This window comes from Scatophagus argus, chromosome 12 (assembly GCF_020382885.2).
Source record: "Scatophagus argus isolate fScaArg1 chromosome 12, fScaArg1.pri, whole genome shotgun sequence".
In the NCBI taxonomy this organism is placed as follows: domain Eukaryota; kingdom Metazoa; phylum Chordata; class Actinopteri; family Scatophagidae; genus Scatophagus; species Scatophagus argus.
Genome location: NC_058504.1, coordinates 21,846,024 through 21,918,112, shown reverse-complemented (window position 1 = coordinate 21,918,112; position 72,089 = coordinate 21,846,024). Strand labels below are relative to the sequence as shown.

Below are 72,089 nucleotides of genomic sequence, written 5' to 3'. Positions count from 1 at the left end.
GTTTTATTAAATCCACTGATTATTTTATCACAGTAAGCCTTTTGTTTTAGGCAGCACTTCCTTCTAGAAAATAAAAGTGGCTTTGTTGTTTTGTCAGAGGAAGAAACCCATAAAGCAAGCTGTTTTGAAATCCTTACTGCTCATGACATAAAACCACAGTAGTGTTTCTTGTTTTATCACTTAGTGTTGACTACAACTATACTGCAATCTGTTTCAGAGGTGGCTCCATACTTGACCTCTTGGGAGGTTAACAGATATGGAAACGCGTTGTGTCTCCTCACAGATCAAATCTGATCCACTGCAGTCAAAACAAGCACACAACACGGCCAAAATCCAAGGCTGAACGAGGAAGAGAAGAGATGTTAATCATCACAACAGAGTACAATTCCTCCACGTATTCTCAACATGTCATGTCACTGATTTCACTTGGAGCATAAAAAGATGGCGCTGGACGAATGGTTGCAAGCTGCAGCAGCTCCTGTTATCGCTTGTTTTTAAGGAGAAGAAGTTGGGAAAGCAACTGCAGGAGGTGTGTCTGCATGTCTATGTAGTGTGTGACCCAAAGGATCAGAGGAGACTGACTGGCCACCACTCAGTGTGTCATGGACAGCGATGTAGACCTCATAATCAGAGCTAAACAGTCAAAAAAAACAAATATTACTGATATATTTTTCATTTCTTTCAAGACGGGGACTTGCGTGAAGCTTTGACAGTGACTCAAGGGATGTTTATTTTTACACCGCCTGGGTACTGACATTTGGATAGATGATGTCTCCACTTCCACCCACTGTACAAAAGTGCAGCCAAAATATCCCAGATTTGAGCGCTGCCATCTTGCAGTGGCAACATCATTTGGAGAGTCAGAGTCTGTGATTGGGTGGTGGAGCCGTGGGGTCGAGTTCCCACCCGTACGCCCGCCTGACCCAGTCAGGAGCAGCACTCAGCTGTCAATGATGACATTTCACCCCCTTTATATAGCATCAAATAACTAATTAAGGCCAAACTAGTCAGAAATATGATCATTGGAACATATATCAGCATGATAAGAACTGCCTAAAATGACAGAAGCCATCTCTAAGAAAAAAATATTCAGTGTTTACTTTGAGTTTTTAGTTTTGTCAAAGTCCTATATGCCAACATGGAGGGGAAGGACTGTACTGCAGACAGCCACCAGGGGCCATCCAGATGTTTTGGCTTCACTTTTAGGGAGCTTTCATGTCATCATGTAAAGTAAATAATGGCTACCTTTATTGTAGCTGAGGAGCTTTCTCCTTTGTGTGTCCTAGGTGTGTTGTTTACCTCAGTAAACACCACTGTTTGTACTGTAGTTTCACTTCAGTTCATAGCAATTCTGAATTATTTCTGCATAACCAAGAGAAAAAGAACAAAGCATTTCATCCTTCACCATCAGTTTAGTAAGAGAAGCAATTACAGATGGATGTCAGAGGTTTGTTTTAAAGAGATATTGCTGAGCTCCACTGCAGATCCGGTTTCATTTCGACACAGATTTTCCACCAGAGCTGTAGTTAGTATAAAGACAGAGCTTTGTTCACTCCACTGTGTGGGAGTCCAGTTCCACCACATGTGCTCATATTTCACTTAAAGCTGCAAAAAATTATTCCAACGTGGTAAATCTTGCTGCTCACTGAGTACTTATACATGAAGCTGATTTTGGTGTACAAATCAGTTACTTGTTGATTCCCACAGCCAGGGTTTAGAGTAAAAATAAAAGCGTATGTGTTACATTTCCTCATTTTATTTACTTATTTTATCCATCCACTCTGCTTTAGCGGTTCAAACAGAGTTTCATATATTCCCCATGGACATTCAAGGTCTGAGGAGGCCTCAAAAATAGAAACAGCACAGCCTGAAATTATAGTATCTAAGGCACTGAAAAATGGATCACAGAGATGGGTGAGACCAATTGCAATCTGCATAAATAAACATGAAAGAGTAATGACTCACACAGACCACACTCATTTGCCTACTAAGGTTTAGTGTTGAAGTAACTGAATTTCACTGTGCAACAACCAACCTTCGGCAGAAATGGACTGATAATGCTGACAGATTTAGCTCAGATGTCAGCAGCTCCAGAGGTGGAACAGTGGGGAACAGCAGTCTGCTGTCAATCAGCCTGACATGGTCAAACTTTACTCACATATAAATCCATAGAACAAGACTCCTGAGGGCAGTTTTACCTCTGCTGTTACCCAAATGTTCAGTTTTCACATCAAAATATCAGAGTTGGGGAAAAAAAACCCTCAAATATCACAAAGCTCATAGCTACACATGGCTGGTGTGGAAAACCTGTCATTTCATACAATGTGACAAAGACTAACTAATAATTTTCCACATACACCTCGACATTGTAGTGCTTTTCCTAGTGTAACTTTGTTCCCTGTTTACACCTGGCATTAACATCCTCCATTAACATCCTGTGTAATCTGATCACAAGTGGACGGTTCTAACTACACTGAAGGACCACCTGCTGAGATATTTACTCATTCACACACTGGGAAATAAATAAAACTTACAAAGCTTTACTTAAGCTTCAAAGCTAACAGGGCCGCTAGCTGCACTGCTACCTGAGCTAACCAGCAAATGGCAGCTAAAGTTAGCGGTTACTTTAGCAACATGTAAAGCTTAGCTAAGTAGCACAGCAAGTTCAGGAAGGGCAGTCTGAGGACATCAATGGGAAAACCAGAAAATATTTTCTCCTTAATGATCCATGTCATGAAGTTGTGTTTTTGTACAGTAATCAGGAGGCCCAGGAAGCAGAAAAAAACTCTACTCTGGTGTTGTCTGTTGTTGTTTTTTCCAACCTGATTGTTGTCTCAGTTACGGACTGAGAAACTCAACAACTTCAGTTTAAAAACAACAACAAATTTGGTCTTTGTAAACTGAGATTATCCATGTGTTTGGTATTTGCAGCAGGGAAGTGAGATCTGATTGTAAGCCATCAGTCGAGATGCAAGACACATTCTGTAAACTGACATACTTCTGTCCACATGTGATCTGATCACCCAAGAGGTGTGTTAATGCCAGATGTAGGCAGGACCTCAGCATGTCGGGCTGTTACCTGCCACCTCACCTCCAGAGAGGCCGAAACACAAAGGCTGAAAACAGTGGGATAGGTTCCATTACTGCACACCACACCCACCTATAATATATGATAATGTATTCGTTGTGAGCTCATCCTGCGTCCAGGTGCGGCATATATCACCTGGACATGCATTGGTCTTTACTAAATAATTAATTCATTAACAAATAGTAAATAAAAGGTGTTTGTTTGTGTGTGTATGTGTGTGGTTGGTGATGGTGGTGGTGGGGGCAGTGAACGAGGAAGCAGCTGCTGGTGTGCCATATCAGCCCGATCTGAACCAGTTAACCCCAATCTGCAGCCCAGTCTCTTTCCAACGGAGGCTGTCAGCTGGCAGAAACCGGCCTGTTCTCAGCACCTCCTCCTGCCCTTGCTGAAGTTTGCTGAAAAAGCCTCACGTCTCCACACAGCCAACTTTTCAGGATTTAAGAAAAACAGAATCTTCTAGAATCAATGAATATGTAGTTTTATCAACATACAAGAGGTGATCAAATGGGTTGATAGACTGACAGATCAAGGGCCAGATATTTTCTGATTATTAAACTCTCTGAGGACCTTATACTGTCTCAGTGTCAGTTACAGAATAAACATGCACATCAGTGACAGATGACCAACATTAGCAGCACCAAGCATCTTAGTGATGTGTTAGGTCCACTGTGAGCCTCCAGAATGGCCTCAGTGATTCATGGCATAGATTCTCCAAGTCTCTGGAACTGTCAGAGACTTCTGAAGCAAAAGGTTTGCACATCAAGAACCCTAACTCTAACCCCTAACCCTATTTACATGAAATTCAACGGAAGGAGAGTTTTTGCTTTCTTTGTTTATTTGTAGAACTGCAACAGCTATTCATACACCCAGTTGGTGAAAAAACAGCAGTCTAATACAACAGTCCTGCAGTATGTCTTCTCTTTGTCAAGGTTGTAATGTTCCATTTTTGTTGAAATCTTTTCACAGACGTGTTGATTCAACTTTAAGGTTATTTATATTCATAATACAGAAAAATGTTGCTTTTATTTAGTCTACAGTCACTGACATCAGTGGTAACATCTGTCAGTGGTATGAACTGCAGGATTTATCACGACACTGCATTGGAAAGTAACTTGTAGCTTGCTACACAAGCTACAGTGTTACACAGTGATTAGATATACAGTCAGTTAAAGACATATAGTATGTATGCATATAAATAAATGATTGCCTAAATTAAGTCATTTGATTACATGATATCTTACTGCACAGATATGAACTGCTATCAGTCTGTGAGTGTCTGTGAAAACATCCATTAACAAACCATTGATTACACTTGCAGCTTGTTCCGTAAAAATGTTTTTCTTGTATATTTGTGTAACTTCAGTCTTGGAAATTTTTATAGTGCAGAAGGTTTAAGAGTCCTTTTAGTGGACGCGACTTTTCAAAACCCAGTGGTTAATCTGTGCAGACCTAAACATGATGTTTTTCTTGTAGAACGGTTCACTTTTTCATAATGTTTACAATAAATATTGACAGTTTAGGTCATACTGCACAATGAAAAAAATGAATGAAAAAATTTCAAGGCATTTTTTTAAGTTTGGAAGGACAACCAGCAGACAGTTATTTATTTTCTTCTTCACTTCTTTCACATATTCACACCACTACACACACACATACACAAACCACAAAACAGACTGTGTCAGTCCACGGTAGATAAAATCACTGTTTTTGTCATCGTGCAGAAACGACTCGCCAGCCAGAAGATGCAGCGACGACTTGTTCCGCTGCAGCCAGAAAGTACATTCCAAGATAAATCTGCTGTTCGTGGAGGGACTTGCTGTGAATCTGCTGTACAGTCCTGGCATGGAAAGTACACACACCAAGACGTATCATTCCACATTTTTCAGCGACAGAATCAAAAACATTACTTCTGGCCTGTACGTGTGCGTGTGTGTTCCAAACATCCTTTTGAAAAATGTGTCTCTTCCTGTTGCCCTAATTATGTCAAATGGCCTTAAAAAGTGAAGGCATAGGACACACATATTGCAGCTTTTCTAAGTCCAGACTGTAGAAAGTTTGTCAGAAAACAATCTATGATCCACATTGCATTGCAGGATGTAGGCTGAGTTGCAGTCTCACTTACAGTACGTCCAGGAATGTGCAGTTAAAAAATAAGTAATTCAGATATAAACCTGGCCGGGAAACAACTGAATATGAAATTTTTGCTCCGATCTAGCTCTGTAGCATAATAAAACATCTGTTTTCTCCATCAAAAATTAAGGTCTGTGCTTTTCACAACAAAACTATGAGAAAACCTTTGTGGTCTGCTGCTTTGCAGAGAACAGCAGCTGTCGTCAGCTTGGCTTCACAGCAGTTATAGAGGACTGAAACGACATCACCAAGTCAAACGTCAAAGTCATAACATCAAAATATCCACAGAAACTGCTCCCGAAGCATGATTCAGTCTCTAGCCATTGATCTGCATGCTAAGAAGGAGCGAGCGGAAAACATTTAGAGCCACCTCTCAAGTCTCCAGAAGGTGAGGATTTGATGCTCAGAAGTTGTTCAAAGGATTTCAGAAGTGTCTTCCCGAACAGCCTAAAGTGACCTTCCGGGTTTGTCTGAGTTTCACTAACACTTACTTACTGTGATGTGAATATAAATGTAAAAAGGATCATGTGGGAGGTCTATTTAACAAAGCTGTCGTTATTCTGTAGTGAAATGGCACACCTGTGATTCCCAACGTTTGTGGTCAGTGTTCCCTTAAAATAAAGCCACTGTAAGTCCAGTTGTGTCCCCTTGTCAGATTGGATTAATCAGTCGATCACAAGCCAACTGTTGCTCCTCAGATTGTTTTGTTTAGGTTTATGAGGCAAAATATTCCAATATTATTTTATTTTGTTTATGGCAAACACATTTTAGAAAACGTAGGCCAGCTTAGTCATGTATGGGGAAATTACTAAAAATTCAACATATTTTGATTTTCTCTCCTTTCCTTCCTTGCGATGATGTGTCTGCTCAGCAGGCCTGAGTGAATGACAAGGTCTCCACTCCCACACTTGTTTGCTTGTTGAGATGTTTTGGCAGATATTGTAAAGATATCTTTTCCTTTATCTGGTCTCACAAAGTGACTCACAGCCCTCTTGGTTGTGGGAGCTGGAGGAGGTTTGATGGGAGGCGAGAGAGTGGGAGCAGGACAGGATTATCCCAGTGTGCCGTGTAAGGCACGAGTGAAAACCTAATTACTTGTGTCTGTGGGAGATGGACACGTTTGGTTCGTCAGCAGAGAGCAGCTGAAGAGTCAAAGGGCTTCGACGGCGCTCTGCGGCACGGCTGCAAGGCATTGTGGGAAAGCTGCACCTGTCAAAGGACCATGGACAGCTTGTCCTGCTCTTGTTATACAACCATGCGTGGTCCCTCCCATTAGCAGGCCAATGACACAGTTGACTTGCTGCCTGCAGGAGGGAAAGAGACTCTTTACCAGCCACGATGCTCCTGTCTGGGGCGTTAAAGCTGTCACTGTGACCTGGTTTATGCTTCTAGCTAGAAGCTGATTTATTTCTATCATCATTTGTTTTTTATTGTCTATCTGTCTGTTTGTATTAATCTTTTGGGAGCTGGAATAATTCAACACAGGATACTCAGGCCAGCATTCACTGGAATAACGTTTTTGTTAGACCTGTCTTCTGTGTCCCTGCAGCTACTTTGACAGGACTTTTCTATAAACTTTGCTTTGTCAGGTGCCTGGTCAAATAAATTATTGGGAAACATCCATTTGGTCTCTTGCCTGCTTCTCTCCCTGCTCATGGGAGCACTGGTCATATGCATTGTGTAAAGAAGTTGCCCACACAACCATGCAAATAAAGCACATATTAGTTTTGGACAGTTTGTTCAGTTTGATGTTAGGACTTAAAAAGATTCCACAGAGTGGAGATGTTATCTGGAAATTCACTGCTCTCCGCACGTTTCCACTCGGGCAGCTGGGTTGGGACATGACCCGATTGTGCAGAGAGCAGCAGGGGACTGTTATTAGACAAAGAAAGCTGATTTGAGAGAAGCTTCCCTACTCCGTGTGTCACCTACTGCTCTGTTTGTTGTGACAGCAGAGCTTCATTGTGTGCGTGTGCATGGTGTGTGTGTGTGTGTGTATGCAGCATGTGTTCACGTAGGTGGAGGTGACTGCTAAAAAAGTTTTTATATATTTATTTTTTCTTTTTGTTCCACCTAAAAAGCCTCCTACTCATCAGCAGACTACAACATTTCTCAGGATTTCATATCCGTCAATCACACTGTCCTCCCACCAAAATGCTTCACATTCTCAGATCAGCTTCCTTCCTTCAAGCAGTGGAGGACAGACTGATTAATGGCAGCAAACAGACCAGCACACACAGACGGCCATGTGAAATAGTGTCCTTTGTATGTTTCCAGCGAAGAAGAAATGACAAATCTGCGGTGCGAATTGTTCTGTGTTTTTTATTTCACACATGAAATCTATTGCTTTTTGAAATAATTCTATTTTACACAATGTATGTAGTTAAGCTTACCCAAAGAATGAAAATTCATCAGTCATCAGTTTGGATCTTCACAGAAAAACAGCGTTGCTGCGCTGAAGCAGATGAGGCCTTGTTTTGAAAGGTTAAAACAAAAGCAAAACAAACATACAAAAAACTAAAAAATAAACAAATCTAAATGGCTCTATACAGCTCATCCAGCATAATCTGAATCTCCTGAGGTCTTCAGACTCTTTAAATTACGTCAACAATGTTAAATTAACATAACTGAATTTTACTTTTTGGGTGAACTGTTCCTTTAAATTCCAGCATATGATAAATTAACATTTACTTCTAGCTATGAAAATATTGTAATAACTCACTTTAACACTGCATTAACTTTAACCCCCTTCAGCAAATTCCATGACATGCAACAATAAATCAAAGGCAAACAACGGCAGCCTTGGAGTTAAGTTCAAATCATGCTTCAATGTCCGCTTTTTCCTTTTCCTTTAGTGCGACAAAAGTTTCGTCTCCTCATATTTTCTCCTCATTCATGACTGCTCTAAAGGTGAAGACACCTAGCATGTACGAGACAAATAAAAAAATGGGACTCAATTATTGAAATAATAATAATAAAAAAAAAACACCATAGCATTAAGTGTTGAGGTGAAGAAAACAGTAGCTGCTAAGACTTTCAGAAGGCACTTTTGAAAGGTGTCACACTCTTTAGTTGACACACTAAAGTTTCTCTGCGTCGGTGGCTGGAGTGACTTTGTTCAGCTGTATTTTTTTTTGCCAAAGCAATACGAGGTGATATCCCCGCACAGCTCGGACAGTATCTTGTCATCTCTACATTCTGAATCATTCCCTTAGCTGCTTTTTGGTTAACAGCTTGGAAAACGACAGATTGCGGCCACTCATCACTCATACTGTAACGCTGACTGTCTTTTGCCTCTGAGCTGCAGTCAGACAATAGACTCCTTATGAGTCGTCACGAATGCTTCACATGCCGCTGGGACTTGGTGGAGAGCTGACAAAAATGAATTTGCCAGCAAATACTGAATAGTGACCTGAATATTCATACAAAACATGTTTTGTATGACTTGTGATGGAGGTCCCCTGCAGTCAAATGACCTCTCAGTCCGTTCTCATGTGACAAAGTGTTCTCATGTGATGCTTAAGAGTGATAAACATGAACTTATGTTGCTCAGGTCTCCTCCAAAATAATGTTTGACCTGTTTTTTTGTTCTCATTTCTGTCATAAATGCGTAAAATATTTGTCCCTTGTCTAAAGTCTGGGAGTGTTTTAGTGCTTTCCTTGGCTTTTTCTTTTCAATGTATCTTCATATATGCACAATATACGTAGACCTATCAGTTCATCTGTCAGGAAGATCCACCGGTAATCACAATCCAATACTGAACAGTAAAACTACCACTACTATTACTCATGCCATTCTGCTAAATGAGTACTTCTACTTTTTATACTTTACGTACATTTTGTAACTAATACTTTTGTGCTTTTACTTATGTAAAATTTTTGATGCAGAACATTTACTTGTGACTGAATATTTTTACACTGTGGTATTACTACTTTTACTTAAGTAAATGATCTGAGTACTACTCCTGCTCATTAGCAGGTTTAATTTGTGTGATGACATTGTTACTCACAGTAAATATGTAAATATGCAAAAAATCGAAGAACTGAAATCTAAGAACAGGCCATACATCTTAGTTTGTCTTCCTGCACACACACTCACATTCAACACATTCAGCGACTAGAACCAGACATTCATTAACCATATCTGAAATCCCTGTTTTCTAACCGTTTTCCAAACTTTTCTTTCACAGCAGATTCAAATGAGTTTTGAGTCTTAAAAGTGTGTTTTAATAGATTTAAGAAGTAAAGAGAGAGAAATGGAAGGGGATGAGAAAATTGCAAAACTTTTTTTTTCAGCAAGGACCAGCAGCTGGAAGTAGTGAGCTTGACGAGTTATTTTGTGTACAGCATTTATTATCTGTGCTCAAGTTAATAGCAGGGAAGGGCTTCGGTATGTTAATTTAAAGGGCTTACTATGCATCTATATTTTTGGAGTGACGCATACTGTCTAGCTGAAGATCTCTGCTGCCAGGCTGCTGGAAAAGGCAATTAGCTCTCAATCTTCTTGTCATAATGATGCCTTACAGTTCACTGTTGTTAGTCCTTAATATCATGATGCCTCATTCCCTGAGGTTTATACCTTAAGTGATATTAAAACAAGTAATTTAGCTGTCACACCGCATCAAAAGCCACAGTGTCTCTGCTCCACAACATATCAGGCTAATTAAATGAAATGAATAAATGACACTCATTATGGAAGGATGAATTAAAGTAGTTTGTTAGCCGAAGAAGATGAAAAACATTCGAGTATTAAAAAATGGCTGCCAGTATTGTTTGTTTAAATACTCAGGATTAAGGATTACACTCTGCAGTTTTCTTGTAAACAAACAGGTTCAGAAGAAGATAGATATATTGATAGATACTTTATTCATTCCCAAGGGAAATTCACAAAACAAACAAAACAAACCCCCTGACCCTCCAGTATACACTTCACACTGCAAGGTGAGGATTTAAACTACTGGAGGTCAGTCAAGCTCAGCTGCTGAAAAGCTGCGCTTTAAGACCTAACAATCATACTGAACATTTCCTAAAATATCTGTCTTATGTTGTTTTAAGACCCTGCATTATTTCTCAGTTAACAGTGTACTCCTTCTGCCCTTTTATCTGCACTTTGCTACCTCTTACACAACATTATCTGTATTAATATACAGTACGTGCACTGCGAGAAGACCTAAAACAGCTTCATTAACCAGGACATCAGAAAATATCACATGCAGGACTAAATCACATATTTCCAGATGGTTCCTGGGTAAGAATATACTAAAAACTAGGAACTAAAGTAAACTTATGAGCAAAATTAAAACAATTGGCTAAATTAGTTGCAGAAATGGGTTTTGTGTTACCTCACACTTGTGAATGCACTGTTAAGTAAATAGAACAACCAAAATGTGGTACAGCCCACCAAAGAGTTGCTCCCCAGCACCCCTAGTGGTAAAAAAAAAACCCACGGTGTACCTTTAATTCACATTATTTGCTTAACTGTGCCTTGAAAATAATGCAAATTAAAGTTTATAAACTTAAAAAATGAAAAACCTTTGGGGGCCATGAGTTCATTGAACTAAAGGGTTTTCATGCGCATATGCAACCTGTTAAGTTTGTGCCAGTAGTACCAAATTCTGGCCTTGTAATATATAATTTAGTCTACCGTCAGGCAGATGTCAAAGGGACAATAAGAAACCTGTAGTTCCTTGGAAATTACACCAATTTTTGCCCAGCTACTTTGAAGATAATTAGTCCTTTGTCTTGCTGAACTCACAATGAAAAACATCCGTCACATGAATCCTTAGCTCACTTGGCATTTCTTCAGCACTTGCACTGCTCAACATTCACACAAACGTGGCCATCTGGGCACTCTGTGAGCTCTCTTCAAATCAGCTCGAGGGAAGCTTTTCTCTGCTCTAACAAGAAGCAGCTTTTCACAATTTAACGAGAAACAATCTTTATATAAGAAGTGTCTCATTGCCACTGTGTATCCACAGCCCAGCATGCTAGTGTTGGCTGGTGCTGTTGTCCAACAGAAAATAAACCAGCGACAGAGGCTCTCTGTATCTCTGAATACCACATTGTTATTTCAGACTGTATACAAAGGAAATTCATTGTACCAGACATGGAAGGGTAAAATGTAAATAGCTATAAGAATGCCCCACATTCAACATGATCTTTCAGAATATACTGTACTTCAGACAATAACCTACACATGTATGCAATGCCAGCATATCAGTTTATCTCAGAGACTCTTCTTTCTGTTTTTGCTTCAGAACAGCAGTATTGCATCAAACTACATACTGAAAGGCTGCACGCAGAGAGACATACAGAGAGAACTCAAAGTATATACAGAGTCAGGAAAATCAGAAATCAGGAATAAAATAAACATGCATAAATATTTCAATACCAAAATTCTCATCTGTTGTTAAAACATTGTACAACACTGCACAGTGTTATCGTAATTTGATCAAACTTCGAAAAAGGTATATGTATAAAAGTACTTATACAAATAATTCTGTTACTGCTCTGTACAGCTACTATCATTATTACTATAACTAATATTGCTATCATAATCACTACAGTACCTTCTGTATACTTCATTGTCATTATCATTATCCACAGTTCCAATATTTCTGTATTATTACTGCTGCTATGCATCTCTGCTTGTGTTCTCCTTCTCTCATGCCCCACCCCCCTCTACCTCTCTCTCCTTGTCTCTCTCTCTCTCTCTCTCTCTCTCTCTCTCTCTCTCTCTCTCTCTCTCTCTCTCTCTCTCCCTCTCTCTCTCTCTCTCCTGCTCTCTCTCTCTCTCTCTCTCTCTCTCTCTCCCTCTCTCTCAACCCAACTGGTCAAGGCAGATGGCCGCCCATCTTGAGCCGGGGTCTGCTCCGAGGTTTCTGCCTTCTAAAAGGCAATTTTTCCTCGGCACTGTCACCAAGTGCTTGCTCAAGGGGGAATGTTGGGCTCTCTGTATTACAATTTAATTAAAGAGTTTGGTCTGACCTGCTCTAATTGGAAAGTGTCATGAGATAACTTTTGTTGTGACTTGGCGCTATATAAATAAACTGAATTGAATTGAATTATATATAATAATTTGTATACATTTTGTTTCCAATATTTTAATACTTTACTAAAATTTTGAATGCTTGGACTTGTAATCAAATATTTTAATAATGTGGTATTGTTACTTTTACTTTAGTAAATGACTTCTTCTACTGCTGGTTATTAGTTACAATTTGAGAAGACTTTGTTCAGATCACTTTTTTAGAAAGTGGTACCAAAATGTCAAATGTGAATGTGAGCAGTTATGTTTCTTGTCCACTTTGGAGCTTTGGAGACAAACTGCAGCTGGACATACAAACAGAGCAATAGACGACACTTTGGGCCTCTTTGTAGCAGTGAACACACCCACTGTTTTCTTTTCTTAACTGAAGCTAAACCTGCATTTACAGAAACTTTTTGGAGTGGTATTACGGTGAAAATAAAAACATTTTGAATAAAAACTTTAAAAGCTCGGTGCAGGTGGCTGTGGGTCTGTGTTATATCAAAATGTCATCTTTTGTGTGTATTCTGCATTTTCCCCATTCGTTATTTCTGCCAGCACAGAAGCAACAATAGAGCACGACAGGCTACATCCTTGAAAGAAAAAAAAAAGAAGACAATTTTCCCAAAAGTCACCAGCAATGTCAATTCACACATGCTTTTGAAAATGTGCCTCTTTGTGAGACCTGCTTAGGGATAACAGTGTGATGGCACCAAAGACCCTTAATAGCACAGGAGGGAAAAAGTTAATGTCAGTATACCCTGAATGGATCACATTCCTACAAAACACACAATTTCCAGCACCTGGTACGGCGTAGAGCCCACTTTAGGCAATAATTGCATATTGGTTGTGGAGGGGAAGGAAGTGGCATTCTGTGAATCGCCACCTTTAAAGAGGTTGACAGAGCAATCTTCTCTGAAATGCACTGGAGGAGCACTGAAGCACGCTTAGAGGGAGAGAGGGGAGGAGGAACTCAGAGAGATGGAAGGAAGAGAGGAGAGCAGCTTGTGAATGTTGCAGATCATTTGAATATTTGTCAAGGCATTAAGTCCCTGTTGTCTTGCTGTTGTGTTTCCAGGTTACATTTTGTGAAGTGGTTCCTAATGCTTTATTATTGCTTAAACAGAGGAACCATGCTGCATGCTGGATTTCCAGGAATTAAATCAGTTTCGTGGATTAATCTTGGGATTTAAAGCTACACTGAGCAAGATTTTCTGTAAAAATACGCCAATTTAAATGACCACATGGGGCTGCAGCAGAGAAAATTCCCAATAAACTGAAGATGATGGAGTTAAAAAAACACAACAAAACAAAACACACACTCACATATTCTGGTGCCTATGGCCGGGTACTAAGAGAAAGAAATGAAAGGAATATAATATTAACTGTGCTCCACAGCTTTTTAACAATACAGAAATTACAGGATACAGTCAGTAATGTGCAGGGACATTCAGCAGGAGAAAGCCAAAAGTCACAATAAGGGGGGGGCTGCAGGAGAGTTAAATGGGGGATGTGGAGACATGAGGCACAATGCTGCTTAAGGTCAGTCTGAGCCAAAAATCAAACTTCAAGTTAAATCTTAACACTCAGAAACACAAGATGATATCACTCGGTGCAGCTCTCACTTGCACTGAGTGGGGGGGATTTTTAACTGTAAAATCATTTCTGATTGATTTTCATTTCACTTCTTACAGACTCTCAAAGATGTGGTTGGGGTTTTAATTTAAAGACTTTAAGGCTAATAAAGCAGATTTCGATTTCCACACACTGAGACGATGGTTTTCACTGTCCCTGACTGTCACAGAACCAAAACAAGCTTCTTCTATAAAGAGCTCCTTGTTTAATCCAACTTTTCTCACTGCAAAAACTCTTTATGATGCATTTTATGGTTTCAGTACACTTTACCTGGCATTTACGAAGAATTTTACTGCATATGACTTCAACTGCTCCTCTTAAAACCTTCTGCAAGCTGGGTCCTCCTACAGTGCTTTGGTCTTTAAGTCACCAAATGAGTCCGAGTGGAAGAGAGAGAAGAAAAGTTAAGTACCTCTGCTAAGAGTGTGGTGAACTCTGAACTTTTTTGCCAGTGCACACTTGAGTGAGTGTGTGTGGGTGACTGTGTGTGACAGCAAAGGGTTAACCAAAGAATGCATGATGTCTGCTGGTGCCTCGGATAATTGAGCCATTTGTTGCAAGGTCACTGCAGATCAACCCCCTCTGAAACCTTGTGTAATCAACAACGTTGACCAGGAAGCACCAGGCAGGCTTTTATAACATCAGTAAATGAAGGAAACTGACTTGTTTTGGTGATTTCTCCATATTTACCCTTGATCTATTTTGGTAGGAAAACAGCTATTGGCTACTACTGCATACCAGTAGTTGGTGAACATATTGGAGAATTTAGCAGTTGATGAACCAAATATTTACCTAAGGGGCTGATAGAGACCAAAAACAGAACTAATAGACAGTGAAACTGGACTTAGATTCACCAATGTCAATGTTGTGTTCTGTTTCTGCTGCTTTCAAGGAGGCAGAAAAAGAAAAAAAAATCAGCTATTGCAGGATTTTGTTTGTTTGCTTGCTTTTAAATCTGTATTTGGCTTTAATTGAGTTTGGAGTTTTTAACTTCTGTTCATTTCAGAAGAAATTTCTGTCACTTTCTTACTCTATAATATTGGTGCATCTGCTTTGCAAGGAAGACATCTGAGACCAAATGACTTGACTATGATTTGTTGCAGTGGAGAATGTCTGATATTAATGATCAAATAATCACATATGACACTAACGGCATGATATCTCGTGATATTCCAGGACTGGATCAGTCACCTTTTCAAAAGAAGGAGGTACATAAACAGGAAAGTTTAGTAAATCCTCGCTCTAATTGACTTTATTGCCCCTGCAAACACAAGCTGCAGCTGAGCATGAGTGTCCTTTAAACAACCAGTATCATGGTCATAAAATCACCCTGATACGCTCTTCTGTACACACTGGGAGAAATGTTAAGTAGAGGCAGACAAATGTTAGCAACGGATGACAAAAAAACACTTTCTTTTGTTTAATTTTATAAAATCACACTTATTGAAGAATTCTTTCCAGCAAGAGTCATCAGCAGGCAGTTTGATATCACAGCACACAGGCTTTCATAACAATTCTGTCTCATACAGACTGCTGTCTGTCTGCAGTTACACTTAAACCAACCAGTCCTGGGATACTGACTCTCGTTATTGTGATGGAAAACAAAACAAGGGAATTTAATAAGGCATGCCGCTGCAATTTACTGTTCATTTGATTTTTATTGACTGACTTTTTATTTTTGTTGCCTCGCAGCAGGTAGTCCAAAACTGGATTTGACATTGGAAGGTTTTGCATTTTATGACTGACAAAACTTCGGTAATTACACGTAAACAAAATGCTATTGTGAATTATTTTTTGGCCACTTGAGGGCAACATAAACTAATATAATGTACATTGTCCAAAAAGTTTATAAGTGCCAGACAGATGACTATTTATATTCATTCAGCTGATACATCAGAATGTCTTTGGACCAAAATTTAATATTGACTCTCCTTTCGGCTCAGTTTTTGGTCTCCACCACCTCCTGAGAAAAGTCTCATTTTTAGCTGCAAGTGTTGTGTTTAGCTGTTAATCGGTACCTTAGTCTGTTTGAAGCTCGGTGCTGTACAGCTCATGTGCCGTGGTTGATGTTGAAAACTATATGTTTTGAGAGAGGAGGGCAATTGGTTGTTCTTTGTGGAGTTGGAAGTTTCTCATTGTGTCCTGTCCTCTAAACACACGGCATAGTTTTGCTGGGAATGAGGGAGAGGAGAGCAAAAGACAAGTTGCTAGTGTGTAGGTGAAACTTTCAGAAACAAAGAAGCATGATGTGTGTGCTTAAAGCCGATGCTCTATCTGTGCAGCGTCGTTGCCCTGTGCTTGTTTTCCTTTAACTGAGCGCTCAGTGGGTCAAACCTCTGAGCTCTAAGTTAAAAGCATTTGGAATAAAGACACTGAAAGCTTGGGGATTCGGGAAAAGAGGAGAACAGGAATAAAGAATGATGCCTGTAACTTTGTTTGTAGTGGTTATGTAAGAGAAACACAACAGGATGATATTTTTAAACTCTCCTGTGCAGAGGTAGAGGAACAAACATCATCTCCTTCAGCATATTTATCATTAATAAGTGTAGGAACTGCTTTACAGTGTTCACCAGTGTATTTCTGGAGGTGACATGTTGCTGTAAGATGTCTTTTATGAGTTGTTTTAGAGTTAATTATTCAGAGAGGTTATGAATTTACAATGAATTTGTGCTGAATTTGAATCTGTGATCGTACCATTAGCTCACAGGATCTGAAGTGCTGGACGTATGCGCTGTATGAAGAGTAGGCTGCTCGTTCAGCTCATTCATTCTTATATTCACTGATTAATTGATTAATCAGTTCAGTCATCAATTGTGTTGGTTTGTTTTCAACTGACTGACACTACAGTCCCAAGAGCCATGCTGTGCAGTCATAAAAATAAGAAGAGGGGAGGAAACAGGTCCTTGTTCTGTTGCTGTAATAAACAGTTCCATCTTAACTGTAGCAAATAAAAGTCTGTTTTATTCTTTAACGTCCAATTAGACAGGTGTTCAAAACGCATCAAGGCAAACAATAAAATTATCACCCACACTGTTCATTAAGGTCCATCACAGTTTACAAGCCAACTTAGCCGTTTCAACTCAACAAAGCCTGTCATTCATACTGACATTTCACATCCACTCACAGTGGTTTAGATAATCCAGCTAAACTTGTTGGCTTGTTTGCAACTCATCCAGTCATCTAATCACCTGCATTTCTTATCTAGTCCAGCACATTATGTTATTGCATTTTATCTGAGATCTTTTGAACTTTTTTAATTGCAGTTGGCAGTCAAGGGAGTTTTTTTTTTCCCAGAACCGACAGCTCCTGAAAACTACAAGCGCTATCTTGCTTATTGTTTGGGGAGTCCCTTTTTTGTCTTTGGAAAATTCATGATGAAATCTGTAAGACATCCTGATGTGTACATGACAAAGTCGGTATTTACGGGAAGTCAAGATAGTGTTGACAGTGACAGATAAAGAAACAGCCTGCAGGCACGCAGAGAAGAACCTTTGCTTTAATGTAGTGCACACATTAGCTTGGATGTTGTGTTGCGCCACTTTTTTAACATGCACGCACACACACACACACACACACACACAGTTGTGTTTCAGTCACATTTGGGGACATTACATAGACTTACATTAATTTTCTAGAGGCTTAACCACCACCTAACCATAACAATAAACATTACTTGCCTAATCCTAACCCTTACCTTAACCTAACCCCAACCTCAGCCTAACCTTAAAGCAAGTCTTCACACTATTATTTAATAATTTACATTGTGGGGACTTGCATTTTGTCCTACAGAAATATGTGTCCCCCCCCCCCCCCCCCCCTCTCTCTCTCTCTCTCTCCCTCTCTCCAGGGACATAAATATTTCAGAGCTGTTGTTATTTCCAGTCTGCTGGGCTGGACGTGCCCCTAGCAAAGGAGCTAACACCAGTTTCTAGAGAAGAGAAACACAAGTTCATGACCCATATAGTGGAAATAAAGTCAATATAAGGCAAGGCAAAAAAGGTAAGATTTTAGAAAGCTATTGGAGAGAAATTGATGATTGAGATTGATGAGATTGATGAACACTTGTTGGATGCTTCTGCATTCGTCAGTTTGTCATATCAGACGCTGCTTGGAAATGATACAAACATTTCTTTTCAAAACATGACATTTTAATTTTGGTCTCTTCATCCTATCAAGTTTGTTTCCCCCTGTGGTAACTATCTAAATATGCTTCCAAACGCCTGACATATTTATCACCGTATCTCTCTGATCCGAGGAAAGCTGTGCTGTGAAACACAACATAATTTCTTGCTCTCAAACGTCATGCAGCTCAGTAGCCTTGAAACTGCCAAGTGTGCTCCCTCATTTTCTGAGGGGTCACTCATCTGAATCACGCAGTTTCCCTGTCAACTGTTTGTGTTCAGGCCTGAGGATACCGAGCAGGGAAGACTTGTCCAATCTGACAGAGAAAAAAATAAAGTCTTTTGTTTTCTCAAAAGCGTTTAGGGCTCTGCAGCCATCATAGAGAGGTAACATATTTTGGAAACTGACAAGAGCGAGTAAAAAAAAGATACATCTCATGACAGAGCCACCATTTGACAGGAAAAACTGATCTGTTGAAAACACGTCAGGGCTTAATAGCAAAGTAATAAAATAATTTCAAATCTTTCAAAAGAAGCTTTCTTTATGTTCAAGTGGTTTGCTAAATCTTTACATATACTTCTATATTATTTAGATATACAAATGGAACATGCCTTTTGTGTTCTTTTAGATCTGTTTTGGTCTCCACCAACTTCTCAAAGAAATAGTTATGGTACAGGGACAGTGGATTGTTATTATTATTATTTTACCTTTTAGCTAAAAGCAGTCATGTGCTGTGACTGAATATGATACTGAGGAGAGCTGTGGCCATAAAACCAGACAACAAACTGAAAGACACTCAAGCATTCTGCACTGGCCTCTTTTTTGTTTCACTCATTTTAAAGGTGCAGTGTCTAAGAACATGTGAGTCTTACACACTGCAAAGTGTCAGTAGCTGACAACCTTGGAGTCTCACTCCAAGGTTGGCGGCTGGCCAATCCCGCAAACCCAAACCAAAAGTTATTTACACTATTTTTGTTGAAAATGAAAAAATGTTCACAGAGCAGTAAATTGATAACAGAATTTTTTGCAGTGCATTTTCTGGGAGACATCCAGAGCACTGCAATGCATTTCGGCTGAGCAGAAGACTGGTTTATGAGTGGAGTGTGTGCCACCATCCAATCACCTCAATGAAATATTATTCTATAAATAAATGGACACACTAATCAGCTGTGAATGCTACCAAGGTACATGCCAGGTTTCATCTGCTTTTGCACAGCTTATCATCACCCACAGAAACAGAAATTGATCATGTGTCTGAGTTATTTCTGCACTTTGTGGCTCATGAGCACACACACACACACACACACACACACAGAGAGAGAGAGAGAAGAAAACTCTTGGAGTGCCAGCATTGCCCCTTCCTGTGATTGCAAATTAGTGCTTACAGGCCTGTAGCTTCGGGTACCATGATTGCCAATTATGTATTACTCAGCCTCTATTCAGAAAGTGAGTGAAGTGCTAGTGCATGAGTTATCACGGTCAGCATCCTCATTGTTCATTATTACCACATTATCATTCTAGGTGGTGAAATATTGATTTTGCTTGTCATTGTGTAGAAGTCACTCCCATATTATGACGCAGTATGTGCTCTGCAGGGACGTGTGTGCACATTTTGAGAGGTGGAGGCTGAATTTTAAAAGAGTCCAGTCCCACCCCCCACCCATCCCATGACTGCTTTGTCTCCTCGCCTCATTCTGGGGTCAACCATACTACATCTAATGAAATGCCATGTCAGGACACCCATCTCTCATCTCTGATGTGTTTGCACACACATACATTTATGTCTGTGTGTCACACATGGCGTGTTATTTACTGGATTTTGTATATTTTGTTGAATAGACCCTTTTCACAGCAGATGTAATTAATATTATTAATAACAAGTGGATTCCTGATATTGTGCAAACTGGCTCACAGTCTTGTCCTACTGGAGCTGAGCCATCCTTTAGGATATTTATTTCACCTGTGCTTTTAGTGCTGTAGTAAGTCAAAATGTCTGCTGTGTTCCTGTGACTGCAACAGTTACATTTTCTTTGTTTTGATGGTGGTTTTCCTTTCCTTTATTGTCCAGCCAGGAGGGTCGAAAACAGGCTGTTGTCAAACCATGTCGTTAAAAATAATAAAATAAAAATGAATAATAATTGCTTAAATTCCTGCTTTTTTCACAGTTTTAGACTACGTGTATTTTATTTGTGAAAAGTTTTTCTATAGCTGCTTTTGTTTGGCAAATAGCTTTGCTGGATGGAGGGATATTCAGAAATGCAGAATCTTTTCAACTTGTAAATTAACTTATGAAAAAAACTACCAAATTTCAGCTATTGTATGCCTTGTAATGTTGAGTTTTGAAACAATTTGAAACAATATCAGGTCCTAATCCTGCTCAGGGCTGAATATAGAATTAGATCTGCAAACAACAGCCTGTCTGCATTTTAACTATATGCATAAAAAAATGATCATATTGAAAAGCAAATTCACAAAATGCGCTATGGTGGGTTAACTATACATTTGTATCAAAATTTTACATTTGTAACAAAAGATATAGGAACAAACTTTTGGAGGTCATGTAGAAGAACTGGCTGCTGGAAGTTTCAGTCATCATTATTCAGCTGCTGGCTGCTGCTTTGAAACCAGCTTTATAGCAAAGCTTTTTTGGCTGCCTCTCCAGCCTTTTCTTTCTTTGTGTTTCTAACCTTTATTTGCCAGCAGTATAAACAATGTGTGCAACACCCAATATGAACCTTTATTTATAAAGACACATTAGTCTTGGTTAAGTTAGCCTTTTTGTGTTAAGTAAATATGAGCTCCGAGATGTCTAATACAACAATGATTTCCAAAGTAAGAGCATAAATACTGACTAAAGAACAAGTAGCAGATGTTTCCCAAAGTTTCTGCACATTATAGAGATCCCTAACAGTTAATAACAAAACAACACCCAAAACAAATACAGTCTCCTTTATGCTAATTAGCCGACTAATGAGAAAGAGCAAATAAAACTCAGTTGAAGCCTATCATGTGAAATGTATAGTGGTCAAGAAAGCTCAAAACACACGCAAATTAGAAAACTGTGACACAAGTTGAAGACACACGTGCAGCATTTAGGAAACACAACACGACACACTGCAGAACAGCAAATGCTGAAAAAGACAAAGGATGTGTTTCCAGAGGACGGAGTTCTGAACAGAACAAGTCTTGGACACACTTGTTGCTATGGTTTGTGACTCGTGGCGTTATTGAAGGTCCGTGTGACATCTGTTTGTGTTTCTGTTCTGGACCGACATCATGCTAGTGCTCTGCTGCACTGCTGCTGCACGCACCAACCCAACTTCAGCAATTTTATGAGTCACAAACAACGACACAGTAGCAACAGCAAGCTAGTCCAAGACTTGTTCAGTGCTTTGTGTCCTCTGGAGACATGTCCTTTATTTGTGTTTCCAGCATTTCATGCTGTGTGTATTTCGCACATCTGTGCTGTTCCTAAATACTGTGCATGAATTTGATGAAGATGTTTTTTGCTTGTGTTTTGTCTATTGGCATGTGTTTCCTGAGGATGCAGTGCGTTTGGCTCTCTGAGCTGGTAACTGCCATCCATAGCTTATGTGTTACAACACTCTGAATCAGCAGCCAAGTCAGAGAAAAGAAACACCAAACAGAGAAAACATGGACCACTACAACTCTCTTTTCTAAAGTAAGCTTACTGTTACCAGCCAAACCCCAATCACCAAATGTGCGTCATAATGCTGTTAATAATAAGGTAGAGAATATTTCTAAATATTCACAGAAGAAGGAACAATCACAGCGACTCATGCTGATCCAGCCTCTTGAGGACTCTGAGAGGCACCAGTTGCTATTTAGTCAGCAATAAAACAAGCAGACAAAAAAAATGCTGTAATTCTGTGAATGTGAGATGCAGATGGTAGAAGAGAATATACACATCGATCTCAGTGTGAAATAAAAGAATAAACAGCAACATGCAGCTTTGCAGTTCTCCTGTTGGGGAAGTGAGTTTGTAACTTGGCTCCTGCTGATGCTGGAATGGCAGGCAGATTGGAGTGTACTCATGTTTGAGCACTTTCTAAGAACTGGCCACATAATGTGAGTGTCTGTGTGCAATGTGGTATAAAAGTATGCCTGTACCTCTTAAGCCCATGACTAAAGGCTTTATTCTTATTGAGAAAAGATTTTTGAGACCAAATTCTAATAAACAGGGATGTTCTACTGCTGGTGATAAAACGTTTCTAGTAGCTGTGTGAGAACTGCTAACAATCACAGACCTTACCAGTGTTCATTATTATCACTTTCTTAGTTTACCGTGTTAGGATACAAACAATTGTTGTCTCGCACCAAACACACGGTTCACCAGCTTCGGGTTATTGTAATGTCATTGGATTTGCAAGTGCTTGGTCTAAAGCTAACGTATTAGAGAATTTGCAATTATGACCTGATAATAGTGTGAACTGAAAAGTGATCACCAAAGTTAACTCGTTGTTCTCCCCCCAGATTTCATGACAATCCAATGAGATATTTCAGTCTGGATCAAAGTGGTGCACTGACTGACCCATAACTTGAGCCATGCAGTCAGCATGTCAGCATGTTTCACAAGTTTCACAAATGGAAGTGGGAAATGGGCACCCATAGTAAAGTATCATATAAAACCCTTTAAGAACTTAAACATTCCAATAATCATAGTTTAATTTAACCAGATAATGTATCATTAAGCCATTTTTTAAAGTTTATTGATGCAATTGTTCGCTCCTGACCATGTGGACAACCAGATTTTTTGAAATCATGATGGGAGCAGTGGTTTGAGAAAACATGCCCAGATTCTGGAGAAGTACTGCAACTCAAAGGACAGTTTTATTGGTTGGTTAGAAATGGGAAATCCCGAGCTCCACATGTACAATATAACCACATGCATGGTCAATCCAAACAAACTGGAGATGTGCTGAGCATCACATGTTGTGAGCACGAAACAATTTTTCCTACTAAATAACTACCAGACATGAAATATTGAGTTGAACTGGCTCATAAAAACAATTGCAACCAAACTCCTTGAATGTCTTTAAATTTCATACTATTCCTTAGCTGAAACAGACAATTTGAAGCTTTTAACCCTCAACCAGAAAGTAATTTATGGATAAATCAATGATGAAAATAATCATTCAATGCAGCCCTATAATTAGCCTGAGTAGGACAGAAAATACAAGACATGGGCAGTCTGTCTTCCTGCTGTCCTTTTCTTGCTTATTTGTTGAGGAGCATTAGCAGATGAAGTATCATGTAAGACTGATCAGTGCTTGTGATAACTCTGGAGGCCAGTTCAGTATGTGGATTTGTTTATCTCTTCCCTGCATCCACAGGGCCATTCTGCATGGTAAAATCAACAGAACAGGTTCTGCCAACCTGTACGTGTTTTCACTGAAGGAAGCTGACAAAATGTTCAATAATGTCAATCCAGATGCAATATTCACTGTTTTAAAGGCTCTGCAGGGAATCAAGCTTCATTTGTTACAGAATTGACAGCAGACAGCTGGTAAGTATAGAGAGGGTTTTGTTTTCCCCAATTAGCAGGCTTGCCACTGGTGTAGTAGTATTTTTCCAATACTGTTGTTATCTCCATGGAGTGCTACTTTTACTCTTTGATAAACCTAACAAAAAGGTCATTATAATTTTCCTATAATATTCCAAGAGGGGCATGGAAATGTACACACTTGTCTTATGGCAACATGCACTGTGCTGGACTGATATCTGGTTGGGAGTCCAGCTATGTTGGTTATAATAAATAACTGCACTCTGCAGTATGCTACACTGAGACTGTGATGTTACAAGAGTCGTCCATATCATTTCCTTGTGTGAACCCAACCTGATGTGCTGATTGTGTGAGTTGTGTCGTGCTTCTGACTGAGTCAATCCACAGTCATCCTGCTTCATCAAACAGCGTCACCATACTTGTCGGTTAGACAGTGTGCTTACTCTGTGTGAATGTGTCGTTGAGGGTAGAATTTGCAGGCTGGTACAACCCTGTTTCCTAGACATTACTATTGTTGAATTACAATAATTGTTTTAAATCTCTTTCTTTATTATGTTGAGCTGGTTGGTTGGTGCTGGGTTTACAGAGGGCAGGACTCGTATCTACTGCACTCACTGCTATACTACAGCTCAGCTCTACTCGACTCGCTGATCGTCATAGCGACCTGACATCTTTAACACAAACAGGAGCAGGATCATGATCTTTCAGTAACCATAGCTAAGTGCAGTGAGGGCCTAAATAAAACCATAAAATGTGCAACAATGCTGAAGTACAAGGTTGTATTGACTGAATATTTTGGCAGACAAATACGTTATCAGTGAACATTTTGCAGATAATTTCCAGTTAATTTATAACATATATATATATATATCCATCCATTCATTTTCTATACCACTTATCCGTCAGGGTCGCGGGGGAGCTGGAGCCTATCCCAGCTGACTACGGGCGAGAGGCGGGGTTCACCCTGGACTGGTCGCCAGTCAATCAGAGGGCCAACACACAAAGACAGACAACCACACACTCTCACACTCACACCGAGGGACAATTTAGAGTAGCCAATTAACCTAATGTGCATGTTTTTGGTATTGTGGGAGGAAGCCGGAGTACCCGGAGAAAACCCACGCAGGCACAGGGAGAACATGCAAACTCCACATAGAAGGGCCCAGACCGGGATTCGAACCTGGGTCCCAGGTTCGAATCCTCGAATCCCTCTTGCTATGAGGCGACAGTGCAAACCACTGCACCACCGTGCCGGTGGTGCATATATATAATTAAATAAACATAATACAATTTATAATCAAGACTGGGTTGCTGTAATGTGCGTACACACATCAGCAGGTGACATTGTCAGTTATTACAACCTACTGCAGTTACACCTCAAACAAAAAGTAATTCTTTTGGGAGCTATAAATAAGATGTAAGATCAGCATCCTCAAGTTAGATCAAAACACACCAACCTGCAAGCCCCATGTGCATCCCTGCTGGATGGAAGAAAAAAAAAACTTGAAAAATCTCACACTTCTGCTGCAGTTTGCTCACTTGCACATTTCCTTTCTAAAGGGAATCAGAATCAGAATTCCTTTATTAATCCCTGGAGGGAAATTCTTGTTTCTACAGACAATTGCACATGCAGTATTCCCGACCAAGAAAGGAGAAAAGTGCAGAGTATATAAATAGGATAAACCAAAACTAAAATCTCAAGTACAGTAGTATTTACAAAAACTGTATTCAAAAAATTTTTTAAGAAAATTTAAAAATACAGGTATGTACAATGTGTAAAAGTAGCCAATATGTACATTGTATAAACAGTGAGTGTGTCCGTCACAGTGCTGAGTTTAACAGTTTGATGGCGACAGGCAGGAATGATTTCCTGTGTCGCTCTGTGGTGCATCGTGGCAGTATGAGTCTGTTGCTGAACGAGCTCCTGTAGCCGATCAGCACATTGTGGAGAGGGTGAGAGGGAAGGTCCAGTATAGTTCTTATTTTGGACAACATCCTCCTCTCAGACACCACTGTCAGAGAGTCCAGTTCCTCTCCCACAACATGGCTGGCCTTCTTGATGATTCTGTTGAGTCTGTTTGTGTCCCTCACCCTCAGGCAGCTGCCCCAGCAGGCAACGGCATATGTGATGGCACTGGACACCACCGACTCGTAGAACATCCTCAGCATCGTCCTGCAGATGTTGAAGGACCTCAGCCGCCTCAGAAAGTAGAGGCGGCTCTGGCCCTTTCTGTAGACCATGTCCACGTTCTTGCACCAGTCCAGTTTGTGGTCTAAGTACACCCCCAGGTATTTGTACTCCTCCACCACCTCCACAGTGTCCCCTTTGATGTTGATAGGGGTCACTGGAGCCTTAGTCCTCCTCAGGTCCACCACCAGTTCCTTGGTCTTTGTCACATTGAGCTGTAGGTGGTTTTTCCCGCTCCATGTGACAAAGTTGTCCACTACCGTCCTGTACTCTCTCTCATCCCCCCCAGTAATACACCCAACCACTGCAGAGTCATCAGAAAATTTCTGAAGATGGCAGGACTCTGTGCAGTGCGTAAAGTCTGTGGTGTAAATAGTGAAGAGGAAGGGAGAGAGGACAGTCCCCTGTGGAGCCCCGGTGTTGCTGATCACTTCATCACTTATGTAAGAACTTATGTAAGAAATCTAATTTTGTTCTGCAGCTGAACCACCCAGCAAACCACAAGTAAAGGTACTTCTCATATCTGAATAATCAGCACTGATCTTCAAACATGACTCAGAGACTTTCAAATTAAAAAAAAAAAAAACACACACACTCAGGAAGCAGGATAGTGGAAAAGAAAAAAATATTGACAAAAGTGAAACACACACCTGTCTGCTGCTTGGTGACAAAGACAACATCTGGCATATCATCTGTGAGGAGACACAGCTGGAGCATGGAAGGAACCACCTCCAGTGCTCCATTTATTATTTTACAGCACATCCATAAACATACAGAATTACACTTGATAACGTTCCATAAGCAATTCTGTTGAGTACAAGACGCTGATATCATTGATTGAAAGTTTTTGCTCAGCTGCTGTCCGAACCAATCTATTAACAACCTTAGGCAGATGTCGCAATTACAAAAAAATCTTCAAAAACGAAAAGCCAGAATGAAAACACAGCATGCAAGACAAAACAACCCAGGAGTGTTAGAATACAGAAAAATAAAAAATAGAAAATTCTCAAATTATATTTGCCTATACTATTTAATTGCTAGCGTCACAGCCAGCCTTAGTAATGGTTGTTAGACTGCTGTTTTTAATACTTTATTTTTATGACGAGGACAGTGGCAGAGGAAAAAGAGGAACGTCTGAAGTGTTTCGAAACTCATGACACATATCAGTCAATTTAATCAAGATAATCCACTTATCAGTATTGCTTTGTATGGAGTCATATTAAAAAAAAGGTTTTATCTTTGAAAAGCAAACTTATTCTTCCCCTAATATTTTGCACTGTTTCAAAACTAAACTGTAAAATGAAAGATTTTAGCTTCTTTTGCGTTGTTTTCTAGGGGATCTAATTTGAAAAACGCGCCAAGTCACACCTGATCATTTTACCTGAAAATGTTACAAGAGCCAGAATCAAATATATCGGTGCTACTGGAAATAGATAGATAGATAGATAGACAGATATTTTAACCAAAACACACATAACAATTATTTAAAGTCAAGTAAAAGAGGTATAAAATTTAAAGAATCACATGTCAAACAAATAAATGAAAACCTGAAGAAAGTCAAGTCAAGACTTGAGTGATGGTAAAACTACGTGCTGTAGAAAGCAAATTGTCTGCAGAGATTTCTGGTGTATTTATTATTTTATTAATCACATTTTAATAATCAAATTGATAAATACATATTTACCGTTTGTAGGAATATAAAGTAATGGTTAAATAATCAGAATGACGTTTATGGTCAAGTTGGTTTCCACAACAAGGAATTTGCCTTGGTAAAAGTAAGAATCTGAAATATAAATATCCAATCAAAATATGTCAAAGTATTACAAAATGGAGAGCTGTGCTGTTTTATGTGTGATTCTATGGAAAAGACAATAAATAAATGAAATTATCTTCACACTTTTAAATTGGACCGCCTCGTTACATTTTACTAATGGCGACAAGAGGATGAAACTCAAAATCCCATAAGGCCTTGCGCCGCTCATTTGTGTGTGTGCTGTGCATGAAGCGGGGAGAAATGAGAAAAGTGTCGGGAGGCGGAGAGTCAGTCGGCTCGCTGTGGAGCTGTGGAGCTGTGTCGGGCAGCAGGAGGAGCCGACGCCGACAGAAAAGACCGATTCAAAGACATGAACGGTGCTTAAATGTAGAAATTCTTGCTTTGAATTACACTGGAGGACGCGGTCGGATGCTACACCAGGAGCTTTTTTAACGTGGACAGAAAGGGTGTCGACTGTACGGACACAGCAGCACCCCCCTCAAATTAAACACCAAGAGGAATCGGCAAGAGGTGAGGGGGGGAAAACCGTTTGGGGATTTGAGAGACATTTGAAACTAAAGCGAAAATCGTGCAAAGCTCCACAATCGGCTAAAATGAAGTTTAAGAAACAGTTTTTGGAAGGCTGCGATCATACGACAGTTTTCTTATTTTTGGGAGGGGGGGTTTCTGTTGGAAACATGCAACTGTTAGCTCGTCTGGACGGTTTTAAAGCCCCCCCATAGGTGTAGATCGTATCCCATCTGAAATGGGTGAGGTTTGTGTGGCCATACAAAAGACTTGTGCTGCCTTCTCAGTCACCGGAGTGAATTGGTGTTGTTTGCTGTGAGAGGTTATTTGTCGCCTTCCGCCTCCAAACGGCAGTCCTTGTATCAATTTAGGATTTAGATGTGAAGCTTTGTGTTGAAGGCGCCTTGGGGAAGCAGAAAGGTGGTGGGGCATCAGCCCGTGCAGAACCTTGTTATTTGGCAGCGTTACAAAGTAACCAGCAAGACTGTGCGTGTGTGTGTGTGTGTGTATCTTTGTGTGTTTTCATGGCTGTACAGGCAGGACTAGGCAGTGATGAAGGGCTAAATAAAACGGTGGTTAAACTGCAGTAAGCCAAAAAAAAAAAAAAAAATTCAAGTGAAGCTTGACTTTTATCCACTCAACACATTTCTTTATCACAGGTAAGTCATAAATAGTCCGCATTGAACTCCGCGAGATCTCTGTTACCTTAAGAAGCTGTTAAATCTTTTAGTTAAGGTAAGGTTACCTTCCATTTCCAGCCGTGTTTCGACCCCTGCAAGTGCAGGAAAGGGGGGTCCTCTTCTCACACACACACTCACACACACACACACACACATTTCAGGACGGATGTGGACTGTTTGGGATTTAAAGCCACATAGGAAGGAAGGGGGGATCAGTGGATAGACTAGAGAAACTGGACGAAACCCTGCCAAGATTTTAGTTGCAAGGCAGGCAGGCAGGCAGTGATGTGGGCTGCTGAGGATAAAAGCACAGAAAAAAGATAGCTTTTGTAGCTGCAGGAGAAGAGTTAACCCTTCTTTGTAGGCTGCAGATTATTTCTAACTGAAATATGCATCAGTATGTAGTGGCAAACTGTTGCTTATGTCAGGATGTGTTCATGTTGTTTGCTGTTAACCTACTTTCTTATACTTTGTCCCTCTGTCCAACGCTTGCACATTATATCCAAACAAATATCTCTTCCAATAAGGAGGTTGATTGTGCATTAGCATGCAGTTGTGTTTGAATTGTGTCCTAATATAGCCTTCATTTCTGTGTCTGTTTTCCAGGGAAAGAGCCAGGCTGAGTGTGTTATTGGAGAAACTGACTCTGCACTGGCAGTCCCCTCCATGCTAATGTAATGGAAACGCTCTTCGGTCACCCCCGGTAGCATCTGAAATGCATCAGCGGAAACATATCAGCAGCTCCCATGGCTAATTGTATCTATCGGCGGTGGCTTGAGTTTGCCAGTGGATGCACTCAAGAGTCGGGTGCCCTGCCATGCCCAGCGCCATGCTAAAGCAACACACTTATAATAACAAGGAGCACTCGGTTCAACCAGTGGGAAAGCTGTGGAAAAAGTTGGTGGAAAATCTATGGTTTGAGCCTCAATTTTGATTTCCTTTTTTTTTTTTTTTATTTTGACCTAGATATTCTGTAACTCAACATTGGCTGGCTGCTTTTCCTGCCATCTGCAGCAGCTCCTTTCCTCTCTCTGTTTTCACTCAAGTTGCAAGTTCGGTCTGGCTTTTTCAACATCAGCACTGAGGACGGCAAGACTGCAACCTGCTCTCTGATAGGCACGTTTTCCACCACACGAAATGGATGTTCGAATTTACTGCCGTCCTTTGTTGGAGTTGAGAATGTGAGGGGCAGAATGAAGGGACCCCTATGAAGAGGAGGACTAGGTGGAACAGCAGCACTATATCAAAATGGCTCAAACCAGTTTGCTGCACGGGAAGCGTTTTTATTGCCGGGAGTGGGTCTTCCATAAGATCCAGCATTGCCTCCAGGAGAAAACCAACAACCTCAGCGGAGTGACCTGCACTCCCAGTAAGCAGCCCACGCTGGCACCCAGCAGGGGAGCGTCCAACCCTGGAACGCTGACATCTGGGTCCACGAAGCCAGGTAGCTCCTGGGGGGTGTTGCTGGTGGGCGGGCCCGGAAGCGGGAAAACTGCAGTATGCACAGAGCTGTTATGGCCCACATCGTCACAGGGAACACACCGGGGTCTGCACCAGCAGAGCCTGGCTTTTCACTTCTGCCGGGCGGACGACTCGGACACGCTGTGCGTCGGTGGGTTCATCCGAGGTTTGGTGGCTCAGATCTGCCGTAGCGGGCTGGTGCCGGGATACGAGGAGAAGGTGCGTGACCCAGCTGTGCAGAGCACTTTGCAGCCTGGGGAGTGCGAAAGGAACCCAACAGAGGCTTTCAAGAGGTAAGGAAGAACACACACACACGAATAGACACACCCCTCCTTCCTTTTCCTCGCTCTAGCTGTCAACGTAGGTGCCAGATGACTTCACTGATTACCACACATTCGGACTGACGTGGAAATATTACATGAGGTTATTGTGGATGGTTGCTGTCGATGAATGCATAAGGCATTGTCTCAGGCAGTTATCCCCAAAGTGAAGATTTTGCTTAGTTTTATTATTAACTGAATACGTTTGAGTTTCCGACTGTTGATGAGACAAAACAATCATCCAGCCTTTATACAGGGCAGTTATCACTATTTTCTGACATTTTATTGACTGAAGGATTAATTGAAAAAATGATGAACTGGTTAGTCTCTATTGAAAAGAACAGATTGGTGCAGCCCTGTGTGAAATCATTTGCAGGATAATTTGTCAGGAATAAAAGCCTGCATGTCCTTTACTTTCCAAGATGCATCCTTGTTGAACTCCTGTCTGGTGGTTCCAGGTGTTTTTTGAAATCTAGGAATTTGGCTTGCCTGGAAATGTAAAATGCAGAGCCGACCCCTCCCCCCCTCCCTTCTGTCTCCACCTCCTGACCTGACGCTCCCCTCCCCCACTATTTTTTTTGACTGCTTGCGCTCATTGCATAGCTCTGCCTCAGCCCTTCCACTTATTTGATGTCCCGGTTTTGTTGGTTTTCCCCCCTGGTGAGGCATGCTGGGTGGGACTGTCCCTGCTTGGCTTGTGATTCAAGAAAGGTCAGGTATTTTTAAGTCATAGTCGAGCTCAGGTGGTCGGAGACTCGTGAGGAAGGAGCTTTGAACCGCGACTGACTCACTGACTGACTGACCTGAGTCACTGCACTGCAGAAGGATGAAGTGCACATGTGAAACTGTAGTACAGTAAGCTTGTGGACCTCCTGCGCCCTGCCCGGGCATGTAACACGATCAAGATGGACTGTTATTGTGGGCAGAGGTTTTAAAAGGAGCTGCTCGTGAGCGTGTGTGTGTGTGGGTTACTTGCACGACTTGTCTACACAGTATAGGTCAGGCAGTCTATGCAACACGGACTGGAATGCAGCGCTGAACACACACACACACACTCACGCCTCTTGTCTAGCCATCTGGTGATGCTTATTGCACCATCTCAACATCACACACTGGAGGGAAAAAGTAGGTCAAACGTTCAGCAAGGTAAATCATTTTTTTAAGCGCTCACCAGAGTCAACAGCTCAACCCACGCATTTTTTTTTCTCAGCTCATTCCCAAGGAAGCGGGCTCTCCTCTTGTCATCTGCTCGTAATCATGCGGCCTCTGCCGATGACTCTGACTTCAGTTTGACCCTCTCGGATAAAAGGCAGGTTATCGTAGGGACATAAACAGAGACTGAACCCGGCAGGGATGGGACTTCTCACTTCAGCTCTGCTCTGTGTCACACTGGATGTCGAGGGCCTTTTTTTTTCCTCTTGCAGGCAGCCTCGCCTCATGAAGCAAATATCGTGTAGCACTTGAAACCTCAGGCCCGAAATTTGCGGACAACAAGGAGACGAGGCTTATCGTCAGCGCCTGTTTTGTTTGTGAGCCAAATGAGCACTTCGTTGAATGCCTTATCGCCATCTCGGGTGTAAAAGCGTTCCAGGCACCGTTGTACACAAATAATCTGAGCGGCTCCCCTGCTGTTCTAGATGCTATCTGGTTTCAGGAAGTCGAGATTGTCTGCTGCATCTGGCGGTGGCATATAAAAGTAAGAACAGGGCGTAAAACTTTATTATTAGTCCAACATCATGGCCACTAATTTACATCAGGGATAAAAATTCACAGATGGGTGCACACAGGCATGCATTTCACTCAGTTCAGTTTAACAGAGAATTTGGGGGATATTTTGAGCCCCATTCAGCTGTGAGTGTTAGCTAGTGGGTGAATGCAAGAGGTCCTGTCTAATTCTTGAGCCTAGTCAAAGACAAACAACACTGTTTGTCCGTAGTAATCACCAGTCTGGTGTTAATACATTGAAACCGGTTCAGACACAGGTCTACGTCCACTCTGCGCAACCCGATCAGTGCTGCTCCCGTCTGTACATCTGCAACCAGACAAGCAGACTGTTAAGGAAAAGGACGCTATAGAGACATATTATGGGAAACTGACTGATATTGTTATATTCTTCAGCCGTATCACTCAGCCTCACTAGACTGCATTTTTATTGTGTGTATTCTCTGAAAGTAATGTGATGCATTAGCAGGGCAGATGCCTGCCAGCAAAGGTCATGAGCCACAGTCCTCTAGATAAAAGGCAGCTTCACCTTTCAGTCTGCCTCCCCTCTGCCTCAAGTCTACCAGCACAAGCTCATATCTTGTTCAGACAATAAACTTGATACTTGTGGCACATTGTCTGCCTGGATGGGTCAAATCCATTTCCATTAGTGCTATCTGAAGGGGTTGACTCTTGGGTTGTGACATTGCACCAGCAACTGTTTTATTTGCAGACGGAGCCGAAGCACATTCCTCCGCCTCACCAGTCTTTGTCTTAGCGTTATCAAAGGCCACCTCTGTGTTTTGACTGGAGTCCTCCAGTTTGAATGAATTTTAAACAACCAGTCAGCCTCCTGCTATCCAACATGCCTCACTTTCTGGACAAAAGAGCTGGCTTCCAATAGGTGGAGTTAACCCAGTCAGGTTTTTTTGTTTGTTTTGCTGATGGGACAAAGCAGCCTTTTACAGCCTGTTCAGACCTGGTATTAACGTCTGTCCTGGGTGATTTGATCATAAGTGGACAGCTCTGACTCTCTTCACACTTTATAAAGGGTTTCCACATGTGACTTGAGTGACTGCATGTGATCCAATCTTACTGTAAGTAAACACATCAGTGGGACAAATGTACACAGTGGTTTTTTTTTTGTTTTTTTTTTACATAAGCAAAGAAATAATACATAAACTTTGCCAACTTTAACAGAAGACCCAGATAATTCAGAGTTGTCATTATCATAGACAGTGTTTCATAAGCGTTATGCTGTTTCTCCTAACTCAGCTTTGCACAAATCTGAGGGATTTCTTTACAGGAGTCTGGGGATATTGTGATAACTACTTTAGTGGTAAAATCAGACACTGTGTTCACTGACATCTGTTGCTTACCTGAGAAAGTAAGAGAACCCAGACACATAAATTTGCATTACAGTGAACCAAATGGAAATCAGGCATCAAAGTGATCAATTCTGTCCGTTGGCTTCTTGTTGTTCCTCAGAGGACCTGAATTGAACAGGCAGCGCTTCAGCGTTGCCCAGGTCTCATTCATGCATACAATGCTAAGATACTGTGATCACATTTGATCCAGACCACCTCTGAATGTGATCTGAGAAATCTCATGTGTCCTCAATGCATCTTGGGTGTATTCACACCTGTACTCAGAGCTGTCCCCTCGTGATTGGATCTCTCAGGACGGATGTTAACACCAGGTCTGAACAGGGTCTTGGTGTCGGTGTGACCTTAGGAGGATCTGTTGTCGTGCTGTTCTCCACTGAGCTAAGTTAAGTTTGAATTGTAGCTGGGCAAGTTTCTATTTCTTTAAAGGGCACACACTTCAGAAATGATGAATGGCCGCTCCTTAAATTTGTGAACAAGACTCGAAGTGCCTCGGCAGTGTTTTATTCCCTCAGCACGTCTGTGGAAGAAACTGATGCTGCAGTTCAGGTGTTTTTATAGAGACAGTTGAAAATGTTGATTTTCTGGCAGCTGCTTCAAACATTTCTTTGTTAAAACATTGCTTTGTTCCAAACAGCAGATAAGCACCTGCATTAATCAGAGCAGAAGCATGACTGAATCTCGTCTGGTGGCCTCCAGTGAAAGTGCATATTGTTTGGCTTTTTTAAGTTGTTATTTCACAGGACAGCGTGGCATTACTGGCTCACAACAACCTTTTTAAAGTACACAGTGACAAGTGAATTCCAGTTATTGGCTCAGGAAATTGTGAGGTGCAAAACTAGAGACATAAATAAACATGAAGATGTTTGTAAAGACGTCTTGACTTTTTGTGACCTAACGGGAAATGACCCTCAAATTGTCTCTGTCTCTTTATCTGATTTTGGAACACAGTTCAACTTGTGGCACTTCCTTCAGTAAGAAATCAAGACATATTTTTATGATGTCGGTGAGGCAGCTTTGGATATTTTTTTTCTTGTCTTTTGCGTTGACTTTTTGACTGTTGCACGTTGGGCGGCCCGGCTTATTGGGGTTAAGGGACGCTAAATGAAAGCGGCCCTGTGCCTTTCATGTGGTGCACGGCTGTGGAAAACTCGCTGCAGATTAGGGCCACATTTTCGGAAAGAAAAAGGCTCCCAGTGTGACGCATCAACTCCAGTTGAGCAGATGAGAAGAAACAGCAGAACTGGTGCGGCTGCTACGATGACTCAGCAATCTGAGGCCCTTCTCTGTCTCCACACCACCGGCGGGTGGTGTGGGTGCGCGTGTGTGTGTGTGTGTGTGTGCGTGCGTGCGTGTGTGGACGTGCCTACGTGCTTGTGTGGGCACACGTCTCATTCATATTATTGTCATCCCACTCGATGAAGCTCTTACATGTTGGTGCTCAAGCTTGTATAATAGTTCATAGAGAAAAAGGTTGCTGCAAGTTTTAGACTCAGGAAGGCTGTAGCTCAGCTCACTTTCTCAATTTAGCATTTTGTTGGTGTGTATACAAGAAAACTCAAATGCGTGACATGGATTTTTGTTTTCAGTCGATGCCGTTAACTGATTACCTGCTTCTCATGGCTGATACTGAAAAGACAACTCACATTTTTGTATTTTAGAAAGAAGTTTATAATCCGTATTTTGTGCACACCTGAGGGTAAGAAAGGCTTAAATGTACTGAGCAAAGATGGGCTTTAATAGTCCATAGCTCTAATAGGATTTGTTGTATTAAAACTTGAGTTTTTCCCCATAATCTGTGAAGCCTTGCAGTGTATGTACTGCATATTGCAATCGTGTTGTGTTCCTCTGAAACTAAAAATGGTCTACTCCAGGGACAAGATGTTTAGTGTATTTTTCTAGAAGCCAAGGTTGAGTCTGTAATTTGTTCATCTGGTGTGATCAGATGTCCAAAATGAGGAATTGACAAAGGTACAAAACAAAAGAAAGCAACAAATTCTCTAGAACCAGTGAAGGTTTGGCATTTTCTAAAGATGAGAATTACTTACAAAGCTAAAATTCTACTACGTAACTATTAAACTGCAACTATTTTCTCTATAACATTCAATATTCATTACATATAAGCAACAATTAACGCTAAAGTTCTGAAAAGTAATCAGTGCTCTGGTCACATTTGACTGACAAGTTAGGAAGCGTAAGCAAACAACCCTGCAACATAGTTTGATTTAAATGTTGCTGAGCTCTGACTGGTGGGCGTCAATATGTGACATCGCCCATTTCCAACTGGAAAAGAGGAACAAGGACAAAAACAGAAATCTGTCCTGTGAAGTACACAAACTGTCGGAACTTAGGCAGGATCGTTGTTCGTACGCTGGATCCCATCGCTCATAGGAAGAAGCTGATTGAGGAAATATGTATTCAGGTCTGTGAGTCAAATATCAGAGAATGTATTTCCTGCTGACCGATTGGTCATTTCAGCACTAATATATTCATCTTATCTGCGCCAAACGGCTGACACTGCTGCCTTTCATTACCACGGGTCTATGGACCCGAGCTAAAGCTGTTTACCTGTCTTTGGCCGGCACTTGTTGAAATGTTGAAATCCATGTTGGAACTGTGTGCATTCACGCGACGAGCCTTCTGCACATGTGGACAGACAGTCGTGTCTCCGTGTGTGAGGACAGCAGGAGAAGAGTGTTTTTTAAGAGAAACTGTGGCAGGAGTGTTGGTGGGGAGCAGAGGGAGGGGGCTGAACAGGATGAAATTACAGATTCTTTTGACAGTATTGGATAGCTGGCCAGGAATGCACACCTCGCCTGGGTCGGGAAGAGCTTGAGGATTTGGAATAGTTATCTGAGGTATGTGTGCTGGCCAGAAAAGAAGTGTGCAGTCTGTTTACACTTTTGCAAATACTTTATAGGCTGTATTGTGGGGGGAAGAAATCTGATGATTGAAGAAGATGGATTTGAGTGTTTTTAATTAGAATTTGGTCTGTTTTGAGTTTTTGGAGTTTTAACAGCCTTTTAATAAAATAGTCAGGAAAAAAAAATCATACTTTCTAAGCATCAACAGTCTTACATCATTAAGGGTTGGGTGACAGGTTAGATTTAGACAACACTACAAAATGCAGTACACAGAAACAGCGATTACTGTATGTGACCAGTCCCATGACGGAGCATTTAGAGTCATTTGTCTCAACCTCATCAGATATCAACTTGAGTTTGTCACTTTGAAGACATTAGTAAGGGTCAGTTAGAAACCATTTTGGCCTCTTTTCTAAAATAAACTATTTTTTGTGCTTGTTTAAGTAACCCAGATTTTGCTCTCATGCGCTCCTCACTTGCCCCTGACTGAGGAGCCTCCCAGACATCATTTCTCAGACAGCTGGAGACATGTGTCTGCTTGGGATCCATTAAGCTGAGATCAGATTCTCACTTTGTCCTGCACGTTTAAAGAAAGGCAGAAATAAGTCCAGTTCAAAGTGACTGGAGTGTTTTTTTTTCTTTTGCTGATGCGTTGCTTTATTACATGAGGTAATCTGTTGAGAGATTTTGGAAAACACCTGACATTGGTGCCTGAGGTGTGGCCTGACATGGAACATGCTTGAGTTTCAGTTTGAAGAGAGTGGGTCTGTGTATCTTATTATTTTACAATACTGGAGCCATTGTGATGGTGCCTGGTTTTTTGGTACCAATGTGTGTCTCTACAAAATGGTTTTGTAACAAAATAAGCCAAGTTTATCAAATGCATCGCTTTAATGTTTACCTCACAGGCAGCAGTATAACTTCTGTGTAAAATTGTCTGAAACAGGCAAAGTTCATATTTAAATCAAGAAATAGGAAAAAGAACACAAGAATCTGCCCAAGTCAAATTTTGATGGATGGTCTGGTACTCTGGGTGTTGTTTTTGTTCAGTTAGTACCCAGAAAGTATTGATAAATTAAATCCAGCAAATGGAGAGCAGTGCCCCATGTGTACAGAGCTGGAGTCTGATAACATCTTGTCAAACGTGACTTGTTACTGAATGTATTAGCCATCCATTAGCTTTTGATGATATTGAATTATAAATGTTATTAATAACGTAGAAAATAAGAACTGGGCCTGTCCAGGTAGTTTACATGTTATCTGAAAGTTTTATACGTTGCTTTTAACCAGTGAAACATTAAACATGCTGACAGACACAACCTTTGACACATTTCTAATGTGTTCGCATTAGCTAACATTTGCTGATGCTGACAGGAATGTCATCTGTTCTTCAGGTATTAAATCATAAAGTATTGGATGGATACAGTGTTTGACCTCATAGTGGTGGTGAATCAACAGTCAAACGTTATTCAGATTCGTCCTCTGGGGTCCATCAATGTCTGTACTGAAGACTGACGGACAGACCAAGAAGCTCACATTGACATCCCTGGAGTCAAAAAGTTCAGTGAAACATTCTTCAGAGCAGGAACTTCACAAATTTAAAACTGTAACTGGCTCTAATGACCCAACCAACAACTCAGTGAGTTATGAAATGAAGGTGGATTGGCTTCATGTCAGTGGAGTTGTTGTGCACTTAATATAAGAATGCCAGTATGGTTTAAGATCATTTGTGTCTTGATGTTGATGCAGTTGTTTGAACTCGATGAGGACTTTTTGAAACATTACCCAATTCTCCACTCAGTCGTTTTGAACAAATGATTTTAATGGCTATTTCAGTATTTTTGAAAAATAAGTAATTTCCTGCTGCAGGGTTGACATCCTCAGAGAGATATCTGCCTAATGAAAGGCTCTCAGCACAAATTAATGTAAATATGTCTGTCTGCAGCTTATGTAACTGCAGTTCTGCTGCACTGTAACCACTCTGCATCAAACCCTTGATTTGTTAAAAGCTTTAAAAAATAAGCTTTATTCAACAAATACCCAGTGAGCAGACACTGTAATGAAGGCCTGGATTTAGAGTTTATGTCCAATCAGATAAAACTGGAGGGAGATGATAACAGACTGAGGAGAAAACAAGAGCATATGGCTGATGTAACAGGAAGAATACAGTTTTAGTATCTGAGCCTGGCTGTTTGGAACATTTGCTCTCGCCATCAGTCACTCTTAGTGTCCTCATCAGTGTGATTACTTTGAACAAGATGGTTGCACTGACATTATGCAGAATGTAAGAAACGCATAGGCAAGTGTGAGGAAAGAATCTGCAAGATGTTGTCTCTTTCACTTTGGGGATGAGTTGGAGCATGAGTCAGCTGTTGTCGTTCAGCTCCGTGGCACTAAGCACTCCTGACTTTGCGAAGACGCTGAGCAGGCCTTCTCCATATTGACTCAATAGTAAATGAAAAGATGGGGGTTATTTTAATGAAAAGGCAGCTCTGGTTTTCCACTGATAACGGTGGAAAGCTTTGTCAGTATCACTCTGTGTGGTGATCTGTCTGACAGTTTGACTCACCAGTTGGCTTTTTGTCCATTAATAGAGCTGTGTCGAGGCAGGACATGGCTAGTATATTTCACCCCCTGTTTCCTTCAGTATTTTTGTGCGTGAGTGGGGTGGTGTTTAGCTATGTGGCAGGCTCTGTGCCCACTTTACAAAATGAACTGTGTAAATTTGTAAAGCGCTGGCTCGGTGCCTGGTACTGCCTTGTCGGCCCAGGCATCTTCACTAAACGTCACACTGAAAGCTTCACTTTTCACATTACATGGTGGGAGCAACGGCTGCCGCTGTCTCAAACACAACGCGACAGATGGCGAGTGCATTAGATGCATTTCACATGCCCCTTCTTCCCCGTTTTTCTAGTCTTAAATAGCAATCGGCATCAACTCGGGCATATGTTGAGGACTTGAGCGAGAACCAAAGCGGTTGGCACAAATGTCCAAGACCACCGTGTGTGGGCTGAAGTATTTTTAATTTTTTGGCTCAGGTATGCTGCAGGTTTCTCTGGCAAACTAAATCTGCTTTGCCTGAGCTCATTTTCTCTCCATCTCCAGTGTCCCGTGAAGTTTCTTTCTTTTGACTCTTTGACAGGCTGAAAGTCGCTGAATTGTGAGAGAAGAATGACTCTTTGTTTTGCCCACTTGCTGTCACTGTGGATTTGATTGTCTCAGTAGGCAACATGGCCTCAGACACAACCATTCATACACACTCACACACAGCCAACCCCTGTGGATGGACATTCCTGTTGGCAAGGCTCCCAGATGGCGCTGCAGGTTCTCTGTGGGTTGCAGTCATCAGAAAGAGTGATTGACTGTGTTTCCAAAAGGCAGAGTAGCCTCATGACAAAGCGAGAAGGTTGGAGAGGGTTAGCAGTGATTTCTTTCCTGCTGAGGGTTCAAACTGCTTGGAAAAAGTTTTGAATACAAGCTAAAGTTTGCAGAAGCATAACAAAAGACAGGTTTAACTGTCCCGTGTCTAGGCCTTTCACAATATGCTAATCTTTTTCTGCATATCTTTTATTTATTTATCTTATTGTGCATATTGACTGTTCGATATGCGGACATGGCCTTGTGCAGTTTTTGTCAACAGAGCCAAAAGCTCCAATTTTCAAATTTCTGGATATGACTAAGAATTAAAAGTTTATTGCTCTTTGAAAGGGTGTACTTACTTGACAGTGTGTTATATTATTTTATCAGTGGAATGAAATGGTTTTTAAAATGACAATAATAATATTGCCTATTGCATTCATTTCTGGGAGAATATATTGTCCAACGAAAGTAGGCTACCACCTGAGGGGAAGTTGAAGGATTTCCTTTTTGACAACAATCATCAACATTTTAATGTTGCTTTTCTCAGCACAAAGTGTTTTAGGGTCTTGCTATAAAAACTTCTGAACTATTTTCAGGTTGTTCTATGCAATAATAATAGTCACTTAACATAAATGCAAATCAAGAAACCGGTTATTGATCGAAGGTCAGCCTAAGATGGTAACCATTTTGGAAAATGTGTTTTGGATGAAAGTGTGTGGGTTTTAATTTGGTGTACTGCATGTTGGTATGATTGGTAGGAGACGCTGGTCATAGTAAAGTGTGAGTTCAGAGGACCTGTAAGTGAGCTGTACACTTAAAAATTAGACTTGTAATATGCATGTAAAGCAGCGTCATAAAGTATCAGCACTGACTTCAGTCAAGTTTTTGAGTTTGGCAAGACTGTCACAACATGTATTTTTACTCTGACATATTTATAATTTATTACTTATGATATATACTTGATTATTTTCATTATCGGTAAATTTGTCTATTGCTTTCTCCAGTTATAACTTGTTCAGTCCAAAAAATGGTAGAAAATGGTAAAAAAAAGACGATCACTTTTTTCCAAAGCCGAAGCCAATGTCCCCAGTGACAAATGTCCCAAAGTCAAAGAAAAGAAGCAAATCTTGACATTTAAGTAGTTGGACCAAGAAAACGTTAGACTTTTTTGTTTTGCATAAAAAATGATTTTCAATTCATCGATTATCAAAATGAAAAAATGACTTTATTTTTGATCACATACATCACAATACATAATACACTTTAACAATTCACATCAAAACCAAAAAAGGAGTAGGCTGAAGCACCTGGCTTATTGTAGCCTATCCTGAAGTTTTCTTAATTTACCCAGAAAGTCAGCCAAGCAAAGATCTTACTAAATGATATTACATACCAGCATTTTGTTTTTTATAACGTGTTTACCTTTAAGTTTAAGTTTTACATTTCCTGGTAATTGTTAATTAACTTATATTTTAAAGATTTTTTGAACTTTAACAAAGAACTGCTTGTTTTAAATTTGTCACTGAGCTCATTCCACAGTTTTATGCCTAAAACAGAAATACATTTGCGCTTAACATTAGTTCTGGCTTTATGTCTTTCAAAAATAAAAAAACCTCTTAAATTATAATGCCCATCTCGGAAAAAATAAAATAACTTTTGTAGGCAAAGAGGAAGATTTTTGTTTATAGCACTAAATGGTATTTCCAAGGTTTTCAAGTATACAATGTCCCTAAAGTTTAGAATATTGGATTCCATGATAAGCTTATTAGTATATTCACAATATGAAACTTTGCTAATGATTCTTATTGCCCTTTTTTGAAGTTTAAATATTGAATCTGTAATTGTTTTACCAACAATTTCCCAAATTTCTGCACTATATGACATGTATGGTAACAAGAGTGATGAATACAAAATAAACAAACATTTCTTATGTAATACATTCTTAATTCTATTAATTATGCCAATAGCTTTAGAGAGCTTACTTGTAATATATTCTGTATGTGGTTTCCAACAAAACTTATGGTCTATTATAACTCCTAAAAACTTATTCTCATAAACCCTTTCTATTTCAAATCCACTTAAAAGCAACTTTATGTCTTGTTTTGCCTGATGAACACCAAAAACCATGAATTTTTCATTTAAAGATAATTTATTTAAATCAAACCACTTTTTTAAGCAGCTTAATTCGGCTTGAACTTTAATTACCAGTTGTTTCAAGTCATTCCCTGAGCAAAATAAATTAGTGTCATCTGCAAACATAACAAATTTTAGAATACTGGACACCTATCATTTAAATAAAGTATAAACAGCTTCAGGTCTACTGAAAAAATCATCGGGGCTGACCTGCCCTCATTCAGGACTTATACCAGTCCAGGGTCAAAAAACGGGCAGGAAGCATCACTGCAGACCCCTCACACCCTGCACACAAACTGTTTGATCTGCTTCCCTCTGGTAGGCGTTACAGAGCTCTGTATGCCAAGACTACCAGACACAAACACAGTTTCTTCCCCAGGCTGTCTCCCTGATCTCCCCGTGATCCACCTGCCATTGCATGAACCATCGCACTGTTTGCACTACATGTACATATATTTATATCTTGTTTTTTTCTTCTTGTAAATACTTTATTTTTTATTATTATTATTTATTATTTTGTATTTTGTATGGTCCGCAGGAGAGAGAAATATCTGGAGTCAAATGTTTTTAATTATTGACCAAGAAAACATTTGACTTTTCAAAATATCAAATATATAAATAGCTGGCAACTAATTTTCTTTCAATTTGCTGTTGCTGTTCTACTCTCTGGTATCCAGTAATTTTGTATGTCCCAGTGCTTTGGACTGAAAGCACGCAGACCTTCGTCCCAGCCGTCTCTGCTCCCTTGTGTTTAAGGATAATGAACTTGGGCTAAAATGGTAGACGCTACAAAAGGACTGGCTTTGGAGCCACAGGCTGTTGAACATCCAGAGGAAGTCTCATTAAAATAGTATTTTAGCATTTTATGACGACGCTTGCAACCAATGTTACTTCCGTTAAGGAAGAATGGTTCTCCTGTCATGTGGAAGGTGACTGATTTTATCTGTGCGACGTCTACCTCAAATGCCCTGAAGCCGTCTCTACTCCCGAATCAAGTCTTCATGCTGATTAATTGATTTGTTCAAACATTTTTAAATGTTTAATTAACCTAGACCCAGATTAAAATGTCACTAATATGAAATCCTCACATCCTTTATCACGGACAGTTGAGCTGGAAGTAATTTTATGAGTCTAGGGAAATGACATTTTCCCAAACGGACGTCTTATGGCTTGCTTCAAGCTGTTGGTGGTTGTCACAGTGGAACAGAGTTCTCAAAAACACAGACTTAACTCCACAGTAGAAAAATGCGAATTTTGTTGGCTACTTTGCTCCAGTGAAGTCACACATTAGTGTAGGAGCAAGTAGATTCCATGAATGGCTTGCAGTTTAGTGTTGACAAAAGGTTAATGTAGCCATTAAAATGTTTTTTGTGCTCTGATGCGATCTTAGGTTGCTGTACATCCGGTTTACTTTGTCACTGGATGCCAAAGGGCTGATTTTAATGGCTGTTCATAAAACATCAATATGTATGTTGCAGTGAGATTTGTTGAAATTTAACTTGGAGAAAATCTTGCATGTTTTGTTGTGATGGTAGTTTCTCAACACATTACCCTCCACGTCTTTGATATGATCTCAAGGCTGAACGATTAGCTCTCGGGCAGAAGTTTTTCATTGAAGAAAACGGCCCGCTGAATTATAAATGACCGTTTCTGCTCTGGATGTTTCTGTGAGTGCAAATCATCCCCAATGGGCCTGTCAATGGATGCAATTTGGATTGGATGGAGACATATTTAAACACCTACACTCCTGACCATTTGAGACAGATGAACAAGAAAACACTCTCTTGTTCACTGTGACTGTGCGTGTCGTGTTGCATCTCAGATAGAAAAAGATGATTGAATCAGCGGTGAAGTGTTGTCAGGCACAAGTAATGGATCTATATTGATGCCAGATGCAGGTTTTCAGTCATGACTTCCTTTGAATCAACACAACTCATTATCTTAGAAGTGCCAGGGATAAAACCTAGTTGATTTTGATATAGTGAAACAATGCTACACTAATTAGAGACCTTTTATCATGATGTTTTCTTTATTTATACAGTGCTTTTAAAACATATTGTTCTCTTCATGTAAATTTTAAGAAAACTTGTTTTTATTAGGGGGAAAAAAATCTTTTAAAGACTACTTCTTTCCCCTAAATGCACAAGGACGCAAACGATTGTTTTCCAGTTTTGTTGAGAGGCTGCAGTTTATTGCTCACCATTAAAGTTTTACTCTGAAAAAATCTTTTGCTGTCCACATGGAATATGAATGTCTGCATAACAAAAAACTAAAAGCTCCTCACTGGCCTCATTAGTCAAACACAGTGAAAATGATGAAAACATGGTAACGTTTCTCTCCTTCTTTCCTTTGTGCTTGTATCCTCAGATGTGTCCTCCTGCCTCTCCTAAGCGTTAAGCCTCCTCAGCAGTCTCTCTTCCTGCTGGTGGACTCCATCGATGAAGGCTGTCCGCTGGGCGAGGGGGAGCAGAGATCTTCCCCTGGCTCCCCCAGGACCATCGCCGAGCTCCTGGCCAGTCACCACGAGTTCCTGCCTCCCTGGCTGCTTCTCATCTGCTCCGCACGGCGACAGAACAAGGCCATCACTAAACTGTTCACAGGTAAGCAGCCGACCTTTTCTCTTGGGTGAAATGCATCACCGTTGGTCACTTAAGGTCATTATTCTGTAAGTGAAGAGGTTATATATATATATATATATATATATATATATATATATATATATATATATATATATATATATATATATATATATATATATATATATATATATATATATATATTAAAATGTCATCACTGTCAAAATAATGTTGGTACCTTAATCACAACCGAATTGAGCTGAAGTGAAAAGACAGTTTGAAAGATGAGAGCATTTGCAGCTGTCAGTTTTGCTCCATGCCCGTTTCCGCTCAGTGTCAGCTATTTTTCTTCGTTAATGTGGTAGATTTCACCTGAACACGCGGTTACAAACAAAGCCTGCATTGCTTCCTTTTCTGCCTCTGCTGTTCAAGTACTACAGATGCACATGGCTTTCCGACATCACGACATGCCCAGAAAGATCAGGGTCACTGCTGCAGACCTCGGCAGCGCTTCTCTGATGTCCTGTGACACTGTCCTGTGCTCGCTGCTATTATTTCCCTGTCAGAGCAGCAGCCTACTCCGTGGTGACGAGCTGGCATAACATTAATCAAGAACCTGACTGTGTGGGAGGAAGTCTCCTCCGCAGACTCGCGCTGCCGTGTGCACCCCCTCTACCTTTCCAAAACCACTGAACGTGGGAGCTTCTCAAGCTTCCCTCGGCTCACCTCGCCTCTTAAACCATTACATAATATCCCAGCAGTCTAAGTAATCGTTTATGAGCTACTCCCCAGTCAGGAGATGCATGAAGTCAGAAATGAGGCAGAATGAGCTACACATTTTTTCCACCTTCTTTCATTGCATTAATGTGCAGCGTTCATATCAGTGCAGTACTGTGTCCCAAATGATTGTAACCTTTTAAGATTTTGAATTTTCAGTGTTGTTTGACATATAAACTCACAATGACAGTGTGGCAGAGAGACAGATGTCTGTACTGGTCTTTGTTTTGTCTTCACGGTGGCGGTGCTCATGTTGTGTGTCCTATGTAGGAACGATGCAAAGTTTCTAGAAGCTGCTCTGTTGTGTAGAACAGCACAGCCTGGAACCTGTATGGCACATGTATGATCTTGTAGTGATTTATCTCTGTCATGTATAGTAGACAGTGGGGTCATTGTAAGACGATGTAAAGATAAACTGTAAAGGACAGGCAAAACCTGCAGATAGTCAGCACCAAAAACAAGTTTGACCAGCAAACTTAGTTTTTAGTCGTTGGTGAAGTCAGTCTGAGCCATGAGTTCACAGGAATGCCATATTGTTCTGTTATGAGGTTTGCATGTATGTATGTTTTAGTCCAGCTTTCAACAAGTTCTGGTTTAAAAGAAAACTATACCTATAATGTACCTGTGCATATCTTCAGCAGTTTACTGCAGTTTGTAGATGGTTCTGTGTACGTTAGGCTTTATAGCAGAGGTGTTAAATTAAGCCCAAATGGTACCTGCAGAAAATCGCAAAATCATGTTTTGGGTTTAATCTTATTTTGCATTTTTATCCCGTTTCCCATGTCTGGGCTTCGGCGTTAAACACTCAGACACTTCGGTTATATTTACGGCTCAAACAGAGTGAACTCGGCTGTGGGGAAGGCAGTGCCAGTCAATCAGTTCCGACTACATGGGTCCAGTTGAGAATAAAGAGCCACATGGACTGAAGAGGTCAGTCGCAGTCCTCTTTTTAAATGGTTGTTGTTTGTGTGTCGATTGGGTGTAATTTCATGAACAACAATGTAGTTTGAAAGTTAGATGATTTGGGGCAGTGCTGGGGATTAAGTGAAACCTTAAGTGTAGGCGTGTGTGTGTGTGTGTGTGTGTGTGTTGGGGGGGGGGGGGGGGGGGGTGTTGAGTCTTTTGTGGGCTTCATGCATCTTGTTCAACAAACCAACTGTGATGCAAGCTGCCCACTCCATAATCACAAAGACATGGCCACCCACGCCTTCCTCTGACATGAAAGCCTCTACGTAGGTGCCTGTGGTAGATTAAATTTTGGACTGGCATCACAGTATGTAGTATAAAGCATCCTCACAGCATTTTCCAAAACTTTGAGCGCACAGACAACACAGATGGAGAAGAAGTTTTATATTTGATTTCTTTCAGTAGCGATTTGCATTAGATCGTATTTTCTGGATACTCTGTGCGTGTGCGTGTGCGCTGTGTCTGACCTGAACCATAAATTTGGATCGTCTGATTTTATTTGCAGTTGCTCATAAAGTTGACATCGCAGTCACCAGGGGACAACACAGCCGTATATGCCACAGATGTAAATGCTAATGGGAAATTTTTATCTGAAACTTTCTTCCGAGTATCTCAGGGAGTTCTGCGATTGCCTATTTGCCTTTTCTCCTCTTGTGTTGCAAGCTGATGAGCTGTCTGTTCTTTTTGTTTTTGATATGGTTTGAAGGGAATTTCATCTTGGAACAATCTGATAAACAGCAGTTATCTTCTTTCTTTTCTTTTTCTTTTTTCTTTTTGGACTGGCTCTCATCTCTTTCCCTTTTTACTGCTTCTTTGATGATGGCCAAGCTTTTGTGAAGCTTTTATTCCAATTGCCCAGCAATCAGTTTTTAAAAAACACTCCTTTTGAACAAAGGAACAGAGCCAAGCTCACACACATCAGATGTAATGTCCTCATCTGAGAGGAGTGAAGGACATATGTGATTTTTTTTTTGTGTGTTTTGGGTTGTTTTTTAAAATTGCTATGTTGCATGCCCTGTTCCAGATTTTGCTTTCATTATTTCAGCATTTCATTGCATTCTATTGAGTTTGTGGATTGAGATGCTCCCACAGACCTACAATAAGCCCTGGCCTTTGTCCTTTGCTTTTAGCTGCGTCTTTGTTTTGTCTAGATTCAGTCTTCCGCTTTTAACTCAGCACTGGAAATTCTTTTGCTAGACTGGCCTTGTTTCCCCTCAGACAGACACAAACACATTCACCCACTTTCCTCAACCTCCATTAGCTTATGCACCTTATTATGAACACAGCAATGTGAATACTTATTCGTGCAGCACTGGACTTAAATTAGACCAAAGGGCTTCGGAGTATCAAATTGAGGCCAAGTGTCCCCTAAAAATATCCTCCGTATTGTTTACAAGTCAGAGATTGAAGTGACCTGCCAAAAGACTCTGCTTTCATGCTCTGTGCAAAGCCAACTCTTATTTTATATGAGCGGCCTATTTGTCTGGGGTGGAGGTTGTGTGGGTTTCCCAGTATACTCTGGTCTGTGGTGATGGGAACTTTGTGGTTGTATGAATATAGTGTCGATGAAGTTTGAGGAATGACCTTTGAGCAGAGGGTCATTTTGCAGAAAAGTTGCAGGGCCAGAAGATTTCTGAAAGAATTCAGGACCCCTGTGAAGAGAGAACCCGGAGAGTTTAATTCACCTGAGTCTGACACATTCTTGCTGCATCAGCTGGAGTGTTTTTGGTGTTACTAAAAGAAATGACTTTTCCCCAGGAGCAAAACTCTGAATTCCTCTCTTGTTGCTCAACTGTTATTCCTTGTGTCTGTCTCAGAGAGGAATGTGCTTTGGGAAGTTTTCAACACCTCTGAGACCGAGGAGGAAGAAGGAGGCACTCTGACTTCTGCAGCAGAATGACTAGCTCGCATCCGCTCAGCTAAAGCCTCACAAACAAAGACCGTTCTGTTTGAAATTTGCGTATCCTTCAGCGGACTCACATTATATGATCACTCAGTTTTGATTAAGCCTCAGTCTTGGTCTTTTATCTTTGAAATGGACTAAAAAATGGTCTGGAGATGTAAATACATGTTGGATGGTACTAAGAAACTGAAGTGAGTGCTGCTTCTTTGTGTCCCAAGTGACAGCAGACCCATGGAGAGAAGCTTGTGCATGCCCCCGCCGAGGGCTTGCTGTGCTACTGTAAGGCCATGATGGGGGTAGTGGAGTGGAAACACTTAGGCAGCGATTTTTGGTTGGAAGTCGTGCAGAATCTGTGCCAATTTAACAAGGCCTCCGGCAGAAGGGAGGGCACAAGGGAAAGGGGAAAGGGAGGGCGGGATGGAGGTGGGAGACAGGGGGTTGGGCTGTTAAACAGAAACAGTCTCTTAGACACGCTCAGACCTCAGACTCTCATCTTTTTCTTACTCATACAAGCCTGATGAAGGTGATGATTTTTCAACATTGCAGAGAACTTTTAGTGCTGACCTAAAACTTTCCAAATAAGCTCTGACATGGTTTAAAACATTAATTGTATTTAATTGGGTGTTTTTGAAGACTTTCTTGCATTGGTTTTAAAGAAATTCACTTTCACTTTGCTAATGGCCTCGTTAAAATAATTACAGACAAATTTTAATCCTAATTCCCTCATAGCAGTCGATCCAGCCTAGTGTGTGATCTTTTTATCATGTGGAGGCATCACTGAACTGTAAAGGCTGTCATCTGCCCAGTATTGTTTATGATGCATGCTTGTTAAAGTCACTATTTCTCAAGTAGTAAGTATGTTACAGCATTCCGCTATTGGTAGCAGGGAGTACTGCGTTCAGTACATGAGGGTACGTCTTAAGAGTACTGTGAGTTCAGCAGATATTCACGAGTAAGTATTTGATAAGAGAGGGATGGAAGCTTGTCGAAGCTCAGAAAATAGCACAGATTGTAGCACATGACTGCCCAGTAATTCCACACACTGATCCTGCAACAACAGGTGGGGTTTGACAGCATTTTATTGAATTTGAACCCAGCGTTTATCAAATCAGAACCCTTCAGATCACATCCTCTAGTTTTTACTGAATTTCAGACAAACCGACAAAAGGAAAGAAAACATGGCGACATACTCATGCATGGCCTATACTGACGTGTATCTACCGTGAACATAGCGTATGCTTACCCATAATATTCAAACGATGACATACAGTCCACTAAGGTGCTTAGACAAGCAAGGATAGTACAGAAATATTGACTGAAAAGACTACAGGTGGGTACCCTGTCAGAAGATGCCATTTATCATATAGATTTTCATAACATTTAAAACATAGTTTTCATCTAACACCCTAGTTTCTTGTTTCTAAATTGCCCTCCGTATTTTAATTCATCTTCAAGATTGTTTCATCAAGTCTTCCCTTTTATTAAAATGCATTTATTTCTTGTATACATTCTAGACCAACAAGGAACCAAAATCCAGGCAGTTTTTCCCTGCTCATCTCTCTCTCATTTCACTCATTTCCTGTCATCTCTCCACTATTGCTAATAAAATAAAAACTCAAGATTTGAAAGATAGATCACACATAGTTAGACGTGCCAAAATTCACGTGTAATGAGATCTGAGATGTTGCTGCTGAAATCATATCATCCCGTGTGGAAGCATGTCGTAACTAATCTGCAAATACAGGAGGAGATGGATGACAATGATACAGCCCAGGTTGAAGGAAATAATAAACAAAACCTCCTGCAAGCTGTACTTAGGATTTTGAGAGAAAAGTCAACATCAGCGAGGGATGAGGAAAGATGGAGAAGGCATGGATTTGTCAACTGCGGTGCCAGTGGTTCTAATAATATGGTATCAGTGTGGCACTGGAGCCCTGAAAGATAATAGCTCCTCTTAAACAACCACATTCCTGCTCTGCAGTGTTATGGCAACTTCAATTAGATTGATTTCTGCCATCATGAAATACATGATGATTTTCATTCTTTTCCCAATTTCACTCTTAATTCTTCCAGTTGGTCGCAGGGGGCACCTGGCAGACGTTGCAGGGTTGTGCCAGCAAGAAACTAATAGCCACACATAGAGAGAGACACACATACACACACACACACACACACACACACAAAAGCCACTGTTACTTATGAATCACAACTGTAATTAAGATGGTTATGTTCCTGTCTGAGGAATGTTACAGCAGCATGTGGCCACTACAAAAAACACTCATCCTGTGAGGCATTTTGATGGGGGCTTTACTCATTTCCTTCCTAAAATGACACATTTGCTCAGTTTTTTCTCCCCCCCAAAAAGTAATCAGAAGGTCTTCTTCCTCAGCCCACACTGTATAGACAAGACATTAGAAATTCCACAGTTACTTTCAGGAAATTATGTGAATCCAAGGCGGGTCTAAGTTTTTGTTTCCTGTATTTGCGTCTCTTCGAGGAGAAGGTAGACCACCCTGGCAAGGACTTAAACCACATCTTCCACGTCCACTCTGCCTTCCGATGAATGGAGCTTTCTTAGCCCAACTCGCCAAGAGACAGAACTGATTTGCCACCAGTGATCACAAATGAAAAGAGCAGCTCTGTTTAAAGTATGCGCCCTCCTCCACCTCTCTGAGCAGCCCTTTGTCCAGAGGCCTCCGCGTGAATGTGACACAGGTTACGGTCGGTTCTCTGCAAAAAAGTCTGTAAAAAGGTCAACAAAACTCTCAACATTTCCTTGGATGTGTTTTCTTTTTGTATACTTTATATTTGGTCAAATGTGAGACCTCAGTGGAGGAACCGCAAGATCTTCTGGCTGACTGACAACACAAACACAGTTGTAAAGCAGCAAGGATGGTTTATTTCTTCTGGGCCTTGGAATGCTCCCCAAAGAGAGACAAAGATGGCTGTGCTTACTGACTCCCCATTAAATGACTTGATTTTGCGGCATCATTTAGACGATTGGATGATGTTTGTATGAACGCGACAGATGAATTTGAACTTTAACTATGAAATAAAATTATGAGTATTATGAGGGATTAGATGCCAAGGACTGTTTTCCATACTGAAAGGGAAGGAATTCCAAAGCGTTTTTTGAGATGAATATTAAAAAGTCTGTATTTGATACATATAGGAACCAAAGAGCACGTTTGAGAAATGCGCCATGCTACCAAAACAGCCCTCGCTGTCCTCTGTTCTTGGAGTTTTCAGTATTGTCTCTTCACCTCTATGCCTGGGTTATAAGAGCCAGGCCGACATATTTAATTAGCTTACCTCCCCCTTTCTTGAAATTGGCTTACACAGACAAGCTGATTTATGTCCATATTCATGTACGAGTTGTCGTCTGTGAGGCTGCATGTTGAGCCTCACTTTGGATGAGCTGAAGACCATAATCCTCGCTGAATACTGTAATTTACCACCGTGCAGTCTGACAGCCGGGCAAATTACAGGTCTACCCTGTCTGTATCTATGACACCTTGGGTGCTGCACTGCAGTAACATGATTCTGAACATGGCAGACGAACCGACTGCCCTCGTTCCTCCTGAGGTGATGCCCTTTGGTATGTGGCGTGCCCCTGCCAAATTTTTATAGATGTGAGATTTTTTTGTTTTCAAGGCTTTAGCAGAGAGCATGACGAGTCACTTTTTACTTTAATTGAAGGGTATTTAAATTAAGTCTTCATTTACCTTTGGTCTCAATAAATGCAGTGGAATTCCTGGCATGTTTTGGCCTGGTTTTGCTGCCGGGGTAAAAGGACTCTAAAGTAAAGATGGGGGGATTTTTTTATCCTCGACCTGCATGCCAAGGATGACTTTGCAAGTACCTGATTCCACAGCAAGCTGCTGCAGCTTTCCTGGTGCTGGACCTGCTGTCTGGACATTTCCCTGTGAAATTTTACTAAAATGGTTCCAGACCTTCCTGGCACTGCATGTTGATAGCAGATAATGGCTTGTTTGACTTGATGGCCAATAAAACACAACTGACATGCTAGACTGAGTAGATCCTTGTGCAGGTGAATGGAAACATGTGCTGGTAGGGCTAAATGAGGTCAGCGGGAGGTCAGCTGGTGTAATGATGAACAAAAACACGGGCAAAGATTGAGGAAATTTGATCCTGTGTGGGCAGCGAACTCCCAGCACCACAAGAGCTTACTGCTACCACGAAGACTAAAAACTTGTGTTTCAGAAAGAAATTCGGTATTTAAGGTTTAAGAGTGGGAGTGTTTTGGGTTTTATGGAGCATATTTAGATCGATAACCTTTAAACTTATGGGTAATAAATGAAAAGGGCCAGGTGGCATGAAAAGAGGGATTATTAGCTGTAGATGCCCTACTTTTTCCCCACATTACAGAAATGGTTAATGGGCAGTTTGAATTGAAGTTCATACTGTTTATGTGCTGCTGATCCTGTTGAGCTCTATATTTCTGGCTTAGCACTCTGTTGTTTCAGTTCTCTTTTGGAATTTCTTCACTTGGATGAAATTTCCAGCCATCTGTGCAGCTGCAAGAAGCTCAGTGATATATAGTGACAACCCTCTTAGAGTAGATATCCATTATGGGGTGCAGTGAGTGACCAGGTGTGCAGCCAAATGACTCGGTCTCTTGTCACCATCTTAATGAGCTCCTGTCATTCAAAATCGTGTGTGCAGCTTCTTCTCTCCTCTTTCTGGTGTCTTCTGCATAGACACTGATATAACTGGTGTATTATTCTTTGTGCCAGTGGTTTGAAAGCTGTATCTGAATCTCTTCAGACATGCTGTAAAGCCCCTTTTAGACCTGCACCCTTGTTTCTTAATCTGGCAGTAGTTTCATAGTGTCATACTTGAATTAAATAAATCACATTTAAGTCACATTTACGTATGAATCACAACGCAGTCCCACAAGGTCAGATGTAGTAACACCTCAGTATCAGTTTAAATGTGGCGCAGGTATGAACTGAATGAATATGGTGAAACATACAGGAAATAATTTAATATCTGTCTTCCATCATGCTCTAAGATAATTGGAATACATTAATTATCTCAATCAAATTCTGCTATGCATAAAATCAGTTTAATACACTCAGAAATACCATGAAAGAGACAGAGGCGTTCAGGGGACCGATCTCACATCACGTCAGTTTATTAAAACTAATTTTCTCCTTGCAGTTCATCCAGTGAATGACTGAACCAACACTCTCTCCATGTATTTCTAACATTCATTCACACCAGGTGCAGAAATGATTGTGAATCCCAACTTATCGTCCTGTCGTGCAGTCCATCTGTGCTTTCAGAGAGAACATTAGCAACATTATGTGGTTAAAGTGATGTGAAACTCAGGATCTGTCAGTGGTCATTAAGTAGGGTCTCAGCCGCAAAATAAGTTTTAAAACCCATCATTGTTGCAGCCGTTGAGAGAACACGAAACGCTCTTCCTCCTAACAAAACTCCGTCTGACCGAAGCTCCGAGGAACACGCATGTAAAAATCACCTCTGTCTGAATGACCAAATATCTGCACTTTTAACAGATAGATGAAGCCAGCAATGTTAAGCACTGTGTTGGAAAAGGGTTTCAGTGTGTTAAATGTGTTCCCATTTGCCCCACCCTCACCTCGTCAGCCCCGCTCAGTCACACCACAACAGGTTAGACTGGAAACCCTTTCACATCCCTTTTGAAATTCAGCAAGAGGCATGTTGGGACAGGAGTCTTTTCATGTGCTTCTCCCCCAGTGTAGCATGAATTTAATTGTAAAAGTCTAATCGTTTCGGTGTCTTTCTCGGTGGTTGTTTGGTATAGCAGGATGTACACAGTGCACATAAAATGTTGCTAATCTCAAATGATTTTCTACAGTCGAGTTTGTGCCTCATTAGAGTCAAAGCCTCTCAGTGCCCAGCTTTGTCTTTTCTCACTTGTGAATAAGTCACACTTTATCCAAGATAAAGTAGAAAGTGTTATCTCCATTTGTCTGTTAGAGTAGAAATTAGAGTGTGTCTGTGTGTGTATATAATCGAAGAACTCAACGGTATTTTTCAAAGATTAAACAGCAGCACTCTTTTCAAAGGACTGTTGTTTGCAGACCGTTGGAGCTGACTCTCATGCACATACTTGTGTTTAGGAGGTTGGCGCTCTCGTGTTTTTTGGAGCCGGGAACGCTGCAGCTGTCGAGCAGACGTTTGTCGAGCGCGGGTTTACTGGAGCGCCCGAGGAAAAGGCCAGCGAGGCTTGGGTTTCTGTTTTCTTTATGGATCAGATGACCTAAGATGGTGTCTCGCAAAGAACGTGCTGAATCTGAGACGCTGCCATTCTCAAAATCCCGTTTGATGAGCTCGGACCTCTCATTTCTTAACACGCATGCACCCACGCTGCCTCATTTGTCATCTGAAAAATTAATCTAGAAGGCAAACAGTCCCTCTTTTGTACGCAGGGCTGTGTCTTCTGTGGCTGGTCTCCAGTTCTGTAACGAGCAGCAGCTGGCTCAGAGGCCTGTACTCAGGAGCTGCATCCCTCACCCTGATGAATGTGTCATTTGTTGCTTGTTTAGCACTCGCTTTTGTTCAGACTCTGAACCATCCTCACTCACACACTCATAAAAAGCCCAAACACACACAACACTCAGCTACAGTTTGTGTAGCCCACTTATTAGTGGTGCACAGCCCAGGCCTTCATGACTGCTAGGATTTGGAAAGAAAGAAAATGGTTCTTGGAAGGCATTTGAACATTTGTAGCCAATGAAAGTTCTTGCATTCTTGTGTACTACTTAATAGTAGTTCCTTTTACACCGCAGTCATCAAATACAGGTTGGATGACTTTCTCCCTGTGGTTGTTTTTAGGGCTTTATCTGCAGGAGTAAGGCAGTAATAATACCATGACTTCACATTTGACATCCAAGCCTTATGAAGTTATGTTTGTTGATGACTAAAGTGGAAATTGTAGCTCATCTCCATCCATCTGAAAGAAGAGGTCTTTTATTGGTGTTTTCTGTCTAAGCCCTTACTGCGTCTATTCTTTTTTTCCTTTCTTGCATACAGAATTTTTATTTTCTAAAAGGCAAGTACTGTATTTCATGGTGGCTGCAGTCAAATTTCTGTCTCCTCCTCCCTCCTTCAGCTTTCCCAGTCACTGTATCTTCATAATTGGTGTGTCATCGACCGTGGAATGTAGGAGAAACTGTTTATGATAAACTACAGCACAGAAGCATTTTTCTTTTGTTCCCTCGAGAAAATATTCATGATAGAGTAACATCTCCAGAATTGGCCTGTAATGCACACTCAGTGTTTTTCTTAGGCCCGCTGTGCATAGTGCAAGTCTACATCAAAACAAAATATTACATTTCACACTTTGTTCAAGTCATTGGCTTGGTGAGAAATAGTTTGACTTTTTTGGTCTGCTCAAGTCTTTTTTTATTGTCCTTGTTTTTCCTCTTCAATGCCCCCCCCCCACTCTCAGCTAGTGGATTTCCTGTCCCAACTGGAGCAAACCCAAAATGTCCAAAGAAGGACTGAGTCCAGCAGAAAGCAGAGGGCCAGCCTGTGAACGTCACACACATAGACAGGAGATCACACCAGGCATCAGATGCCTGTCTTTCAGCATGAATTGTTAATAAAAATGTGATTCTATGCCCATGGGTCAACTGAGGAACTTGTGAATGTGCATTTCTAGCCCAAAAAAGTCCAGAGTCCAGAAAATATCAATAAAAGGGGAAGGAAGCAACAAGAGGGTTGGTGAAAATAAGGCGAGGAAGAGTGAGAATTGCTCTGATTGAATTATAGGCTGATCTTTATTGTTTTACATCTGAGCCAGAAGACGAGCGAGTACACTGAGAATAGGATTTCAAGTGTTTCTGAATCAACTTGAAAGAATCCCTAATTACGCTGCAGTTCCTTCTCCACGGTCCTGTCGAAAAGAGGAATGAGGAATCAGTCAGGCTTTTTGATATACACTGAATCATCAGTGGTTCTTAGTACTCAGTGCTCCCAGGTCTCACAAAGACTGGAGTGGGAGCTGTTATAGAGGAGGACAAGGGGGTGAAGGGAGGGTGGAAAATGCACACAGTCAGTGAAAACAGTGACAGACTGAAAGCGGGTCAGGGTCATTGAGTTTCTGTAATGACTGGGCAGTTATATGGTATAATGTTGGGGAGTGATACTGAACAACTCTTATCGATTTAAACCTTTTGCTGCCTCCTTGTCATACTTTCAGTTCCATGTGTAAACATAAATATTGTGAAAAAAAAGTTTATTAACTGGAAAGGTTTCTTTACATTTATCTTGTGTTTTTTCCCCAGTTTAGATTAGATTTAAGCCTCTGTGACCATATATTCGGGTTATAGTCTCAAGTCTTAGAAGTTCCAAGTAGTGCAAAGCCCCAAAACTCTCCATTTACTATCATGAATGAAATAATGACAAAACAAACAAATCCCTACAGACGTTGAAACCAGCAAATGTTGACATAAATGACATTTATGCTTGAAATCAGTTAGGCAAATAAATGTTGCAGCTCTATTAGTATAAATCTGTACTTTTCTGCTTATTGTTTTCATCCATTTATGTAATTAAACCTAGTCAATATCTGTTGCAGTTTGAAGCATAATGAAGGCCTCAAGGACAAAGTAAAATAAGATTATTGTGAGGCACAGTTGGTGGATGCACGCTTATCTTGAACAAACTCAGAAGCAGTTGATAAAGAAAACCCCTCGCTCGTTCTGTTTACCAGGATCTGTTGTCCAAACTGCCAGCACCTGCATGGGAACTCTTGTTAAACTCATCAGGTTTGTTATCTGGCTTCCAGGTGTGGTGAGCAGTGGTCCTGTGTGGATTAAGATTTCACAGCCTTTTCTACCCACACAATAGCAATCAGATGAACAGAGCACTGCTTCAGGCGTAGTGACAGAGTCTGATTCATATTATGTACAGGGAAAAGTTATATAACCAAGGCAGTCAGTGGGAACTTTGAAGGATAAAAGTACTGGTGCTCAATTTTATTGTTGAACCTTTTAAGAGTTTCCTGTCAGTACAGAAAATGTTCAATCGATAATGAGGTGTCTAAAACTAAGACTTTAAATTTAATTACTTTAAAAAGGTAAATGTTAATGAGTTCATGTACAGCCTGGCATGTAAAGGCACTTTCTAAGCGAGAAGGATGCAACTGCTTTTCCCATGGCTAACAGGCCTGCAGCCTGTTAGTCATTGTAAAATACAGTATGTCAATAACATTAAGAGAGCCTCTGGTGACATTTTTCCCCCTGAGAACCATGGGAAGTGTAAATATAAGAATGCAAAAATGCTCTCCTTGCCCTCGGGCCGGTGGCCACACAGACCATGAACAGATTGTTTTAACATGGAGGGAAGTTCACTTAATGCCCATTAGCCGAAGCCATTATGGAGCCATTTTTCCTGGAGAGGAATTCCCATTAAAGACCATTCATTTAGGACCCACTGTGATAATTTTCCTGTTTTTTACAGAAGGATTTCTAAAGGTCTGTACTAGGAGCATGTAGCACGATAATAAGTGAGGCACTGGAGAGATGTTTTACAGACCACTGATGTGCTACAGCCATGAAAATGATGTCTCCCTTGCTCACCTCCATTTTGATTCTTGCATGTCTTCAGTCCCTGCCACAGACTTGCTCCTGCTGAATAAGTGCTAATAACCTCTGCAGTAAATGAATTGGTTCAATGGCTAATCAACCCAAATTTAGAGTTAAAAGAAATTTTATGTCAGGATTCTTTAGACATAATTACCATTCTATGTGTTATTTCTTTAAGGCTTTCTGCTAAAACAAGTGCTTCCTGTTTTTTCTTTTAATGAATCTTTATAGATTTGCACAAATGTTATATGGATAAGCAACATCACAGATGTATTTTAATATAATGTATTCATTATTCCAGGGTACTGAAGTCATTGTTATTTTCATCATCACACAGCCACAGCCACAGTTATTACAGCTGAAATTACTTCTGTATCAGACACAATATAATGCACTCATTGCCATAATTTTGTTTTCTTTAGTTCTTTATGGGCTAAACTGGTTGTGAAACTGTCTGCTGGAAGCAGACAGAGGGCTTATGTTTTTAATTCCTCTAAAAGTTTTCTTTAACAACATGGCTTTACTGTTAATTATCCTATGCCTTAGGAAATTAAAGGTTGTCTGAACCTGTTTCCCCAAAGGAACAAGATCTGGGGATAAATATCGAGTATGATATCCAGGTCAGACTTAAGATAATGACTCAAGGGATACTAGGGGCATGTAACGCTATTCACTTATCATCACATCTATATTTTTTACACCCTTCACATAATGGGCAAATTGATTTTAAATTTAGGCCCTTTAAATCCTGTAGATCTCCTATGCATATTATCCATTTGTCATCAGGCTGCTCTAATATCCATTCCTTTTCTTTCAGGATTCCGTAAAATCAGCCTCGATGATCTGCGCAAAGCCTACATCGTCAAGGATGTGCAACAGTATATCCTTCACCGGCTGGACCAGGAGGAGGCCCTGAGGCAGCACCTCACCAAGGAGACAGCTGAGATGCTCAACCAACTCCATATCAAAAGCAGTGGCTGTTTTCTCTACCTGGAGCGTGTGCTGGATGGCGTGGTGGAGAACTTTATCATGCTTCGGGAGATCCGTGACATCCCTGGCACTCTCAATGGCCTCTACCTGTGGCTCTGCCAGAGACTGTTTGTGAGAAAACAATTTGCCAAAGTTCAGCCTATCCTTAATGTTATCCTGGCCACTTGTAGGCCACTCACGGTCAAAGAACTGTACCATGCAGTCTGGACCAAAAACATGACACTGACTATGGAAGAATTTCAGAAAAAGATGGACATTCTCTCCAAGTTGTTGGTTGATGGCCTTGGGAGTACTAAAATCCTTTTTCACTACAGTTTTGCAGAGTGGCTACTGGATGTTAAGCATTGCACCCAGAAGTACTTGTGCAATGCAGCAGAGGGACATAGGATGCTGGCAATGAGTTATACTTGCAGGGCAAAGCAGCTCAAACCACTCGAAGTGCAGGAATTTGCATTGCACCTTGTCAATTCCAATCTGCAGATTGAGCCATTTAACCTGGCTCTTTGGATGGTTTGGAATGGAACTCCTGCTAAAGACTCTCTAACCACCTCTATACCAAGAGAACAGGAGGTCCTCCAACTTCTGGTCAAAGCTGGAGCTCATGTAAACAATGAGGATGACCATGCATCATGTATAGTACAACAGGCTCTCGAAAGAGAGGACTCAATAAGGACATTACTTGACAACGGAGCATCTGTGAACCAGTGTGACTCCAGTGGGAGAACTTTGCTGGCCAATGCTGCATACAGTGGAAACCTTGATGTGGTCAACCTGCTCATATCCAGAGGGGCAAACATGGAGTTAGAAGACAACCATGGACAAACGGCACTTACTCTTGCTGCAAGGCAGGGCCACACCAAAGTCGTCAACTGCCTAATTGGTTGTGAGGCTAACATAAACCACACTGATCATGATGGATGGACAGCCCTGCGCTCCGCGGCTTGGGGTGGACATTCAGAAGTTGTATCTGCTTTGCTTTATGCTGGTGCCAAAGTGGACTGTGCTGATGCTGATGGTAGAACTGCTTTAAGAGCTGCTGCTTGGGGAGGCCATGAAGACATTGTTTTGAACCTTCTTCAGCATGGGGCTGAGGTGAACAAGGCAGACAACGAAGGAAGAACAGCTCTCATTGCTGCAGCATACATGGGACACAGAGAGATCGTTGAGCACCTCTTGGACCATGGAGCCGAAGTTAATCATGAAGATGTAGATGGGAGGACTGCACTGTCAGTCGCTGCTCTCTGTGTTCCTGCAAGCAAAGGCCATGCTTCTGTTGTGAGCCTTCTAATTGACAGAGGAGCAGAGGTCGACCACTGTGATAAAGACTGCATGACTCCCCTCCTTGTGGCTGGTTATGAAGGACATGTCGATGTAGTTGATCTGCTTTTGGAAGGTGGGGCGGATGTGGATCACACAGACAACAATGGTCGCACTCCTCTTCTTGCTGCTGCATCAATGGGCCATGCTTCTGTTGTCAACACGTTACTTTTCTGGGGGGCTGCTGTTGATAGCATCGACAGTGAGGGAAGGACTGTGCTGAGCATCGCATCTGCTCAGGGTAATGTGGAAGTGGTCAGGACTCTGCTGGACAGAGGTCTGGATGAGAATCACAGGGATGATGCAGGCTGGACCCCGCTACACATGGCTTCATTTGAGGGCCACCGCCAGGTGTGCAATGCCCTTATTGAGCAAGGTGCTCGTTGTACAGAGGTTGATAATGATGGTAGAATACCGCTGATATTAGCTGCACAAGAAGGACATTATGACTGTGTGCAAATTCTTCTGGAAAACAAGTCTTGCATTGACGACAGGGGTTATGATGGGAGGAATGCTCTCAGGGTGGCTGCACTAGAAGGCCACAGGGACATTGTTGAACTGCTGCTGAGCCACGGTGCTGATATAGATTACAAAGATGCAGATGGACGGCCAACACTCTATATATTGGCACTTGAAAATCAGCTGGCCATGACAGAGTATTTCCTTGAAAATGGAGCAAATGTGGAAGCTTGTGACACTGAGGGCAGAACAGCCCTCCACGTGTCCTGCTGGCAAGGACATATTGAAATGGTGAGGCTGCTGATTAACTATCATGCTGATGTGAATGCCTGTGACAATGAGAAGCGATCTGCCCTCCAGTCTGCTGCATGGCAAGGACATACTAAAGTCGTGCAGTTTTTGATCGAGAATGGCACACATGTGGATCATACATGCAACCAGGGAGCAACAGCACTAGGCATAGCTGCACAAGAGGGTCACATTGATGTTGTGCAAATTCTTCTTGAAAATGGTGCTGACCCCAACCACGCTGATCAGTTTGGACGCACAGCAATGAGAGTTGCAGCAAAAGGTGGCCATTCAATGATCATAAAACTTCTGGAAAAGTATGGGGCCACCACTCTAAATGGCTGCAATCCCTCACCCGTACACACCATGGAAGAAAAAACCCCATTGGCTATGACTGGAAAAATGCAGTCCCTCACCATTAAATCAAGCAGCTCTGGCAGCACAGGGGCAGGAGATGTGCAGTCGTCTGGACGTGGTCTGCCCAATGGACCTGTCCATGCTTTCAGTTCACCGTCAGAATCTCCTGATTCTACAGTAGACAGACAGAAATCCTCCCTTTCAAATAATTCCCTCAAAAGTTCAAAGAACTCCTCTTTGAGAACCACATCATCCACAGCCACAGCGCAGACTGTGCCGATCGACAGTGTTCATGGACTGACATTCACAGAACAAATCCAGCAGCACTCACTGCCTCGCAGCCGGAGCAGACAGTCTATTGTGTCCCCTTCCTCTACGACTAAGTCCATTGGTCAGCAGCCATCGTCTCCATCCACTGACTTTGACTGGTCTCAGTTAAAACCTGGTCTCAAGTCAACAAAGGGAAATAAGACTGGAAATGGGACATCAAATGGTAAAGGAGCACTGGGAGATAAGAAAAAAGTCAAGAATAGCGGATCAACACAAGGTCAGGTTCTAGAGTATGAGATGACACAATTTGACAAGAGAATAGCCCTCAACAAATCCGTCGCGAACATTTCGGTGAAGGATCCCCATTGCAAGATCATGATTGGTGGTTCAATTCGGCAGGAAAGGGGACAAGGCCAAGATCAATTCTTCATCCAGCAGCAGAGCTGTTCTGAGAAAAAGAGGAATGGAATCATGACCAACCCCAACTATCATTTACAGGGTAATCAGGTTTTCCTGAGTAGGGTATCAGTTCCTCGGACTGTACAGAACAGAGGCCACCAGGATGTTCTAGAGAACTATCCCATCGGCGAAACTGAGCTAAGCCTTAAACAAGCCCTGAAACTGCAGATTGAAGGATCAGACCCTGGGTTTAACTACAAAAAGGAGACTCCGTTATAGCTGGTAAGAGATACTTGTCAAAATAATCATCCACCGTGTGCTCTTGATGAAATACATCAAGCATTTGTCTCAGAGTTGAAATTCAGGTCAGGATGACAGCACGTAGGCAAGAGTTTGGCTCGCTTGTGCTTTTACAGTGGCTAATACAGAGGCTAGTAACTGACTTTTAGTTGATACTGGATTGCACTCAGTACAGCCTTAGTTGGATTTCATGAGACTTGCATGAAGAATCTGGATAAGAATACTATTTCCTCTCAAAGAAAACATTAACCCAAGTCATTCCTATACGATTTCAGATGTCTTGAGTGCCATTCGTCATGCAGGCATTAGAGGGAATGTGCCAAAGCAATTGTTGTCATCTGCATTAAAAAAAAAAAATTTTTTTTCATCAGTGGGAGACTTCAAAATAATACCTTGGGACGATTGTCCATTGCTGCCTAAGGCGTGAACTGATACATCGATGTGCCTACATCTGTTACAGCCTTCTTCATGTATTCATGCAAACTATCATTTTAATTTAATGTAATGCTATTTAATAAACAGTGTATGCACTTTTAAAAGAGTAAAATGACAGACATGCATTTGTTGTATTCACTTTGTATCCCATCCATGTTTTATCAAGGTTGTTGTTTGACAGAAACATACCAATTTGTTTTTTTTTTTGTTTTTGTTTTTTTTATTATTATTATTATTATGTTTGTTCTGTCTGCTTTTTCACACTGACAGCAATGTACCACTGAGTACATTGTCACAAACAACAGGACATAACAGTAACTGATGCCATGGTATGAATTTAAGCGCATTGATAGTCTGCCTTTCTAGAGACCCCAAATAATCTGTGTTAACCTTGATCAGTGTGCTAAACCTATGTTGTGTGTAATATGTTAATAGCTATGGCAATTTACTTCACAAGTATATACAAGCATATTTATTTTTGGAAAAAAGCCACTTTTGCTGCATTTTGTGTTGCATTATGCTCTACCATGGTGCTGTGTTCAGAAGTTGCCTGCAGTTATTTTAGACACACAGTTTTGTTGGCTTTGTGCATTTGTGTATTATTACAAATATCTGAGAAAGAAGAAGGTTAATTGAAAATGTTAAAAAAGAGAGTTCATTTTGTCCCTATGGGATTTTTCATTTGCTTGTGTGTTATTATTTTGTGTGTGTATAAAAAAATATTTAAATAACCCATTGTGTACCGTCAGCAAAAGTTTGGTGCTAAATGCAGCGATTTCAAGTGAAAGCAGCGATTTAAAGAAACGCATTTGTCTGCAGAGTGACATGTATAACCTACTGCAATGCAAGAAACAAAATTCAAGCTTTGTTTCCTTATTGTCATGTGGTTAATTTCCAGTAGTTCCAGCTGGATTTTTCAGGGGCATGACACAAAACGGCTCAAAAAGGTTTAGCCATTAACACAACTCATAGCTGTGAATGATACTGTTTGAAATGCAGAGTAAAGCCAAAGTTGAAACAACCCAACTCTGTCCCACCTTCTCCCCGTGAGAAGCTGAATATCAGCTTAACAGGACTTGACCCCGCGTGAGATGGAGGAGAGGAGGTGCCCGACAGTGACGCTGAGGGAACTGAAACATCTGTTTCTCATGAACTGTTTGGAGCTGTGTTAGCGTTTACAGACTCTGTCATATTTTTGCAGGCTTTTCATATTGTCAACAGTGAGCTATTTTTTGCCAGGAAGTGGAATCAGGGGCAGTAGAAACCTATCGCATGCGCAAACACTTATAAACCCTAATGAAAGCTCTCAGCTCTTCAGTACTACAGTAGCTCAAACATATGCCATGAAGGGTCAGTGGAAGGATTCGAGGCAGGATCGAGTCTAGAAACAGTGTTGGAAAACATACTGTATAGTCTTATTAAGCAGTTATCTTGTTTGTCTTGACTGTGTTTTGTCTGTCATCTTTGATTTGACTGTCAGTGATTGGATTGTAAATAGCTTTCCATGTACATTCAACTTTCATTTAAAAAGAATTCCTGTATTATATGAAGTGGAATTTTCTGATGTATATTAAAGTGCTTAATAAACATATTTGCTTTCCTGCTGAAAAACCGAATCTGTTGTAAGTTTATGCAAATGTTAATAGGCCTGGATGTCAACAGAGGTACAGAACTAAGTTACGGCAGTCTGAGGTCTTCTCGTTATGGAGACAAGAGGGCATTTGAATGAATTTGTCTGGAATCTGAAGTTATTCTGAAAGCTTTGAGAGGGGAGTGACAGCTACCAATCGACAAATCTGCGGTAACTAGTTTAACAGTTTAATCCATTTCAGTGTTCTGTGCCTGCTAAACTATTGAATCCTCTGGATTCAAAGGAAACAACACTGGCACTGTAAAACTGCAGGCCTTGCTGTTAAAACCTACCTCAGTGTTGGTCATTTAATGGTGGAGGGCCAAACCAGGACACTGCAGGCATCACAACACATGAATCAAGCTGAAGTGGAACAGACAAGTGTGCCAAGTACTATCACCGCCCCCGCTCCAGTTCACTCAGTTCAGCTCAGACAAACAGGAGCTGCAAGCGAGATCAAATACAGAAATGACTCAATGGACTGAAGATTTGTTTAGTTTGATCACACATTTTATGAAATCTTACAAAATAGCACTCTTTTTAATATGCACCTTAACTGAGTTTGTCAGTTGTCTTATCTTATTATTATCTTGAATTTCCCTCGGGATCAATAAAGTATCTACCTATCTGTCATAGATACATACCATTTTAAAAACCAACCAGTTGTATTTCAGATGCATTCAACTGATTTAGCAGCATTTTAGCTTGACTAATTGGGGTTAATTGTCATCAACAAATATTTAACGAAAAAAAATAACCACAACTGCAGCTTAATTGGCATAAGATTTTTGGCCTTTCAGCACAGGTTTTTCTGCATGTTCAGAGAGGGTGGGTGTTAATGAGTAAACCATCTGGTACTGATGTCATGTTGAATGTACTGTCCAAGCTTAGAGGATCTCCTTAAGAACCATCTGCCAGTTGCCACATCTGGTTCTTCTCCACCCATGCTCTTGTTTTGGATACAGTGCTAACAAGCTCCCACGCAATATACATGACATGGCAACAGTTGCGGCCGGCTCGTTCCAGACTCAACTTTAAACCCAATGGCCTTCATCTACGTGCCATCAGGACCCACATGCATGCAGGTTTTCATTCTAGAAAAACACTTTAGCTCAAGATTTTTCCGATTAGCACATTTTGAGGTGAAATCAGCTGCTCTGTTGTTTGGTTGTGTTGAAAACCTGCACACATGTGGCTTTAAACTCCCTCAAGGTAATTATCAAATCAAAAAATGCCATTTATTCTTGTTTCCTTAGGAAAGGAACATTTTTCCCAGCTCATCTTTGGAAGAAGGGACTTCACAAGAATGCAAACACTGAAAAGCAGTTTGACAGGGCTGTGTGCCTGTCACCTTGTTTCCAGCTATATCTGTGATCACACGTGTTGTTTTTCAGTATAGCTCATCATCACAGAGTGCAGATGTTGTCACAAGACAGTGATACATTAGCCTTTTTAACAAGGCTGCATGCTACAGCTACAGTGTGAAACCTGGAGATTTCAGCAAGGGTTTTCAAGAAACTGGAGGCATAGTCATCCAAAACTGGCTAAAAAGGTGCAAATTCAAACATATCCTCAGTCATGTAATTATGTTATGAATGAGCAGGAGCATTTGCTCCACAGAGTTCTCCACAGGGATTGCTGTAATTCGTTTTTCTTTTTTGATCATGTTCCTGATAATACACAGTAAGTGCATGTAGTGTAGTAATCAATTATGACACCTGTCAACAGTGAATAAAATGTCAGAAGAAAATGATATTCTACCACTCCTGCAGCATACTGTAAATGCATGAGCGAGACTGTTTAAGAGTACATCTTGTCACACCAGTTTTTATTCTCCAAATGTTAATTACTGTTCTGGGAAACTGGCGTCCATACAAGCATAAATAGTCAACTTTTGCAGATCAATGCCAGCAGTGATTTGGTGAGGAGGCAGCCAAGTGCCAGACTCATGGAGAAGTTTTACAAAAGGGGTATTTAAATCTGTCCATCCATTTTTTATAATGACACAAGTGCAGCCATGCAGAGCCCCTTCATCATACCGGGTTTCAAATTAGATTGACTGCAGTTACCAACGAGTGGTGTTCATACTGTGAGCTGAAAAAGGTGATTTTTTTTCTCCCCCCAAACTCACAGTAATTACTTGACAATTCAGAAAAGGAAATGACTGCAATTTAAGTATTTTGAATGGAAATTCATGTTGTTATTGGAGGCCCACTGACCTTAAGAGAGACTTTAAATACATCCACAGCTACACCTACTAAATGTTATGTTCTTTTCACATAATTTAGAGGTTAGGGTAAATCACACTTTTGTCGTTGTCTTTCTTTATTACTGATTTGCTGTTTCAAATTTTAATATATCCAGGAAAGACTTTGACCACACCAATTCTCAGCAAAGCAGTGTTTTATGATTACACAGTTAATAGCCCAGCCACAGCTCTTAAAGTGACATAAAAGAAGGAATAGCTTATTAGTTTCTCTCAGATATTAAAAGTTGAAATCTGAAGGAATAAAACCACCCTTTGGTTAATTCAATCCACTCTCAGATTATGCAGCTATAGCCTATACTTTGTTTAAAATGGGTTTATGCTTATGAGCTTGAATGTTAGCCAATATTAGCAAACATAAGATAGACATAGCTGTTAAACTTACATTACAGGGTCAGCTCACTGGCTAATTAGCAAATGTGCCTTAGTCTGAACCTCCAAGGTCATTTTTGATTCCCAATGAATGTTATCGGTGGATACAGGCCAAAATATCTGTGGATGCACCTGGAGAGAGCTACAACCAATGAAAGCAACAAAACTCAACATACAACCAATCAGAGAAATGAAATGTGTCACACAGATTTCAGTGATACCTGAGAGTTTGCATATTGCTCTGTCCATTTTTAAGCTGTAAAAAGAAATGGCAGCCTTGTCACAAAATTACTCAAATTATAACTTAACATTATAACCAAACTGTTTCTTAAAACATTACAGGTAAAACATTGGCATTGCAGTAACAGAATCTTCATTCATATTTAATCAACACTCCATAGTTTGGCAGTTTGATCGTTTCATGAGTCCTGCCGACTGGACCTGCAACCAGTCAAAGCAGCGAAACATGTGAGGGATGACTTTTCAGATCTGGACTGGCGATGCTTCACCCTCAGTCATTGCATCAAACCTGCCCCATGTTAGATAGATGATTGGCATGTTGGATGAAGGGAAATCTGTCTGAATGGGAGTCCAAACATGACTGCCAGAGCAAATAAAATGAGTTTTCAAGGCTACTTGTGCATTTTAGCCTTGATCATTAACAACATGCATACATATGACATAAGAAGAATCAGCTTTATTGACAGCATTTTTTTTTTTTTACATACCCACACTGAATTCGTCTTCTGCATTTGACCCATCCTTAGCTGAACACACACGTGCAACACCCGGCAAATTACATGCAGTGAAACACACACAGGAGCAGTGGGCAGCATCAAGCACCCGGGGAAACATACGAGTTGCTGGTAACTTTCTCAATTCTCATCCACCCTACTCACATCCCAGGATTTCACACAAGGCACCCCGGTGTCTGAATGCAACACACAAAGCCTTCCTGCCACATAAACAAGAAATGCAACTTTGGTTAAGTTAGGCACAAAAACTACTTGACACAGAGGCTTGTAAACAGTCGATCACAATCTCAACATCAGCCATAATTCAGAGAACCACAGCTGGAATTTGTAACTTTTGCTTCAGTTCCAACAACCTCCAGAATAAGTTTGAAAGTTTGTGACCCTTCTAAAGTAGTCATTTAGTCACTGGTATTGATCAAAAAGCCCATCGTCCCCTGCAGATACATTATGATCACTTTGTGCTGTGGGGCAGTGTAAATCTTTGTTATAACTCTCATAAACTTTTGGACTCTAACAATGCCAACAGGCAGTAATCACAAAGTTGGTTTCAGATGCTGTTGTGACAGCCAGCCTGTTGACTTTTATACTCTTTACTGGCAACAGTAACGCAGAGCCTTTGAGCTGAGCAAGGCCTTTCTAGTCTGGATTTAAGTACAGTGGGGATGGGGTTATTCATGAGCTCTGCAGGATTTACTAAAAGATGGCCTAAGAGACCTGCTTGTGCTCATCTGCTTTCATAAACAGCTCTTAGCTCTATCAAAAGGACTGAATGCACTTTTATGAATACACATTTTAGAAAACGAATATTTTTACTCTTTTTTCAAACCCTACCCTTATACAGTATGTTGCAGTGCAGCAGGAGTTGAATTCAACATATGGAAAAAAGCCTGTGCTTAAATACAGGCAGCTATGAAAGCAGTCTCCGCTCAACACAATGAAGTGACTCTCGGCCAACAAAGCTGGAGAATGAGAGATTAAACATACTGTATTCCTCTTTGTTGCCTGTTTACATAATCCCTACAGTCTCTCATCACGAAGCATGGATGAAAAGCTTTCATCATTCCCTCTGTGGAAAACCTGTTTTCTTCTTTGAAGCTCAACACGGTGGCTCAACATGCATGCAGGTGTTCCACTTTCACTGAATAAGATAAGTAAAACACCTGACAGTAAAATCTAAAGTCAAAGACAAAACAGTGAAACACTGGTGTTTTGAGGGTGGGGAAGATGTTCGTAGTCATACTCATTAATTATTACAGTTGAAGACAGTGACAATAAATGAACTAGGGCAATACACAATAAAAATGCTGTAGCTCCACAGACCGAGGTATTCTGCTGCCTGTAACCCAAAGAGCTCAGTAGCACCTTGCATGGTAGCCTCTGCAACTACTGTATGAATGAGTGTCAGAATGAATAAAATGAATAATTAATAATAAATGCAGTCCATTTCCCATTTACAGAACTGTGGCATATTAATGATAACACAACATTTAATGAAGGGACTCAGGATAAGAATGTTGTTGTTTTTTTTACTCATTAAGATATGAGAGTTAAGTGTGAGTATAAATGACAAGTGTAATCAGGGGCATAATGTAAACCACAATTAGACATCGGATTGCTTCTGGAGGAAAAAAAACCTTGATGTACTGTATATATTCAAAGACTTTTGGGATATTTGGGATAAAATATTTATAGAGACACTTTTCACGTGTAAGAACAGTCAATCATGTTGCAGTGTTACTTGTATATAAATGTGGTGTCATCTGCATAGAACTTTAATCCACAATTATCAACAGTGTGTCATAATTACTAATTTAAATTCTGTAGAGGACAAGACATTCAGAGGAATTCCTCTGATGATGTGGAGAAACTTAGAGCCACCTACAGGTAATGTTATCAAAGCCAAAAGCCTGTGAACAGCACTACAGTGCTTTTACTCAAGCTGGAATGATCACTGACACCCAGTGATTCCCCCCTGCAGCTTCCTTTCTGGTGTCACTGTAGCTGAGCATCATGACTACAGCAAAGTAGAAGAAGAAGAAGATTCTCTTGAAACACAGCATTTGCCCATCAAGCGGAGAAAAGTGAGCACCACCTGGGTGTTTTATTGGTACTGAGCTGCTAAATCGGCTCATTATGTAGAGCTATTATCGCCGGGAGTTGGTGAAATTTCCCAGTGTTGGCGAAGGTTTGTTCTCTCACTCCCTCTCACTAACTGGCTCTCTCTCTCTCATCTTGGCAGGGCTTCCTTTATTTTTTTTTTTCACATTTTTTTTACTTGCTTTCAGTCTCCTGCTTCTTCCTGTCGCTTTCTCTCCCCTCGTGTTCACTGTCTTTGTTTTTCACACAGTTTTTTCTCTCACTCTCAAACCCTGTTTTTATTTATCTTTTCCTGGTCTCTGTCATTCCCTTTCCATACACCCATCCATTTAGCATTTTTTCTTGGCTTTGTCATCGTCCCTTTGACCCTTTTCTTCCGTATTTTAGCTATTTTCCTGTCTTTCTCTTTGTGTGTTGCTATTTCCTGTTGCTCTGCTTCTTTGTGTCTCATTCTATCCTTTCCTATCATTCACTTGTGCTATTTAGTCCATTATTGCAGGAATTTTGTCGCATTTTTCCTTCTGTTTTAGACTTTGTCATGTCCACCATCTCTGTCGCTCTTTTCTCTTTGTCTGTTTTTTTCCCCTCCCCTGCCTTTTACTTCGCCCCCCCCTCCCTCTGTCAGCAGTGAGCAGCCCTCACCACGGCTGCTGCAGAGTTCATCTCAGGACAAAACCCTTCTCAGCTGCTGTTTCGGTTGCACACACGCCATTTGTTGACCGAATCAATGTCTTTGGGTGTAACGGGGCCAGGGGACAGATGGAGAACAGTAAAGACAAAACAAAGACATTCTCCAAGTTTAAGTGATGCATAGGGCAGGCTGAGAAACATTAAAAGGGCAAGGCAGGCTAAGAGCACGATGCCTCATGATATCACAAATGGAGGCTGTTCAACTGTGTTCTGCAAATGAACATGTGGAGAAAAAACTGGCACAGACTCTGTACTCTTGGCTTCAGTGAAGTGATTTGTTTGCTTCATCTTGCTTCTGCCAGTATTTAAATTTGTTTTGTCAAGAGTGCTTAACAGATTTGACCTGAATTGACTTTTGTGGCAGATGTTAATCAACAGTCTCGGGTCCCTACTGGGTAACAGTTTATACAATATATACAGTGCAAAAGAATAGGAAACCAAGGGCTCAGATTCTAGGTGGTAGCTTTAGGACAAATACATGAGTTTTGTTTGTCTAACACTACAATGATGCAATATGATAAAAGAAAATCACACTGAGGGAAAAGCATTGGGTTGCCAGAAAGACTGCTGTTCCTTGGCTCCAAATGTTGAAATTGAACTCAACCACTGAGATTAGCCACGCCAGCAGCCAGTTTCTCAAGGGATTGTACTGCTGGCCAGTCTATCTTCTTTCCAGCACTTTAGTGTGAAATAACTGGACAACTACTGAATATATTTACATGAAATATGGTCCAGATATTCATGATTCCTTGTGACTTCGGTGTTCCCGGATTTTTCATCTAGCACCACCAACAGGTCTAGATTTCCACTTTGTGACAGGACACATTAATAAAAATAATAGCTAAATGCTAAATGTCAGCATGTGAAATGCGATCATTTAAATGTAGTGATATTAATGTTGAAATCAATATTTTTATATTAACAGTGGAATGCCTATTACGCAATATGACACGAGTTGCTTGTAGGGACAAGCCTACGTACCCCATTATTTGCAGTTCTCCTCAGCTCTATGTAGCCTTTTAACATCAGATAATTATTTTGATTTTATGGCTCACAGCTCAAATGTTTTGGTCCATCACCACTGCTTAACATCCTGCTTTCCTGCTGCGGCAAGCAGCTGTTCTCAGCAAACAAGTCCTTCTTATCCCACTGTGTGCTACAGCCCTTAAAAGGCAGACAAATCACGCAGCGAGCTGGTGAACATATAGAGCACTTACATGCTGTATTTCCACAGATAAAAACTAGTTGTCAATAAAAAGCTGGGCCTCTGACAAAGGCTACTGTTGTGAACGACTTGAACACAGAAAGGCTGGCCTCCAAATACAGTTTTGTCAGAGAACTGTGTCTGAGCACAGCCTCAAACAGTCATTAACAACGTTGTAGACTTCACAGGGTCAAAGAATAGCAAACATTTTCTCTATATTTGTCATGATTTTATTTTCCTGTGTGTAATGAGCATTACAGCTTTGCTACCATGACTGTAGGCGTTTAGTCTAGTTTACCTCAGGGACACATTTGCATAACTGAAACTCCATTCTTTCTGTACAACCATTCACGACCCTGGCCAAGCTTTTGTGCGTGACACCAGACCCTGACAGTAGCTGCTATTCAGCACAACCAGTGCATGACTTTTTAAATCTGGACTCCCTAAATGTGAATTAAGCCTGACCTGGCAACCCTACACTTTCCCTCACATCTCACCCTTTCTCCCTCTCCTCATTAGCACTAACCCTATTCCAGG

General features: G+C 40.9%; 1 protein-coding gene and 1 long non-coding RNA gene across 3 annotated transcripts in view; both read left to right on the top strand.

Annotated features, from left to right (window-relative positions):
• Window positions 1-1,259, top strand: part of LOC124068259 — a 3,664-nt gene extending 2,405 nt beyond the window's left edge. The window contains exon 3 of the long non-coding RNA XR_006844896.1: window positions 1-1,259. This exon is cut by the window's left edge and continues 319 nt beyond it. This is a non-coding gene — a long non-coding RNA (uncharacterized LOC124068259).
• Window positions 1,260-27,714: 26,455 nt separating this feature from the next.
• ankrd50 (ankyrin repeat domain 50) lies at window positions 27,715-64,154 on the top strand. 2 transcript variants are annotated; one of them, XM_046405800.1, is made up of 5 exons: window positions 27,715-27,998; window positions 29,282-30,429; window positions 44,267-44,499; window positions 58,541-62,085; window positions 62,379-64,154. In XM_046405800.1, exons 2-4 carry the CDS (start codon window positions 29,924-29,926, stop codon window positions 62,080-62,082), a joined length of 4,281 nt encoding a protein of 1,426 aa, XP_046261756.1. In that variant the 5' UTR covers window positions 27,715-27,998; window positions 29,282-29,923; the 3' UTR covers window positions 62,083-62,085; window positions 62,379-64,154. The 2 variants fall into 2 exon arrangements, with proteins under 2 accessions (XP_046261756.1, XP_046261755.1); XM_046405799.1 differs by having other exon boundaries at window positions 58,541-64,154.
• Window positions 64,155-72,089: the final 7,935 nt, after the last annotated feature.

What these genes read in the sequence shown, in the direction of transcription:
- ankrd50 (XM_046405800.1), top strand. Translation starts at nt 29,924, where the DNA reads ATGGCTCAAACCAGTTTGCTGCACGGGAAGCGTTTTTATTGCCGGGAG. An exon ending in CCAACAGAGGCTTTCAAGAG is followed by an intron (nt 30,430 to 44,266) that starts GTAAGGAAGAAC and finishes TTGTATCCTCAG; the next exon opens with ATGTGTCCTCCTGCCTCTCC. An exon ending in CATCACTAAACTGTTCACAG is followed by an intron (nt 44,500 to 58,540) that starts GTAAGCAGCCGA and finishes CTTTTCTTTCAG; the next exon opens with GATTCCGTAAAATCAGCCTC.